The following is a 72,089-nucleotide window of genomic DNA, read 5'->3' as shown; positions in this document are numbered from 1 at the left end:
AAAGGTCCTCACAATGGTAGGGGAGCCCAAGCGGGGATTTTTGTAGTTACGCAAGCGTCAGATTATTACATGAGGAGAAACCTTGTACCCTGAAAATGTACCTCTACCATATATTGGCTCTTAATGCATGGGAGTTCGTTAAGGCGGGGCCGAAAAAAAAATCTATCCTTAGAAAAACTCGAAATCGTCAGATTAAGATAAGGTAAGTTAAGTACATGCAAAACAGTAGGGGAGGTCGGGTACAATTGTAACCATTTTTACTTGTAATTTTTTATTTAAAAATGGGTTTCATATAAGTGGGATATACTCATAGAGGAGTATAGGTTGAACATTTGACTTCAATTTCCAATTTTATTTTGTAAGTTTTATTGATTAGGTAACTAGAAAAATGCAGAATTTTAACTTAACAACAAGTGTTAAATCTGTACCCACTCAAGGTACAATTATTGTAACGCATAAAGGGGATAAATGTAACAATGTCAAAATCATGTAATTTTATCCAACTTATTCTTAAAATAAATATTTATAAACAGGTGTCTTGTGAACCAATAAAGAATTAAATATTATATAAAAACCTACTTACTACTACTTGAAATAAAGTCAAACATATAAATATATCAAAATTGTTTTCCAAAACAGACACATATATTTATAATATAATATATACATATATGTTATTATTAAATATATTTATGTATATATTTAATTATACATACATTATACACCCATACATAGTGATGCATACATTATAATATAATGTGTATGTATATACTGGTATGGGAAATATACGTTACAAATGTACCCGTTGCTAGTGTTACAATTGGTACAACGACATGCCAATGGTTTGTCAGAATTTTATAACAGATCACGAAATCTAATCTCAATTTAATAAATATATTGATAAATGTATAATAATATGACCCAATTCTTATCCCACCCTTTCTAAACAATAACTCTAAAACTAGAGCGATTATCCAAAAAATACAAAATTTAATTAATTTTACTCGCCAGGCGTAAAAACCAATATTTTCGTCTAACAACGTAACCTCCTCACTTAACATCGCCAAACTACGGTCAACATTACACCACTAAATACTTTCTCACATGCAGCGTTGCTAGCTCTAGTCGACCAGAAACAAGATGTTTAGAAGTAATATTACATTTGTACCGCGTTACAATTGTACCCGCTCTCCCCTCTATATTTCAAAAATCTGACGATTTGAGCGGGGCGTAATGAAATGGGTGAGTCCCAAAGTTTCACAAGAGAAAAGCGAATATTTCGCGAAATGAATGACAGATCGAAAAACTAAAAATACGTTCTCAATATTTTTCAAAAATCTATCGAATAATACCAAACACGACTTCCCACGTAGAGGGGTAGATTTAATATTTTAAATACGAATTATGCGATATTTCGCGAAATGAACATCAGATCGAAAAACTGAAAAATACACTTATTCAATAATTTTGAAAAATCTATCGAATCGCATCAAACACGACCCCCACGGAGGTGGGGTGGGGGATACTTTAAAATGTTAATTGGGAGCCCCCATTTTTATTGCAGATTTGGATTCCGTACGTAAAAATAATAACTTTTATTCGAGACATTTTTTTTTGTATTATGGATAGATGGCGCTATAATTTAAAAAAAACTATTGTTGGAAATGGAAAACAAAAATAAAAATGGAAAGTCCTTACTAAAATGGAAAACCTTACTTAACTTTTTTTGGTTTTAAGACCTACTTCCCCTCTATTTCTTCTTTTTCTTGTGTCACTCGTATTGGAGATTGGAAATCATCTTGTTTAAATCTGACCAAAAGAGTTCATTAGTGGTACAGCCAAACCATTCTCTCAAATTCCGCAACCACGACATTCTTCTACGGCCTGGACACCGCTTTTCTTCTATTTTTCCTTGCATTATATTTTGAAGTAATACGTATTCATGTCCTCTCATCAGGTTACCCAAATATTGGAGATTTCTTCGTTTGATCGTCAACAAAATTTCTGGGTCTTTTCATATCCTTCGTATTACTTCAAAGTTTGTGATTTTTCAACACAACTTATCTTCAGCATTTGACGGTAGCACCACATCTCAATATTGTTTATGTTATTCTGTTTGAGAGTCCAGACCTCTACACCGTATAATAGCGTGTTAAGTACGTAGCCTCTTAGCATTCTTAATCATAGAGGGATCTAGACTTTAGAATCCCTCTACAGATGGAGTTAAATTTCCTCAGCTTCCTGTGATTTTGGCGCTGCGAGACAGACAGTTAATCAAATAGTACAGATTGTCTACGCAATGCATACAAAAACTACTGTAAAGATCTTAATTCGATGTTGTCTCTGAGCCTCCATTCTTTTGTCATGCTATCTCTAGAAGGGTTATTTATACGTGACTGTTGGTCGTGTTTTGGTCTTGTAAATTTTGATTTTGCTACCTCCTGAGAAAAATTTTAATCTCATTAGATTTTTAATGGCTAAGAAAAATTGGGCTTACCTTTACGAAGGTACATTGTCATGTACGGATTGAGTAGAACAGATAAAAATTTTAACTGAGAAAATCACCTTAAAATACGCATCATCATTCCTTAGAACTCCCATCTACAGAGAGAGTCTGTAAAGTGGAATAAATTCAATATCTCAAATACTAATTGTTTTTTTGGAAAATGCTCAGACCCGTCGATTAGTATTTCAAATTGTCCTTTTTGACATTCAATAATAATGTATACAGGGTGTCCCAATTTAGAGATATGACGTCATCGTCGATTTTCTTCAATGGCAACACTGTCATTTTGATAGCTAATTTGATAGGGTTTGTAAAGTTATACATAACTGCAAAATATCAAATTTTTATTCTCTACCATTTACAAGATAATAGAAAATAACAAAGTTATATCTGTAATTTGGAATATATTCAATAATTAAAATACTAACTGTTTTTTTGAAAAATGCTCAGATCCGTCGATTAGTATATCAAATTGTCCTTTTTGACATATAATAATAATGTATACAGGGTGTCCCAATTTAGAGATATGACGTCATCGTTGATTTTCTTAAATGGCAACACTGTCATTTTGATAGCTATTTTGATAGGGTGTGTAAAGTTATACACAACTGCAAAATTTCAAATTTGTATTCTCTACCATTTAGATGATAATAAAAAATAACAAAGTTATGAGAAAGAAGTAATCAACTAATAATTGAATTTAATTATTTCAATAAATTAAGCAAAAACTCATAATGTTGCCCTCAATTATTGTCAAATTGTCAATGGGCAACGTTATGAGCATTTGCTTAATTGAAATAAATAAATTCAATTATTATTTGATTACTTCTTGTTCTTCATAACTTTGTTATTTTTTATTATCTTGTAAATGGTAGGGAATAAAATTTTGAAATTTTTCAGATGTGTTTAACTTTACACACGCCATCAAAATAGCTATCAAAATGATAGTGTTGCCATTTAAGAAAATCAACGATGACGTCATATCTCTAAATTGGGACACCCTGTATACATTATTATTATATGTCAAAAATGACAATTTGATATACTAACCGACGGGTCTGAGCATTTTTCAAAAAACCAGTTAGTATTTTAATTATTGAATATATTCCAAATTACAGATATAACTTTGTTATTTTCTATTATCTTGTAAATGGTAGAGAATAAAAATTTGATATTTTGCAGTTGTGTATAACTTTACAAACCCTATCAAATTAGCTATCAAAATGACAGTGTTGCCATTTAAGAAAATCGACGATGACGTCATATCTCTAAATTGGGACACCCTGTATATATTTTTTTTGAATGTCAAAAAGGACAATTTGAAATACTAATCGACGGGTCTGAGCATTTTCCAAAAAAACAATTAGTATTTGAGATATTGAATTTATTCCACTTTACAGACTCTCTCTGTATATATAGTCAAGAGTAATAAGGATTTTCTCGGGACACTCAAAGATCCAGGTAGATGACTACTTTTTTAGTTATTGTAGACTTATAGGAAGGAAAGCTACCTGTTTCCTGCCTAAAATTCGCGTCCGTTTTTTAATTATTAACAATTTAGTGCAAAAATCGCGATTTTTTCGATTTTTTGCACTCCATTCAAAAACTAAATAGTTGACATAAAATTACGAACTTTAGTTTTTTGGAACATTGAAAAACTTTCAAAATGCCGATTTTTGAAAGTTAAAAAGTTAATTTGTTGCTACGCAAACTGCAAAATAAATGAAAATCGTTATTTGTTAATAACTTTTATTAAGAATACCTTAGAACTTTAGTGTTTCACCCAAAGTTGGATGTTGGGGTGCTTAATAAACCCTCAAAATTTGAGACTGATCCATTAATTAGTTTAAGAGTTATTCTATTTGTTTATCCAAGAGACCTTTATTTTGCAATAAGATAAGACAGAAAATAATGAAGATAGAGCAATTTTTAGTATGCCAAATGAAAGTAGAAGAGTGATAGTATCAAAATATATTAAAAAAGATATAACAAAAATAATTAACATAGTCAAAAATCCTAATGCCAAATTTTTAAAATTTTGTAGTTTATAAACATTTAGAATAACTTTAAAAATGTTGTGCGTAGAAACAATCTTTTGATATATTCGAAAAGATGGTATTTTTACACGAATTTTAAAATAAAAAATTTAGCCTGGGCTCATTTGGGACAAAATTAGCCAAATGTTTTTTTTAATTCACAGCTAATCTGTTTATAATAATTAAGGAATCTCATTAATGCGATTTTAAAGAAGGAATTTGTATTTATTCTTAAAAAATTTGCACAAACATTATACCTTCACAGCACCCTCTACGATTTTTCAAAAATGTAGTGCAAACGATTAACGGCGAGTTAAAATACCAAAAAGCAAATTCAAACGAATATAATTTGCTGTATCTCCGGATCAACTCAATGGATTTTGATCTTTCTTTTTTTAATTGGTATGTAATTTTTACGTAAATTACAAATATGCAATTTGTTTATAAATTTAGTTATTAATAAACAGTTTAATTTTTTTAAACCATTCTTGAAAATATATTTATTTTACAAAAATCTATTTTTAATCATAGTATCATTAATGATCACAGAAAAAGTTAAAGTACACTTTAATAAATAAATGATTTTTATTAGACAATTACACTAGTCAACAAAAAAGAAAAAATAAGTTGTGACTGATGTTAAAATAGCTGTATTGGGAAGTTTAAAGCATCCTAAATACGAATTCAAACACCAAAATTTTCCATCACGTATATATTTTGAGTTATAGAAATATTAATATTTATTATAAAAATACTTATATACTATATACACAATTTTAGAACTAGAATAAAAAACTATGGTAAGTCTTTGGTACACAAATTTTTTGCAAACGCTGATTTCCTTTTATATTCTGTATCAGTTTCCCTCATGAGGAACCAACAGTAATCTCCCATCATTGCTGAATCCCATCTTCCCTGGAAGCGTTGCTCCATTGTGAGAATATCCTGGTGGAACCTTTCTCCTGGCTCGTCGCTGACCGCACCCAAATTTTCCGGGAAAAAATTTAAATGGGAGTGCAAAATTTGTATTTTCAGAGACATACGACAGCCCATTTTGCAGTAGTTTTTAAGTAGTTCTTCTACAACATTTTGGTAATTTTCTACCTTTTTGTTTCCCAAAAACTCGGAAACAATTCTTTTGAAAGATCTCCACGCAGCTAACTCAATAACACTTAATTTTTTATCAAACTGTTGATCTCTTAGTAGTTTTCTGATTTGTGGTCCAACAAATACCCCTTCTTTCAGCTTCGCGTCACTTAATTTAGGAAAAATTTGTTTAAGATGTTTAAACGCATGTCCTTCTTTATCTAATGCTTTAACGAAATTTTTAATCAAACCCAGTTTAATATGTAACGGAGGTAACAGAATGTTTTGGGAATATATTGATCTCTTGGAGACCATTCTGTAACTTGGTAATGGCTCTGTGTTGCTCTACTGTCCCAAATACAAACAAAACAGCAAAATTTTGTAAATCCTCCCTGAAGACCTAGTAATAATCCGATGACTTTTAGGTCACCATATATTTGCCACTTGTATGTAGCATATCTTATTGCATTTAGGATAAGCGACATACTCTCGTGTGTTTCTTTCATATCAACTGCATGTGCAAGAGGAATAGAAGGTCTTCTGTTGCCATTATGGAGCAGAACTGCTTTTAGACTTGATTTAGAAGAATCTATAAACAAACGCCATTCTTCTGGGTTATGTGCAAATCCTAATTTTTCCATAACCCCATTTGGATTAACACAAACACACATTTTATCCTGCATAGTGAAAATTGAGGATAGCTCCTGGTTACGGTTCATAAATGTTGTAACTTTGGTTCCACTGGCTAGTAAATTCCATTGTTTCAATCTAGAATCTAAGAGTTCAGCATGTTCTTTGGACAAGTGAAGATCTCGAACTAAATCATTTAATTCAGCTTGTTGGATGAAATGAGGTTCTTTTTCGTCGCTTAAGGGTAAATAGGAATCGCCCCGTTCTTTATGCATCATCGGGTTCACTTCTATCGCCACAGATTTCTAAATCTTCCTCCCAATTTGCCGGGGGTTCTGGAACTGGTAAATTTTCGCTATGCACAACCGGTTTTATTGCTGACGGAATATCTGGATATTCAATTTTATGCTTGCTCATCCTTGAAAATCCAGACACTTTTGTCATGCAGAAGTAACAGTCGTTGAAATGACTTGTTGGTTCCCGCCAAATCATCGGAACTGCAAACGGCATAGAAAAGCGTTTGCCATTTAACCAGTTACTTAGATTTGCAGCACAGGTTTGGTAACATATGTGAGGAGGCCAGTCCCGATCTTGATCGCCAATAACACATCCAAAATACTTATGGTAAGCTACTTTTGTCTTCTTATTAATTATCCTTTTCTGCGATTTAGGAATAAACTGACCGCATATGTAACAAAAACTATCCGCGGGGTTAACACAACCACGTTTCTGGACTTGGACATTTTTCACTTTGGATACTTTCACTTTTCGATATAACACCACTATGCGCACTAAACCAATACTAAGGGGGTGACTTACCAACAAGCTGCTTCTATAGCCGTTCCATACTTTTAGCATTTTCTGGAAAACCCAAAGGTCAACAAACCACGGCGAAATTCTCGTACATGGGGGCCCATATAAAAATAGATGCGGCTCAGAGGAATAAAGACATTTGGAAATAGGTTTAAATGGGTAGGTTTGCCGATTAAGGATTGCGTTTGGTTTATTTTTTATTCAATGTGTTACTCGTAGACATTACACATCCCAGTGTTGCCAAATTATGCACAGTTTTTAGAAAAAACGTGAATTTGATCATGACTGTTTAAAAAAAAAATTATCAAAATACTGATATTTTTTTAATCATAACTCAAAAATTTTACGTGTTAGGAAGTTTTTACCATCATATTCCTGTTCAGAGAGCAAAAATTAACCAAAAACAGCATGTGGCATTCCAGTCGCATTTTGAGTGTTAACTAGTGTTATTTATTGAAGATTTATTTATTAAAGTATACCTTAACTTTTTCTATGATTAATAGAGATAGTATGATTAAAATCATGGATTTTTGGGTAACATTTTTTTTTCAAAAATTGTTCAAACAAATTAGACTGTTTATTAAATAATAAATGTCTAGAGAAATTACATATTTGTAGTGTACAGAAAAATTACATATAAATTAAAAAAAGAACGATCAAAATATATTCAGTAGATCTTGAGATATAGAAAATGATAATAGTTTTAAATTACTTTTTTTAGTTTTTGAACTCGTGCATTTGTCGGCTCCCAGCTTCACCTTCACTTACCACGACTAGTCACTAGTTAAACTACATTTTAAAAAATTCGTGTAAAATACCAGCTTTTCTAATATGTAAAATGACTTTTTCTACAGAAAATATTTCTGAAGTTATTCTAAATGTTTTTAATCTACAAAATTTCACAAATTTCGCATTAGGAATTTTGACTATGTTAGATAATCTTTTTATGGTTTTTTAGTACATTTTGATACTATCAGTTTTCTACTTTTATTTGAAATACTCAGAATTGCCCTACCTTCATTATTTTCTGTCTGATGTTATTGCAAAATAAAGGTCTCTGGGATAAACAATTAGAATAACTCTTAAACTAATTAATGGATCGGTTTCAAATTTTGAGCGTTTGTTAAGTATCCCAATACCGAATTTTGGGTGAAACATTAAAGTTCTAAGGCAGTTTTAGTAAAAGGTATTAACAAATAACCATTTTCACTTATTTTGCCGTTTGCGTAGCAACAAATTAACTTTTTACCTTTCAAAAATCGGAATTTTTTAGGTTTTTTAATGTTCTAAAAAATTAAATTTTGTAATTTTATGTCAACTGTTTAGCTTTTGAAAGGGGTGCAAAAAATCGAAAAAATCGCGATTTTTGCACTAAATTGTTAATAAATAAAAAACGGACGCAAACTCTAGGCAGGAAACAGGTAAGTTTTCTTCCTATAGGTCTACAATAACTAAAAAAGTAGTCAGCTACCTGGATCTTTGAGTGTCCCGAATATTAACCCGGTCTATATAGACATTTCAAATAACAAAAATTGCCGGAGAGCCAAATTTTGGTGGAGAGCTAGGGTATACCATAACAAATAAAGTTTAAAAAGTCCCCATCGATCCCATGTGTGCGTCAAAAGTTATTCGGGGTCAAATGTCAAAATTTGAAATTTTTTGGATTTTTTCGAAAACGGTAATTATTATCAAAAAAAAAACCTTAAACCAAAGTTGTAGATCTTAAAATTCTCTACAAAAATAGTCCCTACTATTTTTTTCCTAAGAGTTGCCATTCCTGAGATATCGCGATTCAAAGAGTCACATTATACATGATATGCACACGTTTCCACACCACCTGTGAGGTAGTGTACTCGGCGCGTTTTTTTTACCGTGGTTCCCCCTGTAGGCCTACTCCACTAACTGTTTTGACAATTTTAGGATAATTTAAGGAAACAATACCGGTCAAGTTCTAGATATTACCTTATCAGATTTAGCCATACGGCTCACACTCCCTCTAAGGGGAAAATTGACTCATCCCAGATACCTACGGTATCAAAAGGATTGAGCTCTGGTGGGACTCTTTCCATGTTATCGAGCCCTAGGTGACTTGGAATGCAGGTGTATCTCCCAAAAATTTTCGTACACTTCTGGCCGTCGCGAGTAGTACAGCTTTCTGCATGGTCTTATAAAGATGTTCATTCAGACCCAGCTTTTTGATGCTTTCGAGGAGGGTCTTCGGAATGACTCCAGTAGTAGACATGATAATCGGTATCGTCTGGGTACTTTGCATTCTCCATTGCCTTCGTATTTGAATTTCCAGATCTCTGTACTTGGCGATCTTTTCAGTAAATTTACTACGTAGATTATTGTTGTTAGGTATCGCCACATCAATTAGTGTTGTTTGTTTTGTTAATTTATTAACTAGTACGAGATCTGGTCTATTATGTGCCACTGTTTGGTCTGTGAGCACAGTGCGGTCCCAGTATAGCTTGTAGTTGCCATCCTCAAGCATACTCTCAGGGACGTATTGATAATACGGGAGATGGTCCGTTTAGAGAAGTCCCAGCTTGATAGCTATCTCCTGATGAAGGATTTTTCCCACTGCGTCATGCCGTTCCTTGTATTCAGTTGCAGCAAATACCTGGCAGCCCCCTGTAATATGTTGGATGGTTTCTTGGGCTTGACATCCATATCGGCATCTGTCGTTTTGAACCTGAGGGTCTTTGACGATATATTTCAGGTAATTTCTGGTTGGTATAACCTGATCCTGAATGGCCAGTAATGAACCCTCCGTTTCAGGGAACATCTTTCCTGATGTCAACCAATAGTTCGACGCTGTATTGTCGACATAGTCTTGGCTGACCTCATTGGGATGTCGCCCGTGCAGAGGTTTACCCATCCAGGTGCGCATTTTTTCGTCTTTAGTGAGGTGGTTTATGCGCATTTCTGGTTCCCTCAGTTTGATCGGTGTTGTGTCATCTACTGCGCAAATAGCGCGATGTAGAGTAGATGTCTCAGCTTGCAACTGAAAATAATTTCTTAAATTAGCAATTTGTTTATCTAATTGCTCAGCTATATCCATAAGTCCTGTTCCTCCTAAATTCCGTGGTAATGTTGTTCTTTCTACTGCACTTTTAGGATGGTGCTTTTGTGCCTTTGTGAGGTGTGTTCTTACTTTTCGCTGAAGATTCTCTATGTCCGTTTTTGTCCACTTAACAATGCCAAACGAATAGCTAAGCGCGGAACATGCGTAGGTGTTTAGTGCCTTAAACAAATTTCTACTGTTAAGGTGTGAGCGAAGCAGCTGTTTTACCCTTCGCATAAACTCTGTAGTTACCTCTGTTTTCATTTGTTTATGGTCAATTTTCCGCGCTTGCTTTACTCCAAGATATTTATACATATCGTTTTCATCCATGGCCTCGATGTTCTGGCCATTTTGCATATCGAATCCTCCGGGCTGTACTTTTCCTCTGACTATATTTAAAATACGGCACTTGTCTAGTCCGAAGTGCATACTAATATCATTAGAAAAAGTTTCTACAGTTTTTAGCATCTCATCTAGTTGGTTTCGAGTGGAAGCCATTAATTTCAAATCATCCATGTACAATAAATGATTAAGCTTCGCCACTACATTGTTGTTATTTTTGATGCTAAAACCTGCGTCTGTGGAGTTCAATAGCTGAGATAGTGGGTTCATAGCTAGACAGAACCACAGAGGACTCAACGAATCTCCTTGAAACAGGCCCCGGCTGATTGCGATATTTTCAGTTTCGATGTTAATTTCACCAGGTATTTGAAGGTGAATTCTAGTTTTCCACTATGTCATTATATGCTCTAAAAAGGTCACTATATTATCATCGACTCTATATATTCTCAATATATCTATAAGCCATTCATGCGGCACTGAATCAAAGGCCTTCTTGTAATCAATGAAGGCAGTAAAAAGATTCCTCTTTTTGGAATATGCCTGGTTAGATATTACCTTATTATTATATTGATTATTGATATTGCTATTGATTATTAGGTTAACTATTGTTTTGATTTCTTTAGATATTACTGATGACCACAATGATGTACGACGCCTGAAGAGATTCAAAGTAGTGGATCTAGCAAGAAGATTCGAATAATCTGTGATAACTAAACTTATTTTAATTTGTTTTAATTTAATTTATGTAAAGAGGGTGATCACTGGATCTCCCTCTACAGGTCAAAATTTTCAATTTTTGTCAAATAATTTACCTATTGTTCTCAGTTGAGGACAGATTGTAAATATTACATTAAATATATAAAAAAAAAAAAAAAAAAAAAAAAAAAAAAAGATATTTTAATCAGATTCATATTCTTGAAAGTCTACTTCAACAGTCAAGTCTTCTTCGATTTCATCTTCTTCCTCTTCCTCTTGCTGGATGTTCAAAAATTGTTCAAATGTGACTGAGTCATTGGTCTCTTCATTAAAATCACAGGAGTCTTCCTCTGTTGTACTAAACTGGACATTTGAGCAAGACTGTCCTTGGCAGTTGGTACACACTAGAGAACACAGCAACCCGACTTTTTTACATCCACATTTGGCACTACAACCTTTTTTGCAATTGCAAAAAATAGTGTTAAGGAGTTTTTCTGGAGCAGGTGTGAGTAAGGTTTTAATCGGTTCCAGAATATTATCTATTAATTTCCAACCCCAGTCTTCTGGATTCAGTTCATTGCCTAGCCATGTTTGAACTTGATAATATACTCGATACAAATGTTGAAAAGCAGATGCTGATGTTGGAGGAAGACATGATAGTTGTACTTGTTTCTTGTTTCGCGTATTTTTTACAAAAGTTAAGTATCGGTATTTATCAAGACAAATAATTTCTTTGGAGCTCCATAAACCGCAAGAAGAAAGCGAATTCCTTCCGTAATTATTGTTTGCGATGTAGTATCAACTTCTGTAAAAACTTTACAGCAGTCAGTCAAATCTTTTTTTTCGAATAATTTAAGTACTGACGTTTTGGCCCTTCTGTACATTGCGGACGTAGTGTCGCAGCCGGTTATCGCATGTAAAAATAAAATGTACTTTTGGCATTTGGGATAAGCCGATAAACTATTCGAAGATATATCTCTGTTCGCTGTTGAGCCCTTCCAGGTTTCAGAAAATAAATAACTTTATCTACTGGAGTCCTTGCAGTAATCAGTACCAACAAACCAACATCTTCACCAACTACAATTGTTGTGTTTGTTGCCTTAAATTTTTCAATTGCTGTCTCAATTATAAGGAAATCTGCGTCATTTTTAGCTTGTTTAGCTTTGTAGCCAAATAACGGTAACGGTACTAAATGGTAGACGCTTGTAATAAGTACTTATATTCACTTGAACTGAACCTTTAGCACTAAAAGAAACAGATAATATTATGAACCAGACCTACGGACAATACTGTAGCCATTGCCTATAATAGACAATCTCGACGCTGCCAAGCCAAAACGGCATAAACGCCAAAATGACCACTTTTTAGTTAGCTGCACCAAAAAATAGGATTTTAATTTCCGCACCAGACAGTCAACGCGGTATAACCCCAGACAAAGTGAAATAGGGGTAATATGGTTTAAAATTTTTATAAACGCCAGTCTAGTCACGCACGTGAACACCGACGTGAACACCGATTGACATAATCGCCAGTGCCCGTAAGATTATCATTGTGTACAGTTCGGTCCAGTAATAATAGTAAAGGTATGTATTTTTACAATTTTTATGGATAAATAACATGATATTACTTACCTCTGCAATATTTTCAATTTGTATTGATTTTTGAAGCGTAAATACACTGAAATTCTCTAAAAACTATGAGGCGTTTATGCCAAAACCAAATATTTACATCGTGGTTGACACAAGCGCCATTCCTCAATGGTATTCTTATGGAGGTTTCTTATTTAAAAATTGCCCAAATAAAAAGTTTATTTTAAAATTTTCTATTGTAACTTTGTACTAGTGTGATGAACAATTCATTTTGTATTACAGCATATAGTCCAAATCAATTTTATATAGCTAATAATGGCGATCAATTTTTGGCGTTTATGCCATTTTTTGTTGCAGATGAATAGCAGAAGTAAAAAATAATGGCCTTACTAAATGACAATAAAACATATACCGAAGCAGTAAAAATGATATACAGACTGACAATAATTCCCCTATATTCCCCTTAGAGGTTTATGATATGTATAATGCCAACATTGCAGAAGCTTTTAGCAATGACATTATCATCTTTGAGGAACCACCAGACGTTGCAGTAGAAGAAGAAATATTTAGTCACGATCTCACATCATGTTTCAACTTAGCAGCAGATAATGGTTTGGGTGCCGGTATAAGTAGTGATGAAAATAAAGAAAATACAAGCAATCAAATCAATAATGATGTTGAACCAAATATTGACAGTGATTATGAATTAGAATCCGCTATTATTAGATATCCGCTTCTATTTGCGAATTATTTACTTTTAAGTATTTCATCCTAGCATCAAAAACATGTTTAAAGAATTTAGGGTATTGTTTTTAACTTAGAATGTATTTTTGGTTTAAAAAAATAAAGCCTATCAAAAATCTTCGTAATTTCATAACTTTTCTTGTTAGCATAAACGACAATTTTTAATTTTCGTTTTTTTTTTCATTAATGGCATATATTCCTTTTAAGCGCCATATTGGCTAACCTTACAACTATGCGATCGACACAAACGCCAGAGGTAAGTTTGGCATATTCACCAATGTTATATCTTGATTGGACATAAGCGCCATTTTCTAGTTTTTAATTTATTTCAGACAGTATTTTCAGCTACATTCATGTTCGCAAAATATTAAAATTTGAAAAAAAAATCATCAATTTTTTTGAGTCACTATGCAGATAAGCAGAATTGGTAAAAATAAAAATAATCAGTTTTTTGTGTTTCCTGAAAAATCAAGTTAATGTCGTTTATGACGTTTTGGCTTGACAGCGTCGATCTGTTCTTTTTTAAACAATGGTATAGCCAAATGCTTTTCAAGGCCACGTGGATAGAGGAAATTCAGTTTGGGACTGATTACCTTTTGAAGAAATATTTTCAGAATAGTATAATATACTATATAAAAGAGACACAAATAGGCATTTATACTTGTCTTAAGGGCCACATATGTATATACGTGGCTTATATGTGCATATAATGTATAAAGTAACTTTAAAATCGCGATATCTCAGGAATGGTAACTCTTAGGAAAAAAATTATAAGGACAATTTTTATAGAGAATATTAAGATCTACAACTTTGATTTGAGGTTTTTTTTGATAAAACTTACCGTTTTCGAAAAAAATCCAAAAAATCTCAAATTTTGACCTTTGACCCCGAATAACTTTTGACGCACACATGGGATCGATGGGGACTTTTTAAACTTTATTTGTTATGGTGTACCCTAGCTCTCCACCAAAATTTGGTTCTCCGGCAATTTTTGTTATTTGCCAAGCATTTTGATGACTAAGTTGACCGGATTATATGGTCTATTTCTAGCTTATTACCCTGGTCTAATAATACAGTCTACTATTTTACTCGTATTGCCAACTTCCTCCACTAATTTACATTTGCTTCAATTCATGTTATATTTAGAGTAAATTTCATGTTATCTTTTTTTTTTCAGAAAAATGAAGATATTGATTTTTTTAGTGATCATTGCAAGTTCTATAAGCAGAAGCTTCCAAACATGTGCTCGAACTACAGCTGTCACTACTTGTAGCCAAGTACGTCTATCTAAAACAAATCCTCTACTAATAGATGACTACAAAAATATACTTTCGATTTCTCTTGACGAACATACTGATACAATATATAGTAATGTGTTTAAACGATTAGCTGAATTAAAGCGTTTATATTTAAGCAACAACAAGATAAAAAGTTTGGAATCAGGAAGCTTTGACGGTCTTAGTAAATTGGAAGAATTATCTTTGTACAATAATTTGTTGACAACTGTTGTCAGTGGTACATTTCGTGATCTTCACAACTTAAAAATACTAAATTTGGGTTCCAATAAAATAACTTCGATCCCTAATAATGCTTTTCTTGGTTTAGATAATTTAGAAGAAATAAATTTAAGTTTCAACCAACTAGCTGAGATTCCTGTTCAAATAAATACCATTAAGTCTCTTCGGTCTTTGCATATGAATAGCAATAAACTAAAAAGTCTTAAAGCTAATTCTTTTCGTAATTTAAATAAGCTGGAAACGTTAAATCTCCACGATAACATCATAGATTCTTTAGAAGCTAAATCTTTTGCTGGTCTACGCAATCTTAAGCAATTAAGTCTTAAGTCAAATTATTTGAAGCAGTTCAATACACAAGACGTTTTGGAAGACTTAGGATCCCTACAAATATTAAGTCTCGCTATTAACGATTTGAAGTGTGCTGATTTGAGAAATATTGACAGGGAATTGAAAAGAAAGCGAGTTGACTTCGAGGCAGGTATAAATAAACAAAATCCAAATACATACCGAGGCATAAAATGTACTAATTAATAAGTATAAATAGTATATTTAGGGCCAGTTGTTCAATCAATGGTTAACTCATGGATTAAGTAAACCATGATTAAATTTAATTCGAAGATTATTTCTAATTAAGTTGTTCAATGCAGGTTAACTTTCGGATTTATTAAACCCAAATACTGAAGCAGTGACAATGTTGCCAGTTATTAATTAACGACTTAGAACAAATTTTATCATGAAAATTGTACCGAAAAATATTCTGTGGTATAAACGATGGTGTTCATGACTTTTGATGTAGTGACGTCCCCATGTCAGTGATTGTTTTCGTGTTTTAAATTAAAATTTCAAAAAATGGAATAAAAATAATAAAAAAAGAGAACTACTAGCTTTACGGCTAATGAAGAAGAAATATTAATATCTTTTGTTAAAAAATATAAACATATTCTCGAGAATAAGAAAGTGATGCAATTACAAATTACGAGAAAATGAAAATCTGGGAAAAAATAGCCCAATAGGCCAAACTAGTTTGTCCTGAAATCGGGTTTGGCCGGTAATTTTATATATTTTTAATTAACTATTATAAATAGTTCACCTATTTGTAGGATGAGCTATCCTGTCTCTTATACGATCAACAATCATAAAAACTGTTTCCTTTGGTATACGAAATCTATTCAAAAACTCATTATCTGGCCACTTATGAAAATGGTTTTCTTTTACTCGAAAAACAGGATTTTTTCGTAGAGGAAAAAATTATATTAACAACAGCTAAGAACTCTTCGTCTTCTGTGATATCTCCATCTTCAAAATCGAAGACACCATTATGAGCAATAGCCATAATTATTAGACTCTAAATTATATTGAATTATTTTAAATCTTATCTACGATTTAAAAGTAGCAATAACAACACAATATATTATAGTGCAATAACTATGGTTGTTTCAATCTGGAATTTTCTTGACAATATTTAATTTAAAACCATAAAATAAGGTTACAAATCTCTAGTTAACACCGTTAATCCTTCGTTTTTGGGCGATTAAGATAATCTCCGGTTAACAGATGGTTAAGTGTTAAACTTGCATTGAACAGCGCAATATTACGTTTAATTGAAGATTATTTTTAATCTGAAGATCCTCTCCAATTGAACAATCGGGCCTTATAGTCATTTATCCTACAAAATTGTAAAAATTACAGTGTACTTTATTTGAGTAATAAATTTCATGTAACAATATAGTTTCCTGGTTTATTATTATACTTTTGTATTTATTTGTTGTTACTAAATAGTAGATTGCCAGGAATAAACTATTTGCTGTGTGCAAGTACTTGGAGGGGATACGAAAAACGATCGTGAACTAGTAGCAGAGAAATCTTGAATGAATTATTTATTTTAAGAAATATGCTAAGAAAGTTACAAGTCAATTGAAATTGTCAAATTGACGTATATTTCATACTTACTGTCAGTGAAGAAAATGGGATTTCGCAAGTGCTGTGTTATAAACTGTAAAAATATAACACAAAATTGTCATTTTGAATTCTATTCGTTTCCAACTTCTAAGCACAAATTAATACAAAGAGAAAAGTGGATTTCCATACAATGTTTACCTTTTAATCACATAGCCTCAATTTTACTTTTTCTTCTCATTCTTTTTTTGGGCTATGGCCTTGACAATTATTCAGTAACCAGGAGTAATATAATTGGCCAATATAATTAAAAGTGCTACAAATGTTGCTATGAAACCAGGAGTCGCTCTTCCGAACTTTCACGGTCCCAATAAAGACACAGAGTGGTATCAAGGCTATACCTAAAAAAAATATCGTTTTAAGAGTCGAAAATGAAGATCAGAAGAACTCAATATCAAGAGAGAAGTGTGTCAGGGTTGTGGACTATCGCCTCTCTTATTTAAAGTGTACTCAGAACACCTATTGAAAGAAGTACTGTACACCATAGAAGACGGAATTGTAATATAGTAAATGGAGAAGTAGTGAACAATCTGAGGTAAGCGGATGGTCTCTGGGTATTCCTGGCGCTAATTCCCAGAGAGTAGCAGGGATACTTGCGGTGGAACAAAAACTGATACCTGGCAATAGGTATAAAATGCACACCCATTTTAAAAGGAGTATAAAAATTGATGTTGAGTGTCGCTGCCTGGAAGTCGTCATGCAGGTCTGGAGCCGGCGCTGGACGTGACAGCATGCGGGAAGTCGGTAGCAGGGTGTTGAGGAGGCCGGCTCCTATGGTAAAATCAGTTATTACTCAATAACAACAACCACAAGCGGTCCAAACAAAAGCAACAGCTCCACTCGCTGTAGGTGTTTCGCTGCAACATTAGCCAGCGCTCACTCTAGCGGAACGACCGAGGCAGCGCATTAAATGGACTCTATTCATAATAGTCCAGGGCGCATCTGTTTTGAGATGGACGTTGAGAGGTGACTCAAATTGTTTTGCAGAAATTGCTTGAAAATAACTTAAATAATAATATTTGAGTTATCCTTCCACTCAAAATGGCCGAAACATTGTTTAAATAATCAAAATGTCAAAACATGATGAAAAATTAGATTTTTTTATTGGTTTTTGATTATAACTTTAAAACTATTCATTTCCGAGAAAAGTTGTACTGACATAAAAGTTGCGTTATTAAATTTCTACAATATAAAATTAGTTCAAAATTTAAAAAATAGTCACCCTTGTTGCAAAATAGCAATAATTGCGAAAAAAACCATACAAAAAGAAGTATTTGCATTTTACATTTTTCAACCATTTATGCTACACTTAGGACCTTCATATTTTACCCAGAAAAACTGTATGATACAGTGAAATAGCACTGTAAATTTCATTAAGAGCGGTTTAATAGATTTTGCAAAATAAATTTTGCAATCCAGTTTTCGCAAAAATTTTCATTTTTTAAAATGTTTCAGGACTGCAAATAAAGCAGATAGCAAGTTGAATTTTTTTTGACTTATAGAAGTGTACTGTACCTTTCATTTGCAATTTGCAAAATTAAAATAGATTAATTACCACGGCGTCAGGAAATTTTTTAAATAAACATTAATTTTTGGTGCTACGCGCAGGACAGCGGTGTTCGATTCACGCAAGTTGATTTCGACCACAATTTCTTCCAATCTTTATCTAATATATTATTTCATTACTCTATATTTTGTTGTATTTTAATATTTTAATTCCACAAAAATTAAACTAATTTAACTATTGTTTGTGAAATATTGTTTAAACAATTGCATATGTTTAAAGATAATAAACTTTTATTCTCTAAGTTAAAATATAAGAATAAAGAAAGTTTTTGCTAAATAAAGTGTTAGTTCAAAGGATAGAGTATGTGTTTTTATTTTGCAATAAACAAATCTATTTATTTATATCGAAATTTAATAAAAATTAAAATGTATCATTTAAAAAAATTCTTGACGCCGTTGTAATTAATCGATTTTAATTTTGCAAATTGCAAATGAAAGGTACAGTACACTTCTATATGAAAACAAAATGATATATGCTTTATTTTTAGTCCTGTAACATTTTGAAAAAATGAATTTTTTTGCGAAAGCTGGATTGCAAAATTTTTTAAACCGATGTTAATGAAATTTACAGTATTGTTTTACTGTATCATAAAGTTTTTCATCACGAAATATGAAGGTCCTAAGTGTAGCATAAATGGTTGAAAAACGTAAAATGCGAATATTTGTTTTTGTATGGTTTTTTCGCAATTATTGCTATTTTGCAACAAGGGTGACTATTTTTTAAATTTGAAACTAATTCTATATTATATGAAATTTAATTACCCAACTTTTATGTCAGTACAACTTTTCTCGTAAATGAATACTTTTAAAGTTATAATCAAAAAACCAAGAAAAAAATCGAATTTTTCCTTCATTTTTTGACATTTTGATTAGTTAAACAATGTTCCGGACCTTTTGAGAGGGAGGATAACTTAAATATTATTATTTCAAGCAATTTCTGCAAAAAAATTTGAGTCACCTCTCAACGTCCAAATGTACTAATATTTTTACAGATGCGCCCTGGTCTAAAATGATAACATTTTGCGCTTCTATAACTAGATGACAAACTTCGGTCAATAAACGATCGGCTGCCGACCACAGCTACATGCCGAGTTTTGTAGGGAGTACTCAGAGATTTTCAGATATTCAAGTAACTGAACAACGAGTAACATATCAATACGGGGTAATCGTTACCATTTTGAACTTGTTTCACCATATCCAACAATTCCTTGTCAGCCAAATGCTGCGTTAGAGAAGGCTCTGTTAAAGTACTATTTATCCAGTCTATGAGATCTACGTAATATCGTGCATCGAAATTTATTTGGGGTACTTGAAAACGCCATTTTTTATACCAGCTATCAAACATCAACCTATAACATGACCCATAACATCAACCTCTCTACTATGTTGACGTGAAGTGCTGTGTTATAAACTGTAAAAATATAACACAAAATTGTCATTTTGAATTCTATTCGTTTCCAACTTCTAAGCACAAATTAATACAAAGAGTAGAAAATCGTAGAAATTAAAATGTTTTCCTGGTGCGCAACATAAGCATTACTTTGAATAATTTTATTGATAATTGATAGCACATTATTGGGAAAATCTTTTGAGATCTGCATTAATTTCCATAGACGCCTGGCACCATATTCCAGTCTTAGCTGTGTTTTCATCACAAACCACATAACGAGAATATACTTTTATTATTCTTACAAAGTCAGCAAAAATCTTTCAGCTTTTACAAGGATCAGTTGTAGCTACATAAACTCTAAGAAAGCGGTTAGCTGTCGTTAACTAACGTGAGTGTGCCGTTTTCCATAGACTTTTTTTTCTGCCAAACTTGGAGAACATATTCCGTTTCCAATTGCTTTAGATAGTGTGTACAAAAATACTGTTGATTTGTACTTAGATCATGTTTATTTACAAGAGGCAGCTTCTGTGGGTTTAAATTTAATATCAGTCATTTTTTCGAAATAGGGAAGAAGTGATCCAATCAGCCCAGACATAAATAGGGACCTTTTGTGTAATCATCTAGTTTTTTCATAAAATTAATATTTTAAGGGGAGTTCACTAGCGTGCAACAGGCAAAAACTGAACTGTAATGGTTTATTTATTCGTGTTTCTATAATGCGAATGATTCCACCTTTTCAGCCCACATTGGCATTTTTTTACCATCACATCCCAGAACACTTAAATTGCTAAGATGTATGAGTTCTTCTATATTATAGACTATGGTTTAATCTATTCTGCCATCAAAATATATCCCTTCAATTGATTTTTTTAAATATTTGTTCTTATGCTTGAATTGTTGTCTGTTTTTCTGAGCTCCCCTCTGAATTTTATGTTTGTCAATGACCAGCGCTCTATTAATTTTTGGAAATTATATTTTAGATCTTCTAAAATGGCATTTGCAATTTTTGCAGCATCCCTAATAGATAGAACTGTCAAATCGGCAGCCTTACTAAGTTACTAAGGAACCTTAAGGCGTTTTTTCCTGTCAACTGTATTACCTTTAAAATATTTTTTTAAAGAAACAATCATTTAAGGGACAAGTAGCCCAGTTAATATTTTTTTAACCGGCCCTAATTTAGTATAGGATTATATATAAATAAAAGTTACAACTTGTGGTAACTACGTTGTAGAAAAATACCGGCCTAGTTTATAATAATGTTATTGTGATTCCTTATCAAATTATTGTTTATTGGATATACATATAAAAAGTTTTTACATTGATTTATTAAGTAGAATCATTAATTCACAATTAAAGAAAATATTAAAAGTTTGAGAAATATTTAGATAACCTCTGGTCGAACTATGTTTTTATTTTACAGTCCATTTGAAAAATTGATTATTTAGTGTTATTGTGTGACCCAAAAAATACGTTTACAAAGGTAGGTAACTTATATACACTTATAATATATTATGTATTTAGACAGATTAATAGAAGACCAGGTGTACTCTTTTTTGCGGATTCATATATTTCGTTAGTAGTCTTTGAGTTTGAATTAAAGTGGATGGGTACGTATTTTCGGCTGCAATGTTATTCAAAAGAGTTTTTTTTTCGAATCCTGAGAAAACTAATAAGTATTTTTGAAAAATTTATACGCAGAATGAAAGATTTCGTTCTTACCGAGGGTTGAAAGTCCCTGAAAACTTCTATAATGTTTATTTTAATAAATTACATGGGTGAAAAATTAAGAAAAAATGTAGTGTGATTTTTAATTTCAAATATCTCATTCAAATGAAACTTTTTATTCATTCTAAGGGACTTTCGGCCCTCGGTAATAAAGTAATCTTTCATTCTGCGTTTAAATTTTTTAAAAATACTTATTAGTTCTTTCAGGATTCTAAAAAAAAAGAGGGCGTTTAAAATACATTGAAAACTTTGACAAGCGTCAAAATGTTCCTTTCCTCTTAAAAGCGTAAACAAACACAAAAAAGCATAACAATTTTGTGAAAAAAGCATTTTATCATACAAAAAAAGCAGGAAAATAAGCATAATATAAATTTTGACAAACCATTCTTTTTACGAAAATAAGCCTAAAATATATATATATACAGTATTTCTCATGATCATCTTTCAGTGCGTCACAGTTTTTCGATTTCTTTCTAACGCATTAAATTGTATGTGACAGAAAAAAAGGCACGTCGGTGATTACATTTCGTCGGTGACATTTTTATAACATTTATTCTAGTTATTCTAGTTGTCGATAGATGGCGCCATAATAAAAAATAATTTTTTTTAATTAGATAATAATATTACAAATATAATCTGTACAATTTATAAGACTATACAAATCAAAGAAAATACCATTCTATAAATGCAAGAAACACATTTGATTTGTTTTTATTCCAAATCGAAAATAAAATGTGACAACTGTCAGATTTAACTAAAATGTCATATTAGAATAAATGTCATAAATGTGTATTATCACGGACTTACCCTTATTCCTATCATTTGTTACGCACTGAAAAATGATCATGAAAAGGACAATATATATAATTTTTTATAAGCTTAGCATCAGCTGAACGGAGCAAAACGTCGCCTGTCAAAATTTCCAAAGTGCTTTAAATGTATTCATTTTTGTCGAAGCCTTAAAAAACTAATAAATATTTTTGAACAATTTAAACGCATAATGAAATGTTAGGTTATTGCCGGGGGCCAAAATTCCCTTAGAATAAATAAAAAGTTTCTTTTTAATGAAATATTTGCAATTTCACACTAAATTTTCAGAAAACTACACTAAATTGTCTCTTTAATTTTTACCCCTGTAACTTATCAAAATAAACGTTATAGAAGTTTTTAGAGACTTTCGGGCCCCAGTAATAATATAATCTGTGGTTCTCCATTGAAATTTTTCAAAAATATTTATTAGTTTTCTCAGGATTTAAAAACATGAACACATTTAAAGCACATAAATGAATAGACAAAAAAAAATAGATACCGACACGTTTTAGATGAAGGAAAATAGATCATTTTTGTTTAAAGACTGAAATAACTAAATACTCCTTTAAATGTTTCATCGTAAAGTTTCGGCGCCCGTCACACAAAATATTTTTGTATATCGAAAAGCTTCTTTAAACGTCCACAGTGGTTATCGGTGCATAATTATACTTTACGATTACTGCCGGATCCATATTTATATCTTCAACCTGTTCCCCATTTAAAACTGAAAATATTTTTTCTTTTTTTAAAATCCATCGTTTTTTGTGAATATATATTTGCCTTTTTTTGATAATATCTGACCAATTTTTCCAGGGATACATTCCATCTTTTTCAAAATTGTTTATTTTTTGGATCGACTCAAGTGATGACATTTGCTCTTTCTCCAAATATTTTATTGTTTCACTCACAAAACAATAGGTATTTTTCATATAAGCATGTTTGTTTTTAATTATGTTCCACTTAAAACATCCTGACAATATTTGTATCCTAAGTATCTAAGTTCGAAGACGAAGTTTTAAAATTTTCGAAATATTCGGCGCAGCTGCGTTTAACCATGTACCCCACCTAGTTAACACAGGTTCCGGTGGTAATGGAGTGTTAGGGAATATTTCTCTAAAAAGTTTCACCTTTAAAGCAGATTAATGAAAATGTTTTTCCAATTTTTTTCAACTAATTAACAAGTGGAAATTGCAGGCGTATCGTATAGTCTCAGCAACGCGATTCAGGCGGTGTGCTAGACACTTACAGTGAATTATTAGATTTGGATAAAAATAATAATATAAAACAAAAAAGCACCAAATAAGCACAAGAATTCGAAAGAGGCATACAAATTTAAAAAAAAAACAAGAAAGCATAAAAATTTAAAATTGACTTATTTTTGCATATTTCCTTCATGAGGAAAAATAAAATAGTCCTGCTTGTATTATTTACCATATGAGTAACCTGCTTGTATTATTTACCACCAGTCACTGAAGGTGGGATATGAGCTATTACCTCCGATTTCGGTGAACCTCAATCGATTTGGATGAAAATTGGTTAGAGGATATCTCAAGAAACAAAGGTGACATGGTGTTAACTTGCTCTTTTACCCTGGGGGTGGATGCCACCCCTTCTCGGGGGTGAAAATTATCTTATTAAAAATAACCCCATAATTCGTTAGAGGGACTAACTCTAAGCAAAATTTGTTATAAAAAGTTATTGAAATCAATCATAACTTTTTGAGTTATTAAAGATTAAAAATAATTTTAATTTTTCCTGAGAAAAATGCATGTTTTTAACGGATTTTTTATAAATAATTCAAAACCTATAAGTTTTTATAAAAAACTTATTATTACCAAAATTGAAGATAATAAAAAATAAAATAAATTTCTTACTAGAAAAACTTTTAAGTGTTACCTAAAAGTGAGTTATAGGTAATTTAATGTATATTGTTTTCGGCGACTACCCAAATCTAAGTATTTAAGCTTAAATAACAGGAAAATGATGCATTTTATAACATAAACTTATGTAACATCTGTCAAGGTATTTAAAAGTATCTACAAGATGAGCCCACAAACAAGTTGATAGCATTAAAATTTATGCTTCAAAAATTTTTCAAAATTTATCTTTTAAAAACTTTTCCAAAAAATGTTATTTTTTTTAAATAACTCCCTTAGTTTTAAGATATGAGATTTGCCTAAAAACCATTTCAAAGCTAAAACTGAGGGCTTTTAAATCGCGTTGAAGTTAATCTTTTTAACCCCTTACTTTTTTAAAAATAAAAGATTATATTGCCCCGGTTATGTAACATATTTGATATAGAAAAAAGTAAAATTTGGTTATATATCATTTTTTTCGTATATTGAGTATTTTTGGAGTTATTATTAAAAGAAAAGAAAAATTACGATAATCTGAAAAATTCTGGTTTTTAAAAATTATACCGTTTTTCCAAAAATATGCATTCTAAACCGGTCAAAATTTTCGAAATCGTTACTAATGTTAATATAAAGAAAATTTTGTAAGGATTTCTATAAATTTTAATTTTTGTGGAAATGGCGATATTTTATTTTTCACTTTCTTCAAAAAAATTCCAAATGGTTCTCTTATTTTTACCATAACTTGCTTAATTTTGATGCTATTAACTTCTTATGGAACTCAGTAGGTATTCCGAATTACTTTAACAAGTGTTTAGTAGGTATATTTTATAAAACGCACCGATTTCCGTTATTTAAGCTTGAATAATTAGATTTGCGTACTCGTCGAAAAAAATATACCTTCAATTACCCATAATTTATGTACGTCAATAACACTATGAATTAACCTTTAACTACCCGCGCATCAAGTTATAACATAACTACACGCGTGGCATACTTTATACGCCACAAGAAAATACACTTAAAAACAGCGGATTTGTTTACTGCTTTTTTGAAAAAATACACTTAGTTGTTTGTTATAAACCTTATTCGGCATCAGTGAATACTTGGATTTCCTTCTCAGTAAGCCAATTGGGATTTATAACTGGAATCATGGAATAACTGGATTCCATGATAAATAAAATTACTAATAAAAATTTTTTTGAAATGTGATTTTTTACAGGAGAAAAAGTATTGTTTATAAAGAAAAATATATTTTGTGCCATAATGACTTAAAAACAATTGAAATATGTACTTATATTACTACTTATATTAATATAATCGTGGCTTATATTGTCCACCACCGGAAACAACAAATAATAAACTGTAAATTACGATCTTCCCAGAACGCCGATTATAACAAAACTAAAACCAAATTGTAAAGCACATTCCAGTGATAGGTTAGAGAGATAAACAAGGTCAAAAATTAAATTTTTAAATATATTTGCAGTAGAATTCTTTTATCTGGCGTACAAAATACGCCAGCGCTTGTAGTTAAAGGTTAACATTAGTGTAATTATTTAAATGAGAAATTAAATTTTTAATTATTTTTAATTTTGGTAATAATAACTTTTTTGTAGAAGTTTATAGTTTTTGAGTTATACATGAAAACAGCTTTAAAATATGCATTTTTTTAGGACAAAAAAATCTTTTATCTTTAATAACTCAAAAAGTATTGATTTATGTTAATAACTGTATATAACAAATTTTGCTTAGAATTTGCCCCTTTATCGATTTATGGTATTATTCTTATTTAAATAATTTTCAACTCCGAGAAGGGGTGGCATCCACCCCAGGGTAAAAGCGCAAGTTGGCATCATGTCACCTTTGTTCCTTGAGGTATCCTTTAACTACTCACCATATTTCATAAATATCGAGGGAGGTTCAACGAAATCGAAGGTGAAAACCTTCATTGACTGCACTAATAATCATTATGCTCAGAAATTCGGATTCTAGTAGTCACTAACATCAGCAAGGACGCTAAAATAATAATAAATGATATAATGGTCTTGTCTCCGCCGTGTATGTCAATATAGGTCTAATTGCTGCTTTATAGATTCTTTCTTTTTTGTCTTGTCTTAAGTGTTTATTCTCCCAGATTGTGTCATTAAAGCGCTGGTTTCCTCGAAAGCGGTGCCGACAAACTGCGACTGTAACATTGGGATGAATGACGTCATAGAAAAACTGTACCATGCAAAATAATAACGGTGGATTCCAAGGATGCGTTGGAAGTCACCGCTTGCTGAGTTTGCACATTCCATTGCCGCAGTGAAGAACCTTGAATTTTTCATCGTAATCTGACGTAATTCATCGCAGTGCTACAGTCGCAGTTTTTCGGTGCTGCTTTCGAGGAAACCAGCACTTAAGAGATCCCGCCGCTTGACTTGCTTTAAAGCTTTGTTGTCGTACTTCCTCCTCATCATCTTCATAACTGGTTATATATATTCCCAGATATCTAAACCTTGCTTCCTGCTTTATTATTTTCCCATCAATTTTGATTTTACACCATAGTGGGTACCTATCTGTGTGTTGTCATCCTTCTGGTTTTTTTCTGCTGATATTATCATATTGTATTTCTTGGCTGCTGTATTGAAGATATGTAGCAGCTTGGATGCAGCCAGAAAGCAGTTTATTAACGAAATGTCTTAGATTTAAAATATTGTTTATTATATTTTTATTTCAATTATTCTAATTGTTTAAAAGGTAGTAAACTTTGTATCTGAGGCTTTTCGTTGTTTTCCTCGTAATACGAGAGATGTCGCTAAATTGCGTCTCAAAAGGTGGGTTCATTGCATTGCGATGGTTTGCCTTAAAATAGGCAGAATGTTTATATTTTCTTCAGAGTTGTGACTGCATAAACTTCACTGATGATGCATAAGGATGCTGAAATAGCTATATGGAGATGGTGGTCCAACTCTGAATCAAATATAAACAAAGCCTGCCTTGATCTTTTTTATCTTTTTCATTTTTACTCAGTTTTGATTATTTAGAAACTGTCTTTCGGTCCTTTTCCTAGACGAAGAGAAGGTAAATGCGTGGATTAAGTGTCCTCTATTTGCTTTTTCCTATTTTCGTCGTCTCTGTGATTATATATTGTAAAATCCGGAGATACGGGATGCAGCCAGAAAGCAGTTTCTTAACGAAAAGTCTTAGATTTAAAATATGGTTTATTATATTTTTATTTCAATGATTCTAATTGTTTAAAAGGTAGTAAACTTTATATCTGGGGCTTTTCGTTGTTTTCGTCGTAATACGAGAGATGTCGCTAAATTGCGTCTCAAAAGGTGGGTTCATTGCATTGCGATGGTTTGCCTTAAAATAGGCAGAATGTTTATATTTTCTTCAGAGTTGTGACTGCATAAACTTCACTGATGATGCATAAGGATGCTGAAATAGCTATATGGAGATGGTGGTCCAACTCTGAATCAAATATAAACAAAACCTGCCTTGATCTTTTTTATCTTTTTTGAAGATATGTGTTAATTTTTGGAGATCGTCTTCTGTCTCGGCGATTAATGCGGCGTCGTCTGCATAACATAATATTTCGATTTCTTTGTTCCCCATTCTGTAACCATGGCCTTTACGTACTGCTTCTATTATTTCGTCCGTTATTATATTAAAGAGAAGTGGGCTCAACAAGTCACCTTGTCTGACTCCGCTTTGTACTGGTATAAACTGCGTTAGTTTTCCATTTATCTTTGCCTGTATTCGATTATGAAAGTAGATGTTTTCGATGGTTTGTATATTATTGATTGGTATGTTTCTATACAGTAAATGTAAGACGTCTTCGACTTGGATGCGATCGAAAGCCTTTGTCAGGTCTATAAAACATAGATATGCTGGTTTATTGTACTCAACGGCCTTTTCTGTGATTTGCCTCAGTACAAATACGGCGTCCTCGCAGGATCTTGTAACAACTAGCTGATGATTTTCTGTTGGAGTGAATGAAAAGGGAGTGGTAAACTCCAACAGAAGTAGTAAAAAGAAGAAGATCTACTTAATGTAGCCAAAGGACAAAAATGTGTGGCTTCTCCGTTGAAGAAGCTGGAGTAACTAAAATACAACTTTGTAGTAGTATTTGTATGGAAGGATGCCAAGACAAAGAATATCGAATTGATACAGGACTAGAGATGAGAAATCATTAATAGATAGATATAACTTGAATGGCTAGCTAAATATGTATGAGAAGGGCCACTTGACACTCAAGGAAGGATTCGGCCAATTTGCACGGCTATTTTTGGCCAGACAATAGATTAAAGGAAGTGACAATGATGGCTCGAAAAGAAGATATGAAGATAATGTTCAGAAAATAGATAGAGTAAATATAATAATATACTGAAAATAGAATGAATTTTTGGGCGCCAGAAGAAGGATAACTAGGTTAACGCTCTTCCAGGTATTCTACGCTGCTATAGAGTATGTTAAATTTGTAGTACAAGTATGTGAAAAGTTATTAAAGATTATTAAATTATAAAATATACTACTAAAAATAAAGGAGTAATAAGAAAAAAAAAATCACAATAAATGTATATTTATTGAATGTAACTACTAGATCTTTTTAACAATCTCTGAGTTAGGACAAGTAACTAGTGTGTAACTCTAACATGACAGGAAAAAGTGATACTAGTGAAAGTCAATTACAAAATCATCATACAACTATGATCTAAGAATACTCTTTATAAGGTTAGAAAAACTGACTACGGGTACCTCTAATACAGGAAGTACAACTTACAACTAGGTTAGTAGAACCCTCACCAAATAATAATTGTACGTTTATAATACGTACACCTTAATTAAATACTACCTGATACTATATATAACATATAAATACCTCACTGTGAGTGGGACAGGCACAAGCCTTATTGAATAAATAAACCTACGAGTGGATACACAGATCCTTTTCCTAACTCGTGGTTTATAATAGTAATAATAACAAGTGAAACCAAAAACTAATCTGAGGGATTAGAATCCAGAAGTTCATATGAATTTAATAAATTAAAGTTAAAGTTAAATAAAGTTAATAAGTTAAAGTTAAGTAAAGTTAATAAGTTCAAGTTAAATAAAGTTAATAATTACAATTTTGACTAATATGTGAAGTTAATTTTTAAAAATTTAATTAAACATATACTAAAATAATGGAATGAGTTTAAATAATTATACAAAAGTGGAACACAGCCTAAAAATAATCAAGATAAGAGTACCGACTACTATTATCAGGGAAAATATCTGAGCTCAGAAATTTATACCTTTATAGATTGCAGAGTGTTGGGGAACGCTATCAATTAAATATTAGGTTGTAAAGAAAAAAAAAACCTATAAAAAATATAAAGCAGGAAAAATGTGTGTGCAATTGAACTATAAAAAAAAAATGTACTAAATATCACAAAACCAGTCTGTCTTTAATAAGAGCACAGTAAATGTTCCCAAACAAACCACTCTTTCCTAATCTTGAAGTTGATGTAATGAGCACCCAAGGGTGCTAACTCTCGCTAGCAGCTGTCCTGCTGGAGGTACAGGAGAGGAAGACTGGTAGAAAGCAGTTGAAGGTACTCAAAACTGTTGGAAAGCAGCTGGAGGTACTCAAAAAAAAAGAAAATGTGGAAATAATCCAGGCTGGTCGCCTATTGATTGTTTCTCTCTGTGTGGTCTGGCCTTGGTGTTGTTGTAGGGTGGCTTTAAGATTTCATGGTAGGTGCTAAAAAAACACAGTGTGGTGTTACTACCAATCTACCAATGTCAAAAAAAAGAAGCAAGAGATACGAGGAGGTGTTTTTATTCCTATGGGAATAAGAAGAAATAGGTCATTAAGTCCAAAAACTTGAATGACTAGACAGCTTGACCTTTTATCAGGTTGCTATCAGATGACCTTGGTCAAATAACACAAGTAATTTCCAATTGAAATACAAAATATAATTACTGTGAAAGAATATTTTATTATAATATATACACCGGTATATAGATATATTATACAAGGATGAAATATAGTAAGACTAAGCGATGGATACTTATTTGATCATCGTTCAAAAGATAGGAGTTCTGTAGACTTGAAAGGAATATAAAAAATGGAGTTTAAATTAGCTCTATTTTCCAACTGGAAGCACAAATTAACAACGAATATTGAATTATCTCTAGATGAGTTTGATCCATGAAAATAAAACATAAAAACCATGAAAATAGACTATGTGAAACTTAGTTAGCAAATGTCAAGGACTTCCAAAATGGCTGAATAAAATACTTAATAAAATGTGTATTTACCGGGGTAGAACTCATTGGATATAGTATGCTCTAAAATTCTTCAAATCCACTGCTGCTGGATAACTTCACTATACTTTTATTGTAATATTTAATCAATTTGGAACTGAGAATTAGAGGTGAATAATTGAGTCTAATGACCCCGCACACTACGATTCAGACCGAACACTCGAGAAACAATGGCAATCCAAGGCTCACGTTCACAGCTGAATCCTTCGTACCCCTCTACTAAGCATTGGCTGTCAAAGTGGGGAAACCAATGTTGCCACGTTTTAAATGTGACGTCATCAAGCATTTAAATATTCTGAGATGGGTTTAAGTTCTATTTGAATAAACATTGAAAGAAAATAATTCTGAAAATAATTAAATAATATTTTGGATAGTTAAATAATATCTTCCCATCAATAATCGATTCTATAAGGGGCGGAACGTCACATTCCCTTTCAACCACCAGAAAAAAAAATTTTATTTAAAAAAATTTTTTTTTTTTTTTTTTTTTCAAAATATTAAACTAGAGTAGTAGTGCTTAGTGTATCATTCCCCGTTGATTCGCAAGATTACAAATAATCACCACTAATAATCAAGGGAAAGTAGGATGGTCACTGCAGCAAATAACGGAAATTGCAAAATATGACCCGAAGTCCTAGTAAAAGTGCTAAAGATGAGACATAATTTATAATGACAAATAAGTGTCGAATTGGCAGTAAATCCAAAGTTGAACTATCCATGGACATCAGATTTATAAGGAGTATATCCAAGGACGAACAACCAGGCAAAGGTGAGAGCCAATTCATACCATAACGCAAGTACATATACTAAAGTCACCAATGAAATCAATAACTATAATAAGTGAAGAATCAAACACTCAATCCTAAATTGGACTAGCAATGGACACCAGATTCGTAATAGCATATCCAGAGAAGAACAACTAGGAATATTTATAGAATAATTTTCACCAATACCAACTAATATAAATAGTGAACATACCAAAGGAATGCAAACACATTAACCAAAATAAATGTGGAATCAGACACTCAATCCAAAGTCAGACTATCAATGGACAACAGATTCACAAAAGCATATCCAATGAAGAACGACCAGGAAGATTTATGGACCAATTCACATCCATACTAAATCATATAAATAAATTAGGTCTACGTACACCCACATCCGGTAATACGAACCTATACAACCAAATAAACAAAATAAGTGAAGAATCGGACACTTAATCCAAAATCGGACGAGCAATGGACACCAGATTTATAGGAGCATATCCAAAGAAGAACGATCAGGAAGATTTATGGACCAATTCTCACTAATACTAAATAACTAACTAAATTAGCTCTAGATCTACCCTCATCCGGTAATATGAGCCTATCGAAACTAAATAGTAAAAATAAAGGATGAACTTATAAGTTCTATGACTCCATGGTAAATACAAAATATGACGGGAACGAGCTCCCAATCTTTCATAAGACTGTATATTCATGTGAACATACATAGGATTATCCAGGAGATATTCCTGAATCTAAGCAACAATTAATGCCTAAGGAAAGAAGAGGGAATCTACTAAAAAGAAAATCAATAATTTGTCCCAGTGGGTTAATCACTAACATTACGACTCTACGTCTATGGAAAGTCAAGCATCAATATACTATGAACTAAGAGACATAAAATAAGCAAACTAGACTTCCCTATTATCGTGTGAAAATGTGCCTGGAATATTTGGAACAATTGCACAAGAATGGTTAGGAAGTGTTGTACACCATTTCCCAACCAGAAATATTATCATGGATAAACATCTGCCTACTCTGACAAGAAAGACATGGATTACGAAATCGGATAGCAGTGATCAGTTGCTGAACTTCGAACCCACGTATTCACCAACTTTGAGCATTAACAGACTAGTTCATAAGAAGAAATATGAAGGACTCAAGAATTCATTTATAAATCAAAATTCCAAATTCATTCCAGAATCATCCTGTGGAGGAAGTAAGAATCCGAATTAATATAAAGTATTTAAGGTACCTGTGACAAATATCAATAAAGTAACCCAATAACAAATTAACAACCACAACTTCTTTCCAATATGGCAAATCCAATGACATGATATAAAAACAATAAAAAAAAATAATAGGTATGTAATCAAATATCCAAGATATAACACATAATCTAAGATATGGTAGTGTAACATAGCTCCATCTATATTAAGCAAGAATACTTGTATGAGCCCACACATCCAAATATCTTAATATATAATAATCAACAGCCCTTTTATTCTGAGAGGTTGAGTACAAAACTAAGAGTACAAGTGGAGGTTATTAACTTGGTAATACTACTGGCTGGATTAGTATTTGAGAATATTTGTCGATAATGACTCAAATGCAATCTATAATACAAAAAAAATAATAATAAACTCATACAAGCGGTATTACACAAGAATTCGGTACCTAATAACTAATACGTGAGAAATCATCAAGCCATGCCGAAGGATAAAAATTGCTATGGTCAGGCATTATCTGGTGATTAACAATTTAAACTAAAATACTATACCATAATAAAACTAATTAAAGGCAAACACAGGAAGATATTAGCTTAAACAACCCTGTTAAGCTAATCTTCTTCCGATGAAGTTGAAGAATCCACATCGTCCATGGTGTTGTCAGGCAGTAAATCCTTTACATGAAATTGACCAATTCGCTTATTAGTCGAATTGTCCTTTAATTCATAAATCAAAGGAGATATTACCCTTGAGACAGTACATGGGACATATTTCTGGCAAAACTTTGCAGAAATGGCATCACCCTTATTGGATTTGACAAAATTGCGCTTTAAGACTCGATCACCAACAAAGAATCGCAGATCTCGTTTCCTCAAATTATAGTGCTGCTGGTTCCTTAGGTAAGAAGTTTTTAACTTCTTCCTAATGTCTGCGAAAATATGAGGTAACGTCTGGAGATCATCTAAGCGATGAAGTTTCTCAGATATTTGAGGAAGATTTTCGGAATTGTCTGAAATTACACCAAAATAATCACCTGATAAAGCCACATTCCTACCAAAATTCAAATATGCTGGAGAGCACTGGGTAACTTCATGGACAGAAGTCCTTATGGCTTGAGCTATGGAATGAATATATTGATCCCAAGCTCTGTGATCAGGGTAAGTATAGGACCTTAGAGCTGTGACAATACTGCGATTTACTCTCTCAGTATGATTTGCTTGTGGATGGTAGGCAGCATTATAAAAGGTCTTTTGAACCTTATATTTAGCTAGAAGATCTTTAAAGGCCTTCGATACAAACTGAGGACCGTTGTCACATGACACAATTTGAGGAACACCATACACCAAAAAGACTTGTTCCTCCAAATATTTTAAAATTGCTGGAGTTGTGGCCTGGCGAAGGGGACAAACTAAAGGAAATTTAGTGAAATAATCCACAACTACCAGGCAATAGGTATTACCCTTGTAACTCCGAGGATAAGGTCCAATGAGATCCATTGAGATCATCTGCCAAGGAAAATTTATGTTCCTGAAGGAACCCATAAGTCCAGCCTGTGGTAGGTTACTTGGTTTACAAGTAGCACAAACCATGCATTTAGAAATGTACCTTTTTATAGACTTCCGCATACCAGGCCAATAATATAATTCGGCAATACGGTGATAAGTCTTATAAAAACCAAAATGACCCGCCGTAACTTCATCATGAAACATATGCAGAATATTTTCCCTATTTGGCGTAGGTACAACTATTTTCCACTCCAACATATTGGATAAGGACTCTATCGGACTTAAGATGTGTTTGTACAGAATATTATTCTCTACCTTAAAATCAGGATATTTTTGTGGGTCTTGAGTGACCCTATCAATCATATTCTGATACCACATATCAGGACTTAAAGAGGACAGATCTAGGACATTAATATCATGGACACGTGAAAGAGCATCTGCGACCACTACCCCGTTTGCCTTTCTATGGACAATCTTATATGAATAGGCAGCCAGTTTGCATATCCATCGAGAAAGCCTCTGTGAAGGGTTTTTCATACTATGAAGCCATACTAAGGAACTATGATCAGTAATTATAGTGAAATTACGACCTTCCAGATAATAACGAAAAGCTTCTAACCCATGGATGATAGCTAAGAGTTCTTTCTCCGTAGTTGAATAGTTTTTCTGGGCCTTGTTCAACTTCTTACTAGTGTACGCTATGGGGTGTTCGGAGCCATCTTTCAACTGAAATAATACGCCTCCAGAAGCTGTATTAGAGCAATCTGTCATTAGATAAAAATGCTCATCAAAATTAGGTGACATCATAACCGGAGCGCTCGTTAAAGCATCTTTAACGCGCCTAAAAGCTTCGTCAGCCTCAGGAGTCCAAGTAATGGTCTGTCCCTTTTTCCTGTTCTTCAAAAGATCAGTAAGAGGTGACAACAAAGTAGAGTAGGACGGTACAAATCGCCGATAATAGCCACACATTCCCAATATCCTACGGACTTGGGTGGTGGTCTTTGGTATAGGAAAATTTTTGATAGCAACTATTTTCTCAGGATCAGTCCTCAGCCCCTGGTTATCCACAACATAACCCAAGAACTTAAGACTAGGGCGACAAAACTGACATTTATCCAGATTGACCGTTAGATTAGCTTCCTTAAGACGTAAAAATAACTTATCTAAAATTTCCATATGAAGGGAAAAATCAGGAGTGACAACCAAAATATCGTCTAAATAATAGAAAACATAGGGCTCTAACGGTGGACCAATGACTAAATCCATCAGACGACACATTGTCTGAGGAGCAGAAACAAGACCGAAAGGCATGGTGACAAACTGGAATAATCCTTTACCACTGACAGCAAAAGCAGTATACTTCTTGCTCTCTTCACTCAGTGGGATCTGTAGGAAGGCCTTAGACAAATCAATAGAAGAGATGTATTTGGCATTCTGAAGTTTGCTCAAAATCACATCTATTCTGGGGATAGGATAAGCATCCCTGTTAGTTGTGATACTGTTTAGTTTTCGACCGTCAAAGCAGATCCTGAAGGATCCATCCTTCTTCTTCGTTAACCAGAGCGGAGAACAGTAGGACGATGTTGAAGGTTCTATGATATTTAAAGCAAGCATCGAATCTACTTCCTTTTCTAAATCTGCCTGCCAGGCTTGAGGTATGGGGTACTGATATAATCTAAAAGGAGTGGGATTTCCCACTTCGATAGTGTGAGAGATTAACGACGTACGACCTAGTTTGTCTTTTGAAGAAAGAGTAGTAAATTTAGAGATCATACTCTCTAATTGCCTTTGTTCAGAGCTTGATAAACTAGCAAAATCGTGAATAGCACTAAGGGTAGATAAATTAAATTCAGATATGGAAAAAGAAAAATCAGAACAACTTAAGGTACTATTGAAAGCATTGAAAAAGTCCATACCTAAAATTATAGAATTCTGCACGGAAGGAATAACATAAAATGTAATTTCCCTACATAAATCTGCCACTGTGATTTTAATTTGGAGTTTGCCCGTAATGGACTGAACTGTACCATCTGCAGTAGATACTTGCAAAGATGAAATGGGCATAATGGGAATACTAGAATTTTTCAATAAATTTAACGAATGTGCCCCTATCAATGAAATATTAGAGCCACTATCTAACAAAGCTAAACACGATTGTCCTAAAATTTGAATAGGAAGATATGGCCTATTATCATTTTGTTTCCTAACTAATAACGAATTAATATCTAGATCTAAAGTATTTGGTTGTCTACTACCGTTATATGGAACTAACCCAGACGTATCATCATCATTAACAAAACTAGAATCTAATATAGATAATGGAACCACATTACTATCACAATTATTATTGTTACGTTGAACACTACCAATCAAAGAAGCGTTTGTACATGACCATCTGTGATCATTTGAATCAAGCGAATCTAACGTATTATCTATAGAAATAAATTTCTGGTTTAATTTTGTTTTGTGGTGTGTGCTGCTTTCTTGAACGACACCCCTTTCCCTTTTCGTGAAGATGGGTTTGGGTTGCTGGATGTGCTTGGTCCAGCAGTTTCGTTTGACGATGGGGTTTGATTCCCTGATTGGATGTTGGACGGAGAAACGTTCAGGGGACGGACCTCCGACGTGTCGTTTCCCGAACACTTAGAACAGTTTCTTTTAAGGGTGTTCTCTCGGCCACAACCATGGCAGAAAATACGATTTTGAGGAATCCCACAATTGTAAAATGGGTGACCAGGCTGATCACAATTCCAGCAGACAAGAGAACTAACAACCGAAACATTATGTTCATGACCCTTATTTAGCCAAGAACGTTGCCTAAAGGAAGTTGGCTGAGAAGAAGAGTTAGAAGAGGATCGAGATGTGGATGGAGGTTGAGAAGACCAGGATAACGTTTCCTCCAAACGTTTGCATTTTATAGTAAGGTCATCAATGTTCTGAATGTCCATAAGAGCTAATTGTTGATGATAAAAGGGCAATAGACATTTAAGGATGATTTTAATTTTAGCTAAATCTGACAAAGGAGTGTCTAAACGACTACACATACCTAATATAGTATTAATAAACATAGTAACAGATTCCCCAGGTTTCTGCTTATGATTCTTAATTTGATCTAATAAATCATCCTGGAATGAATACGGAAGAAAATCTGACTTCAACTTTTTAATCAGATCAGACCAACAAGAAAAATTACCCCTGTTATTCATAAACCATGTAAAAGCGGTCCCGGTGAACAACTCAGCAGAAGCAGCAAACAAATCCTCTTCAGAAACACCTCTAGATATTCGAAGACATTCAACCCTTTCTAAAAATGACATCACATCAGTGTGCTGTTTTTCACCTGAAAATGAAATACCCCATTTGTGTACTTGAACAGGTTTGGAGTACGTAAAGCTAGGTACATTGACTGAAGCATTAGGAGTAGAGGTAGCAATGGGGTTAACTCTAGAATCAAGTTCACCCTCTAGTGTTAATATTTTAAGAGAAACAGACCTCTTGAACGGTTCCTGTTCTTCAGAAGGACAGTGTAGCAAGTGTACACGGGCAGAAATATGGCCTAGACGAGATGTTAATCGCGCATACTCTGTATCCTTTACAGTTCCCCTAAACTTTTCGATTTTTTTAGACAAGCTGTCCAATGTTTCAGTGATTCCTTTTTGTTGTTCCTCAAAAGGAAGGGATACAGCTGAAATTTGGAGAAAACTTCTATTGCCAGCTTCTTGTTTCAAAGCACCTCTCAAAAGATTGCGTTTTTTATCGACAGTTGTCGACTCCTCTGGCATTATGTCCCGAATCTTTAATTCATAATCCAATTCATCCACCAGAAGATGTTCAGCTTTAAAAGCACACATGATGAGAGCAAAGTTATTGACAAATAGTCCAAAGAACAGAAATATGAAAAATATGAAAATATGAAAGTTTGCACGCAAAATATATATAATATAAACCGAGAAAATATCAGCAACACACCAACAAAATCAAAATAGCCAGCAAAAAAAAAAATATATATATAATGCAGTATATAATCTAATAAATAAGATCAAATAAATATATAAGATCAAATAAATGGATAAATAATCCAATAAATATTGTATACTCAAGTAAACCTACTACCTAAATACTGGAAGTAAATTTTTTATTTATATGTAACTTACCACCACTCTAGAAAAAATATATATCTATAATAATAATAATAATAATCAACACTTAGTTGTACCTCCAACTATACCACTATTGACTGAAGAAATAAAATTGTTATATGAATTATATTATTAATAGCAATATTAAATATAAGTTCCCAATAAAAATTCAAAATCTAACCCAGAATGTAAGCTGCACAAACATATACTATAATGAGGTCCCAAAATATAAACAAAAATCAAAACAGCGTTTAAGAATACCTGATATGTATCAGAAATTAAAAATAAAATAAATAAGTAACAATATGTGTATAGGATACCAAACGGAAATAACAAAGAGATTTCAGATAAAAGAGAAGAATTGACCTAAATGAATACTGTCTCAGACCAAAAATAAAGCCACCACGTTGGAAAGCCGATGTAACAACTAGCTGATGATTTTCTGTTGGAGTGAATGAAAAGGGAGTGGTAAACTCCAACAGAAGTAGTAAAAAGAAGAAGATCTACTTAATGTAGCCAAAGGACAAAAATGTGTGGCTTCTCCGTTGAAGAAGCTGGAGTAACTAAAATACAACTTTGTAGTAGTATTTGTATGGAAGGATGCCAAGACAAAGAATATCGAATTGATACAGGACTAGAGATGAGAAATCATTAATAGATAGATATAACTTGAATGGCTAGCTAAATATGTATGAGAAGGGCCACTTGACACTCAAGGAAGGATTCGGCCAATTTGCACGGCTATTTTTGGCCAGACAATAGATTAAAGGAAGTGACAATGATGGCTCGAAAAGAAGATATGAAGATAATGTTCAGAAAATAGATAGAGTAAATATAATAATATACTGAAAATAGAATGAATTTTTGGGCGCCAGAAGAAGGATAACTAGGTTAACGCTCTTCCAGGTATTCTACGCTGCTATAGAGTATGTTAAATTTGTAGTACAAGTATGTGAAAAGTTATTAAAGATTATTAAATTATAAAATATACTACTAAAAATAAAGGAGTAATAAGAAAAAAAAAATCACAATAAATGTATATTTATTGAATGTAACTACTAGATCTTTTTAACAATCTCTGAGTTAGGACAAGTAACTAGTGTGTAACTCTAACATGACAGGAAAAAGTGATACTAGTGAAAGTCAATTACAAAATCATCATACAACTATGATCTAAGAATACTCTTTATAAGGTTAGAAAAACTGACTACGGGTACCTCTAATACAGGAAGTACAACTTACAACTAGGTTAGTAGAACCCTCACCAAATAATAATTGTACGTTTATAATACGTACACCTTAATTAAATACTACCTGATACTATATATAACATATAAATACCTCACTGTGAGTGGGACAGGCACAAGCCTTATTGAATAAATAAACCTACGAGTGGATACACAGATCCTTTTCCTAACTCGTGGTTTATAATAGTAATAATAACAAGTGAAACCAAAAACTAATCTGAGGGATTAGAATCCAGAAGTTCATATGAATTTAATAAATTAAAGTTAAAGTTAAATAAAGTTAATAAGTTAAAGTTAAGTAAAGTTAATAAGTTCAAGTTAAATAAAGTTAATAATTACAATTTTGACTAATATGTGAAGTTAATTTTTAAAAATTTAATTAAACATATACTAAAATAATGGAATGAGTTTAAATAATTATACAAAAGTGGAACACAGCCTAAAAATAATCAAGATAAGAGTACCGACTACTATTATCAGGGAAAATATCTGAGCTCAGAAATTTATACCTTTATAGATTGCAGAGTGTTGGGGAACGCTATCAATTAAATATTAGGTTGTAAAGAAAAAAAAAACCTATAAAAAATATAAAGCAGGAAAAATGTGTGTGCAATTGAACTATAAAAAAAAAATGTACTAAATATCACAAAACCAGTCTGTCTTTAATAAGAGCACAGTAAATGTTCCCAAACAAACCACTCTTTCCTAATCTTGAAGTTGATGTAATGAGCACCCAAGGGTGCTAACTCTCGCTAGCAGCTGTCCTGCTGGAGGTACAGGAGAGGAAGACTGGTAGAAAGCAGTTGAAGGTACTCAAAACTGTTGGAAAGCAGCTGGAGGTACTCAAAAAAAAAGAAAATGTGGAAATAATCCAGGCTGGTCGCCTATTGATTGTTTCTCTCTGTGTGGTCTGGCCTTGGTGTTGTTGTAGGGTGGCTTTAAGATTTCATGGTAGGTGCTAAAAAAACACAGTGTGGTGTTACTACCAATCTACCAATGTCAAAAAAAAGAAGCAAGAGATACGAGGAGGTGTTTTTATTCCTATGGGAATAAGAAGAAATAGGTCATTAAGTCCAAAAACTTGAATGACTAGACAGCTTGACCTTTTATCAGGTTGCTATCAGATGACCTTGGTCAAATAACACAAGTAATTTCCAATTGAAATACAAAATATAATTACTGTGAAAGAATATTTTATTATAATATATACACCGGTATATAGATATATTATACAAGGATGAAATATAGTAAGACTAAGCGATGGATACTTATTTGATCATCGTTCAAAAGATAGGAGTTCTGTAGACTTGAAAGGAATATAAAAAATGGAGTTTAAATTAGCTCTATTTTCCAACTGGAAGCACAAATTAACAACGAATATTGAATTATCTCTAGATGAGTTTGATCCATGAAAATAAAACATAAAAACCATGAAAATAGACTATGTGAAACTTAGTTAGCAAATGTCAAGGACTTCCAAAATGGCTGAATAAAATACTTAATAAAATGTGTATTTACCGGGGTAGAACTCATTGGATATAGTATGCTCTAAAATTCTTCAAATCCACTGCTGCTGGATAACTTCACTATACTTTTATTGTAATATTTAATCAATTTGGAACTGAGAATTAGAGGTGAATAATTGAGTCTAATGACCCCGCACACTACGATTCAGACCGAACACTCGAGAAACAATGGCAATCCAAGGCTCACGTTCACAGCTGAATCCTTCGTACCCCTCTACTAAGCATTGGCTGTCAAAGTGGGGAAACCAATGTTGCCACGTTTTAAATGTGACGTCATCAAGCATTTAAATATTCTGAGATGGGTTTAAGTTCTATTTGAATAAACATTGAAAGAAAATAATTCTGAAAATAATTAAATAATATTTTGGATAGTTAAATAATATCTTCCCATCAATAATCGATTCTATAAGGGGCGGAACGTCACAATCTTCCGGATCTGAATCCTTGTTGTTCATCTGATAAAATTGTTAGCTTATCGATTTTGTTGGTTAGGATATAATTGTGAATTTACTAATTTGAAAATGTCGTGGAAAAAGAGATGAAATTGGTAGAGGTGGGAAATTATCAATAGAAACCAATAAATTTACATTATATTGACAGTTTCCCAGCTTTAAACGTATCTGAGTCAAACTGTCACAGGAGAATTTTATAATATTATCAACATTAATATTACAAGAGAGTGAGAATACATTGTACTATTGCCGAAAGAAACAAGTTTAGACAAAAATTAGACCATTATTTTCTTATTATTTATTCTTACTATCATGTGATATTCGACAGATTATTTTTTAATACTTACATACAAAATTCAAGTCTTTGTGACACACATTTTTAAACTTGTCAAAGTGAATAGCACAGTTTAGCAAATATTTAGATAAAGATATCAACAAAATTAATCATCATCATCATCATTGGCTCGACAGCCCTTTCTGGGTCTTGGCCTGTTCCAGGATTCTTCTCCACTCTGATCTGTTTCGTGCTTTTTTTCTCCAGTTTTTTTATTTTTAAGGTTTTTATATCATTTTATATTTGTTCTAAATATCTCAGCTTCGGTCTTCCTCTTGTTCTTTTTCCTACTGGCATCTGTTTGAATATTTTGTTTGGTATTTCGCCTTCTTCCATTCTTTCTATATGTCCCATCCAACGCAGCCGTCCTATTTTAATGAATGTTATGATATCTGGATCCTGGTATATTTCCTATAGTTCAAAGTTGTACCTTCTTCGCCAAATTCCATTTTCTTTTGTGCTTTTATATATGTGTCGCAAGATTTTTCTTTCAAAGGTGGCTAGCAATGTTTCCTCTCTTTTAGTGAGTGTCCAGGTTTCTGAGCCGTATGTGAGTACCGGTCTTATTAGTGTTTTGTATATTTGGCATTTTGTTTTCCTTGCGACGTTGTCTGATCTTAGTTGCCGAATTAAGCCATGATAACTTTTATTGGCAATAAATATTCGCCTCTTCACTTCCTCTGCTACGTTATTATCAGATGTGACTAGGGATCCCAAGTATGTAAAGTGGATCCCAAGTATGTAAAGTTACAAAAGTAACAAAATTAATACTAGTTAAAATTATTTATAAATACAGTTTTATTCATGAAACCCAATTTTCCTCGAGCGCTTAGCCCGGGAGCCATCGCGCTCACTTCTGTCACGTCGTAAGTAGTCGCACTTAGAAAAAAATATCTCACAATACAAATTTAAATACGAATTTAAAACAAATTTCTATTTTATAATATTTTTATTTACTTATGTTAAAAATATCTATTTTCAACAATTTTAAAGCTAATTGCTCACCAAAGCCATAAATTCCACAAAAAAAAATAAAAAAATAAAAAAAAATTACACGCATTACTACGATACTCCTCGTGGCACTTAGTAGTTGAAAGGAATGTTGCAAAATTGTTCATTAAGTTATCACGGAAAGGATAAAATGTGAGATTTTTTGTCACGGCGCGACTGCTCCCGTGTTAAAATTGCCGGTTTGTGTTTTACTCGTGACAATTTGATATTAGATGCAGAACTTAAACTTTATTACAGTCAAACCCACTTATTAGAATAGCCTTGGTGTAAAGCAAAAATATTCCTATAACCGGGATATTCTAATAAACTATCAGTGGTGGCTAGCAGAAATAAATGTACCGAATATACGTCATAATAGTACAACATACTTTGTACATGTACGTACATACTATATATGTACATGTACATAATGTTTTGTACATGTATCATGTATATTTCGTATGGTTTTTTTCGTTTTATGTCAATAATAAAGTACCTGGAGTAATTATTACTTATTTTATTAAAACACCAAACTACATTATCTGTGCATGCATACCTACACAAATAAGTATGAAATGTATGCAATATGTAGATATAGGTATACATATTTTCTTATTAACATACATACAACAGACTTACTTTTTTTCTGGAAAAATAATCGGCAATCTGAGACTATTTGTTTTGTTACATAAGATATTACTCACTTGTAGCTCTAAAATATAATAAATAAAAAATTGACATTGGTTTTACTCTCCAGAAAACTTCTTACATATTATAAAGCGGTTATTATTTTACAAGCGGTTATGACTTCTAAACTGTTTCTAAAATCTAAACAGACAACGACGTGGGTGGTGAGTTGGTAATAAGAATATTTACACTACAATGTAATAAAATAATACTTACAATATTTACAATAAGTAATAAAATATATTATCGACAGGTCCTATAAACCAGAAAACATATAAATTTGTGGGAAGTTGTACGTAAAAGTTTTTGGTAACTTAAAATTATTCGATAAAGCGATATTCTTTTACTAAAACGTATTCCTATAAGCGGTTAAATTTATTAAGGAGTAAATGAAAGTTTCTTCCTTAGCCATGACATTGCATTAAACAATTTCAATACACAGTAATAAAATTTCAATGTTGTAACCCACCACGAATTTTAAATACGGTTTAAGACTATTTTTAGATGCGCTATAATATTCAAATTGGTGCCTTTCCACATGACGGGGTCTCTACCTGCTTTAGGGACAAGATTCGCCAGGAAATGCTAGTTTCAGCTGTCTCCTCTTCGTATCCGATTTCCTACCATTGACAAGACCACAATAAAAATAAACAAAAACGTAAGAACATCATACAGAAACACACGGGTACTACATGGGTATCCAGATAATCATCCTTAAGATCCATCGCTCGTGGTCATATCAGATGCTAGTGTGCTGTGAACCGGTATGGTTAAACAACAGGCATTAACTTATCTGGTCGACACTTATCCAAACCGTGCAATGCATATGATAACAAGCATAATTATAGTTATCACATAACGTGGCTACCACCTTAAGAGGAAACAGTAGCGATCAACAGGTAGCGAAAACGCGTTCCAAGATTGCGGCTGTAATTTTGAATATTTTTTCGAGATATCTGGCACACGTATTCGTAATATAATAAAGAATGGCGGTACAGAGCCCAATTTGAAAAATATATTAATATGTGGAAATTACTCTGTAATTAAATACAATATTAAAAAAACGAGCCTGTACCGCCATTAAGAAGAACAAAAAAATACACTTTCTTCAAATAAACTTTTTTGTCCGATACCTAGATTTTCTGTTATTTTGGAACTACTAAAATTTTTTATTTTATTAGTAGTTCCAAAATGACACAAAATCTAGGCATCGGATAAAAAAGTTTATTTGAAGAAAGTGTATTTTTTTGTTCTTCTTAATGGCGGTACAGGCTCGTTTTTTTAATATTGTATTTAATTACAGAGTAATTTCCACATATTAATATATTTTTCAAATTGGGCTCTGTACCGCCATTCTTTATTATATTACGAATACGTGCGCCAAATATCCCGAAAAAATATTCAAAATTACAGCCGCAATCTTGGAACGCGTTTTTGCTACCTGTTGATCGCTACTGTATCACCTTAAGAACAAAGTTTTACCTAACGCCGCCGCCGGGAACGTTCATTGGTTAAAGAACACAATAAAATTATGAATAGTCATTAACTTCTACTTCACAACGACATTCCCTATATCCTTGAAAATGGACTACAGTCAAAGTAACCTACCCTGAAATTTGCTCATGCGCTGCATCCTCCCAATTTTAACTTAAATGCCTAATGGGGTCTTGTTCTTCCTTTTTTTCTTTTATATAGACAGTGCTGCCTATTTTTCTTCACCGGTACCTTTCATTCTGTCCCCAAAATTGTCATTCCAGTTTTCCTTGGGCGTCTTATACTTCTTTTGCCTAACGGTGACTTGTTCCTGGCTATTCTTACTATCCTTTATTTTCAGACATACTGCTTATGTGTTCATTCCACTCTTCTTTTCTGTTCTTTACCCAGGTATTTATATTGTCTACCTCATATATGCGTCTGACTTCCTCACTTCTTACCCTGTCCTGTAGTCCTTTTCCAGCAATCCTTCTTAAGATCTTCATTTAGTTGGACTACAGATGTCTTTATGTTTTGCTTGTATCTGGTCTTGTTGCGGCCGTGTAAGTCATAACTAGTTTAATAACTGACTTATATATTCGGGCCATTGTTTCCACAATTATGTGTTTGTTTTTCCAAATTGTGTCGTATAGGCATCCGACCGCTGTCCTGGCTTTAATTATTGGGGTTAACTCTAATGGGGTTAAGAATTATAAACTAAAATAGATCTGTACTACCATGGTTTACTCGATATCGCAGATGGACCTAATAGTATGATATAACTAAACCCTAACCCGGACATCCAAAATGAAAGTTATCCTCCAACACCAAATTTTTCTATATGGTCCACATAATGTTCAGAAGAAAGTCACACAATTTTCAGCGTCGGGTTTGGAGAGGAGAGGGGGGAGAAATCGGTAAATTCGTAGTTTTTTACGTTTTTCGTCAATATTTCTAAAACTATGCGGTTTATTATGAACAACCTTCTATACAAAAATGTTCTACATTAAATTTGAAATAAAAAAGGTTCTATGAATAATCCTTCTAAAATCAACGATACCAAAGTTACAGAGGTAGTAATCCCTAATCCCTAGTTAGGTCTAACCCAAACATCTAAAGCAAAAGTGTTTCTCCAACAGCAAATTGTTCTATATGGTCCACATATTGTTCAGTAAAAAGTTACACCATTTTGAGCGTCCGGTTTGGGAAGGAGATCGGGAGAAGTCGGTAAATTAGTAGCTTTTTACGTTTTTCATCAATATTTCTAAAATTAATCTTTAGCGTAATCAATCTTATATACAAAAATGTTCTACATAAAATTTAAAACAAAAAAGGTTCTATACATAATTGTTATAAAATCGACGGTTCCAGAGTTACGGAGGGTGAAAAATAGAGGTTTTCAATACTTTTTATATATTTTCGGCAATTTATAATATTATTACTGATAAAAGAAATTTTATTTAACAGGATTGTGTTTTGTAAATAAAATTTGCTATTTCAGTGGCAGATGGTATGTTAGTGATAAGTAGACTTAGGTATACTCTGGGCTAATTAGCAAAATTTATGAAAAAGTTATTTACCAGCAATTTTATTGCTGGAATCGAATTATAAGATCCTATATATTAACAATATACGTATGCAAATTCCGCAGATGGTGTGCTACTTTTTTTATTAACAATATGGCGCCCCCAAATCGTGTTTTTTTCAATAATTGGTCTATAACTCCGAAGATTTTAACTTTACACCAAAAACACTCAAATAAAAATTCATCCCAATTTAATTCTGCATAGAGGCATGTTTTTCCCGATTTGCTCTGACGAAAATTTTCCTCGGAAAATGTGGGTTTTCCCAACAAAATCTCGAATTTTCAAATAAATTTTTTGGGCAAGTAATTATTTATCAATAATTAAATAACTTGGTGAAATCAAAGCTTTCTTGGTGTAGATTATACTTGCAGAAGCCGGTGAAAATTAAACGAATATTTTAGCAACAATTCAATTGTAAATTAAAAATTTACAGTCGCAATAACAACCAAAATAATCATGAGACATTCATCAAACTTAGAAAGATTATAAAGATGTGATGCCTATTTAATATTTTGTCCACAAAATATAAATTTTTCATTTTTTTGCATAATCTTTAAATGTTTAAAAAAATAGTTTTAAACAAATTAACATTTCTCAAAAATTGTTTATTATATTCTAATTTTTAAAAATACTTAAAATGCGTATTTCAAAGGTCTTGAAAATGACTGCTTTAAAAAATTTTTCCAACCATTTTCAAAAAAGTTATGAAACAGCAAAATAAATATACGATTGCTCCGTTGTTTATAATTTGTTTTAATTGTTTCAAAGCTTAAAAGTGAGTCTGTGGTGCAATCTAGTTACTTACAAAGAATATCAAATATTAGTTCAATGGTTATATTTTAATCAAAGATTAAAAATACTTTCTTTTTTTTGTAATTTTTAGCGCGAGAGTAGGCTTGATACAGAGCCGGAGCTAAAATGTTCACTCGAAGCGACTGACACGCAGCATACATAATACTATAATTTTATTTATTAAGTGTATGTCGCGCGGGCGGTCGTCGCTTCGAGTGAAAATTTTAGCTACAGTACTGTACTAGTCTACTTTCGCGCGTGTAAATTACAAAAAAATATATTTATATCCTTTAATTAAAATATAACCATTAAACTAATAATTAGCTTGTACTTTAAACTCACTTTTACGCTTTGAAAGAATTAAAAAAAATTATAAACAACGTAGTAATCGTATGTTTACTTTGCTGTTTCATAACTTTTTTGCAAATGGCTGCAAAAAAGTTTTAAAGCATTCATTTTCAAGATATTTGAAATAGGCATTTTAACTATTTTTTAAAATTAGAATATAATAAAAACTTTCTGAGAAAAGTTAATTTGCTTATAACTATTTTTTTAAACATTTAAAGATTATGCAAAAAAAATAAAAAAAATTTATAAAAATAAAAATGTAAACCATTTAATAAGTTTAAAGTGTAATAAGTTTTTCAATTAAAAATGTTTTAAAAATAAATTATTTTTATTAGGTTGAAAAATTTTGTCTTTTAAAAAATTTTTATTTTGTCGACAAAATGTTAAATAGGCATCTCATCTTTGTAAGATTTCAAAGTTTGATCAGTGTATCATAATTATTTTGGTTATTATTGCGACCGTAATTTATTAATTAACCATTGAATTGTTGCTAAAATATTCGTTCAGTTTTCACCAGCTTCTGGAACTATAATCTAAACACAGAAGCCTTTCAAGTTACCAAATTATTTAATTATTGGTAGATAAATACTTATCTAAAACTTTGTTTGAAAATTAAAGGTTTTGTTGTGAAAACCCGCATTTACCGAGGAACATTTTCGTCGGAGCAGATCGTGAAAAACATATCTCTATGCAGAATTTAATCGCGGTGAATTTTTATTTTAGTGTTTTTGATGTAAAGTTAAAATCTTCGGAGTTATAGAGCAATAATTGAAAAAAAAAACACGATTTTCGGGCGTTATTTTGTTTATAAAAAAAGTAGCACACTATCTGCGGACTTTGCGTACCTATATTATTAATATATATAATCATAAGCTTCGATTCCAGCAATAAAATTGCTGGTAAATATCTTTTCCCAAAAATGGCCTAGTCTCCGATAATCAACCCAGACTATTAGGCAAATATGCAAATTGCATATTTTGCATATAATGCATAAAAAATTCAAAAATTTTCAATTTTGCACATTTTTATATAAGTGTGCATAAAGTGTATATAATTTTAAATTTTGGTTGTAACTATACATATATTTTTATATTACTGTAACAAGTAGCTTGGAAATCTCAATATTTAATTTTGTTTTATAATCTCTTGGTACATATTCAAATTTTGGGTACCTGTATGTAGTAAGTAATAAAAGAGCGGCTTATTATATGTACACAGTTTTGTCACGTTTTGGTTACAATGGTTCCAAAATCAGCCAGTTTATATCTCTAGGTAAAAATTTTTATTTTGACGGCCCATTTCGCTTTTGTTGTAAAATAAGCCGTGAAGACTGGTCTTCGTAAAGTGTCGTGGTGTCATTCATAAAATCGAACTATAGTTTTGTTCAGAAAACTATTACTAAATTAGGTTCCTCCAAATAATTATCATTGTTAGACAGTACATTATTTTAAATAACAGAATTTGAATCATTGTTTCAAAACGTTAAAAATATCTACATATTGGATAGGAAATTTATCAAAAATTTAAAGCAACCATGGAAAAGCAGTGGTTATTACCAGATTCTTTCTCAAGTGGTTCAGGTACTAGCTGGGACATTTTGAACCACTTAATTTAGAACCACCTATTACCGTAAATTATTTGAACAATGCCCCAATTACATCAGCTAATCTCCAAAGAAGTTTTTCTATGTAATCAGATAGAAGCCATAAGTATTTGTTAGAAAATTTTTAACAGCATTTAATATTTATTTATTGTTACCACAATTCGAAATAATATCAATTATTTATTTGTTAAAATACTTAAATACTTAAATATTTAATTAATTTGCTTAGTTTGTAAAATATATACATGTTAATTAATACACCATGTAGAGATATTTTAAATATATTTGTAAATAAAAAAATACTGAAAAATTTTTTTTTTTTAATTATATGCATATTTTATAGATAAACGTGTATATTTTTGGGTAAAATACAGTGCATAATACTGTTTGGGTAAAATACAGGGCAAATACATATTTATGAGTATATTTCATACCTTTTTATTTGCATATTTGCCTAAGTCTAGTGATAAGTCCTTAAAGAAACGTCAACCTCACCACCCAAAATCATCATCAATTGCCCAACAAATATAAAAAGTATCGAAAACCTCCACTTTTCACCCTTCCTAACTCTGGAACCGTTGATTTTATAACAAATATGTATAGGACCCCTTTTGTTTTAAATTTTATGTAAAATATTTTTGTAGAGAACATTGTTTACGCTAAAGCATAGTTTTAGAAATATTGACGAAAAACGTAAAAAAACTACTAATCTACCGACTTCTCCCCATCTCCCCCCCCCCCCAAACGGACGCTCAAAACGGTGTAACTTTTTACTGAACAATATATGGAGATCATATAGGACAATTTGGTGTTGAAGGAAAACTTTTACTTCGGATGTCTCGGTTAGGCCTTTTTTGGACCAATTATACTACATAATATTACTACCTCCGTAACTTTGGAACCGTTCATTTTAGAAGGATTATGCATAGGACCTTTTTTATTTCAAAGTTAATCTAGAACATTTTTGTATAGAAGGTTGTTCATGCTAACCCGTATGGTTTTAGAAATATTGACGAAAACGTAAAAAAACACAAATTTACCGATTTCTCTCCCCTCCCCCCCCCCCAAACCCGACGCTCAAAATGGTGTGACTTTTTTCTGAACATTATGTGGACCATATTGAACAATTTGGTGTAGGAGGATAACTTTCACTTTGGATGTCTGGGTTATGCCATCTTTTGGATCAATTGTATCATACTATAACGGATTTGAACGTCCACGCAATATTTGCGCATCAGAAAAAACTGCCGGAGTTAAATTTCCCCAGCTTCCTTTGATTGTGGCGGCTTGCGCAAAGGATACAAATGCGATCCTAAAGAGCTTAAAGTATCTAATTCGATGTTGTATGGGATCCTCCATTCGTGTTATGCTAGCTGTATAAGGGTCATGTATGTATATGTGACTGTCATGTTTTATTCTTGTAGATTTTGATTTTGGTACCTCCTCAGATAATTTTTGATCTCAGTCAATGTTTAATTGTTAAGAACGATTTGAAAAGCCAAATTTTGTAAAGGTATTGAGTGGAACACATAGAAATTTCAACCGGTTAAAGCATCTGGTAGTATACGTATCACCACTCCTTAGAACCCATTGATTTATACATAGTTAAGTCTACTATTTCACTCTTACTGCCAACGTCCTCTTCTAATAGACATTTGCTTACATTTTATTTTATATTTACATTGCATTTCATTTTATTTTTTTTATTTCAGAAAAATGAAGACATTGATTTTTTTGGTAATCATTGTAAGTTGCATAAGCAGAAGCTTCCAAATGACATGTGATCGAACGTACGCTATCACTATTTGTTACCAAATACATATATCTAAAGCAAACCCTCTACTAATAGATGACTATAATAGCATGCTTTCGATTTCTCTGGATGAACAAAGTGATACCATATATACTAATGCATTTATACGACTTGCTGAATTAAAACGATTAATTTTAAGCAACAACAAGATAAAAACTCTGGAACTGGGAAGCTTTAACGGTCTTAGTAAATTGGACCTATTATCTTTGTACAATAATTCGTTGACAACTGTTGATAGTAGTACATTTCAAAATCTTCACAACTTAGAAATACTAAGTTTGGGTTCCAATCAAATAACATCGATTTCTAATGATGGTTTTCTTGGATTAGATAAGTTAGAAGAACTCAAGTTAAGTTTTAACCAGCTGGCTGAGTTTCCTGTTCAAATAAATACCATTAAGACACTTCGAAAGTTAGATCTGAATGGCAATAAAATAAAAAGTCTTAAAGCTAATTCGTTTTCCAATCTAAAGAAGCTGGAAAAGTTAAATCTCAATGATAACCTTATAAATTCTTTAGAAGCTAAATCTTTTGCTGGTCTAAGCAATCTTAGGGAATTAAGTCTTAAGTCAAATTATTTGAAGCAGTTCAATACACAAGATGTTTTGGAAGACTTAGGTTCCCTACAAAGACTGAATCTAGCTATTAACGATTTGAAGTGTGCTGATTTGAAAAATATTGATAACGAATTGCAAAGAAAGAGGATCACATTTGAGGAAGGTATAAATAAACAGAATCCAAGTACTTTCAAAGGCATAAAATGTAATAACTAATAATTATTATAAATCATTATAAAATATAGTCAATTATCGTCAAAAATTGTAAAAAAAATCAGTGTCAATCAAGAGACATACAATGGAATGCATAAAACGTAGTACCTGCTAATGCTTCAAGTGTGTACTTCATTTTAAAAGATTTTACTACACTTACACAGAATTACTACACTTACAAATGCTTTGTAATTATTTTACTGTATTTACAATGCTTTGTAAGTGTAGTAAAATCTTAAGAAAAGTAGCACATACTTGAAGCATTAGCATGAACTACGTTTTATGTATTCCACCCATATACTCTTTTTTGGATAATATATTTTATGTTTTCTTTTTTTTTATATATTTTTGTATTTACTTGTTGCTACTATTTATTATTTGCGATAAAAAAGCCTTTGTTAGAGTTTCTTACAAGAGTCAAGAATAACTAGAGACGCAGAGATAATATCAAAGCTATACTTACAACAAAAAATGATTATTTTATGAGTCGAGAATGAAACATCAGAAGGGCTCAATATAAAGAGAGGAGTGTAGGTACATCAGGGTTGCTTACTATCGCCTCTTTTATTTAACCTATACTTACAACACCTATGGAACAAGCACTGTATACTATTTATAAAAGACAAGATTGTAGTAAACGGAACATTTGCGAAGAAACTGAGGTAAGCGGATGATAATAATAATATCAAATGGTTAGATTTCCATTCAGAATAGGGTTATACCAACCAAATATAAATTGCCTGAAATATATCGTCATATTGTCTGCTCCAAAATAACTAACGCCTATATCGATGTCAAGCCGAAGGAACCATCCAGTACCTTTAAAATGAGCTAGCATATGACCCCTATTCTCATTTAAAAAAACGTCGATTACGTCATTACTCCCAGATGGATAACGTCATTAGTGTGCTCTATAGGTCAAAAAAACGTATTTTAAAAATGAAAATCCATATGGTTTGAAATTTTTCAGCAAAGTAGTCGATTTACGACCACTTTGCAACAGACGGTTTATTCTGGAAGGGTCTGAAAACCTAGCAGCTGAAACGAAAATGTAAGACAATATTTATTTAGTGACACACAAACAACGAAATATAAAAAAGTGAAATTTAATAAAAAATTTTCCTCTTGGTAAAAGGTATATTAGTTTATTAATAAAATTATTAATAATTTTAATTTTAATTTATTTTATTATTTTTAATTTAATTTAATTTTAATTTTAATTTTAATTATTAATTATATTTTTTATTAAATTTCACTCGTAATTAATGGTATACAGCCAACTACAGGAAGTTCTTCCTTGTGGATTTTTGAAATATGATAAAGGTGAAAATGGGATACAAGAACGATGTTGGTTCCAAAAAACAAGTTTTTGGGAAATAGGTAAAGTACTTAAAAAGTATAATGTATATTGCAGTTGTGAAAAGCTAAAATATTAATTTTAGCTAAGATTGCCCTCTACGGTCGTTACGCACTGAAAAATACCAACTAATATGTACAATCAATTTGGCTTACTGGGACAAATAGACTATAGTCTATTCCATACAGGGTGTTTGGTAAAGGATGGGCCATAGCTTAACCTTAGATTCGAGAGGTTAAAATAGATCGATTTAAGCTAACTTACCTTAGTACGAAAGTTGATAATAACAAAATACAGGGTGTCAAAATTAAACTTTTATTTTATTTATGCTTGAATATTTCCTAGCAGGCCTGGTATAATAACATGGAATTTGGTAAGAGGGGGTTTTTTGGGACGAGAAATCTATATTTGTCACCAAAAATTATGTATTAGCCAGAGGGCGACACACACGCCTTTCAGCGCTCATTAATTAGTTAAATTTTTTTATTACCCACTCTACATACTTTTTTAATCAAAACTTGTATTCTCTTAATATTTTTACTTAAATTTACAAAAATTTATCGCTATTTTCTTCAAATGGAATTTTCGATGCAATGACATAAATTTAGTGCAGCTGATATGTGAAACGATTGTGCATTTAATGATAGAAGTATACAGTGCTAGTCAGAAGTCCGTACCCCCCCCCTCTTATCTTTTGAACGGTTATATCTATAATAGTGAAATTTGGAGGGAGGAAATAAACGGACGTAAGCTTCTTAACTAGACATGACAGGTGACGTAATAGTGACAGATGACGTTACAGAGCCACTGTGACCGATAATTTTAAATGGGACCTTATGGCAAGTGATACCTCGTTTGAAAGGTATTCAAAATACCTATTCAGTCATACTAATTTTTTTGGGTTTAAGTTGATTTTGATTTTGGTGAATAAATTAAATAGATATAATATTGTAGTTTCGCATTTAATTAATAAAAATTTAAATGTTCGCCTATGGTTTTTATGTCAAAAAATTTGACGCTTTTCAATTCTCTAGTAGGTTTTACGTCAACGTCAACTTTTTTGACAAGTTTTCATAGGCGGAATTTTGAATTTTTATTAATTAAATGCGAAACTACAATTTTTATATTTATTTCATTTATTCATCAAAATTTGCTTAAACTGAAATAAGATTACTATGACTGAATAGGTATTTTCAATACCTTTCAAACGAGGTATCACTTGCCATAAGATCCCATTTAAAATTATCGGTCACAGTGGCTCTGTAACGTCATCTGTCACTATTACGTCACCTGTCATGACTAGTTAAGAAGCTTACGTCCGTTTATTTCCTGCCTCCAAATTTCACTATTTTATGTATAACCGTTCAAAAGATACGAGGGGGGGTACGGACTTTTGACTAGCACTGTATAATTTGGACCACATATACTGCACATATATAAAGGTTCAAATTTAGATATGAGGCCATCTCAGATTTTGCCTTTTACAAAAATGGCGGAGATTCAAAATGGCGACTATACATTGCGACTAATAGCACTTTCTTGAACGAGACTTCAGATTTCAACCAAATTTGGTACATATGTTCTTTTTTTAATGTATAAGATCGATGTCTTGAACCGGAAGAATCGGTTTACAAGATGTTGTGTTTTTTCTGGTTTTTATGTAAAAATAAGCTGTTTTTTTTTCAATTTTTTCACCCGTATGCATGTATTAATTTTTCAAAAAGCTAATACCGCCATTGAAAAGAGCGTAAAAATATTTTTAAGGAAATATTTTTAGCTTTTTAGTTATGTTAATTAACATTAAATTAATGCAAAACTTATCTTCACATGTATCTATTTGAGGCAGATTCGTGCAAATATTATAAGAATTATTGTGCATTTAATGGTAAAAGCATATAATTTGGAACACATATACTACACATATAAAGGTTCAAATTTAAATACGAGTACATCTCAGTTTTTGTTCCTTTTACAAAAATGGCGGGCATTCAAAATGGCGACTATACATATGTGACTAATAGCTCGATAAATTTTGAACGAAACGTCAGATTTCAACCAAATTTGGTATACAGGGTGTTTCTGTAGTAATTGTCCATATAGTAACTGGAGAAACCTTAGCACAAAATACGAAGATTTAACCTAAAACACTTAAATAAAATGTGGTTCCTTACTAAGTTACAGGGTGTTTTATCTAAAAATTTAAAAAGTATTTTTGCTCAGCATTTTAAACCTATTCGACGTATCCTTTTCATACTTGGCAGGAAGTAAAGGTACTATACAAACTACTAAATTATGTTAAACAAACGTTTCTAATTATTACCAGAGGCGTACGACGGGGGAAAGTGAATGGTTGACCCTTTTAAAATTCTACGCCACTGGCGGAATTACTATTTTAGTTCAATTTTTGGATTCTCCAATACTTTCTATGAAAATAATATACTCTTCATTCGTAACGATAAAGTCATTAGTTTTCGAGATCTTTAAAGTTAAAAATGAAACGACACGGTTATTTTGATTAATGTATTGTGTCGCTTCATTTTTAATTTTAAATATCTCGAAAATTAATCATTTGATCGTTACGAATGAACAGTATATTATTTACATAAAAAGGATTGGAAAATCAAAAAATTACACTAAAAAGCAATTTCGTCAGTGGCGTAGAATTTGGGAAGGGTCAACCAGCAACTATCCCCTGTCGTACGCCTCTGGTAGTAGCTAGAAACGTTTATTTATCTTAATTTATTAGGGTGTACAGTACCTACACTTTATGCCAAGTATTATAAGGATACGCCAAATAATTTTAAAGTACTGGGTACAAATAATTTTTAAATTTTAATCATATGAATCATATCATAAATTAATCAAAATAACTGTGCCGTTTCATATTTAACTTCAAATATCTCGAAAACTAATGAGTTTATCGTTACCAATGAGGAGTATATTATTTACGTAGAAAGTATTGGAGAATCTAAAAATGGCACTAAAATAGTAATTCCTCCAGTGGCGTAGAATTTGAGAAGGGTCAACCATTCACTATCCCCTGTCGTACGACTGTGGTAGTAGATATAAACGTTTGTTTATCATAATTTAGTAGAGTGTATAGTAGTCGCACTTTCTGTCAAGTATGAAAAGGATACGTTGAATAATTTTAAAATGCTGACCAAAAATAGTGTTTAAATTTTTAGATAAAACACCCTGTAACTCAGTAAGGAACCACATTTTATTTAAGTGTTTTAGGTTAAATCTTCGTATTTTGTGCTAAGGTTTCTCCAGTTACTATATGGACAATTATTAATGAAACACCCTCTATAGGTTCTTTTTTTGATGAATAATATCGAGGTCTTGAATCGGAAGAATCGGTTTAACAGAATTTGTGTTTTTATTGTTTTTTTTATGTAATAATATGTTGTTTTTTTTCAATTTGTTCACCCTGTATACGGGTGTCTGCGTAACATTGCACCATATGGGAAACTTTTTTAATATCAATTTTACGAAAAAAAGTCATTCTTTATAAAGTGCTCTGCATAGTCTAAAATCTAAGATGCAATCATCAGATATCAAATTTTGTCAACAGTATACGAGGTATGTCAAAAAATATTAATTTCGCTCAAGAGCAAACTACCTTTATAATTCAAAATATCAAAAAATTTTATTATGAAGAGTTATTTGTAATTAAAAACCATATTCAAATATGCAATAACAGCATTTTCCGTGAAAACAAAATTTCTGAGATTTTCCTAAATTACCGATTCCGAACATCATTTTTATTTATTAGACATGTAATAACTCTTTTATTAATAATTTTAGGAAAAAAACTTATTCTTTATAAAAATCTCTGCATGGTCTAAACCTCAAGATAAAACCATCAGTTTTCCAAGTTTGTTAATTTTATACGAGGTGTGTCAAATAATATGAATTGAGAAATAATATAAAAAGAATTCTTTCTAAATTCATATTATTTGATACACCTCGTATAAAATTAACAAATTTGGATAACTGATGGTTGCATCTTGAGGTTTAGACCATGCACAGATTTTTATGAAGAATACCTTTTTTTCCTAAAATTATTAATAAAAGAGTTATTACAGGTCTAATAAATAAAAATGATGTTCTGAATCAGTAATTTAGGAAAATCTCAGAAATTTTTTTTCTCGTAGATGGCTGTTATTGCATATTTGAATATGGTTTTTAATTACAAATAACTTTTCATAATAAATTTTTTTGATATTTTGAAATATAAAGGTAGTTTGCTCTTGAGCGAAATTAATATTTTTTGACATACCTCGTATACTGTTGACAAAATTTGATATCTGATGACTGCACCTTAGGTTTTAGACTATGCAGAGCACTTTATAAAGAATGACTTTTTTTCGTAAAATTGATATTAAAAACTTTTCCACATGGTGCAAAGTTACGCAGACACCCTGTATATACATTTTTCAAAAAGGTAATATCTCCGTTGAAAAGAGTGTAAATATATTTTTACGGGAGATATTTTGAACTTTTCAGTTGTGTTAATTACCATTTAATAAATGCAGAACCTATGTTCACATGCACCTACTTACGGGCGGCAGATTCATTTTGAATGCCCGCCATTTTTGTAAAAGACTAAATCTGAGATGGCCTCATATCTAAATTTAAATCTTTGTATGTTTAGTATGTTTGGTCCAATTTATATGCTTCTACCATTAAATGAACAATAATTCTTATAATATATGCACGAATCTGCCGCCTATAGGTGCATGTGAAGATACGTTTTGCACTTAACAGATGGTAATTAACATAACTAAAAAGTTAAAAATAGTTCCGAAACAATATTTTTACGCTATTCTTTTAATGGCTGTATTAACTATTTGAAAAATTAATACATAAAGGGTGAAATAATTGAAAAAAAAAAACATATTTTTACATAAAAACCAGGAAAACACAACTTCTGGTAAACCGATTCTTCCGATTTAAGACCTCCACCTTACACATCCAAAAAAGAGTCTATATACCAAATTTGGTTGAAATCTGAAGTCTCCTTCAACAGTTATCGTGCTATTAGTCACATATGTATAGTGACCATTTTGAATCCCCGCCAATTTTGTAAAAGGCAAAACCTGAGATGGCCCTCCATCTAGTTTTGAACCTTTATATGTGTAGTATATGTGGTCCAAATTATATGCTTCTATCATTAAATGCACAATTCTTATAATATTTGCACCAATCTGCCGCCCTAATATTAGTGTAGGAAACAGAGGTTGAACCTTGCAAAATGGACACAAGTCCGGTTTTATTTTTTTTCTGGCATATCAAGGGGTGCTTATTATAATACTAACTTTTTCTGAAAAAATTTCGCCCCGGAACCCACCTTTTCACCCCTTTAAAGGGGGTAATTTATGGTTTTTGCAGAACGTAGCCCTTCCTGTACCTTTTACAAAAAATTTCTTTTATAGAAATATGAAGAGGACTATATTTTCTACGATTTATTTTCGACAGCATCTCTCTATCATCCACCGTTTAGCAAGGGTGGCGCCCCAAAATTGACAAGTTTTTAAAAAAGATGTTTTTAAAAAAATATATTTTTCCCTAATTGTAACGGAAATTAAAAAGAAATGCTGCGGAGATTATTCACAAATAGATGATTGATTTTTTGGTATAGGTTTCACTTAAGGGTAATTGCCCTTTTTTTAATTACAGGGTGTTACATTTTAAAAAACCCCTTTTTATACCATCTGAACCGTTTATGCTAGAGTAAAAAGACTTTCAGCGATTACCCATGTACTGGTGGTATTTACAAATTTGTATAATGCACCCCCATTTTTTCCCCGGAACCACCCAAAAAAAAGAACAATTAATAAATAAAGTGATTTTCTTGGAATCCTTTACACACAATGTCCTTCATTAATATGCTTCATATATCATTTTGTGCAAGTTATTATTACCCATGCATGGACACTAAAAGCGATTTCCTATTGCAACCCCTGTAGCCAAAAACAATAAATAAAATGGGGGGTTGAAATTTTTTTTTTGTTTTTTGCTTTTTGATCCATATGGGCATATGCTTCATCAATAGTGCTTTTCAAAAATATATATGGTTATTGCAACATCCCTGCGCAAACCACCCCTATCCTTGAAAATATACTGCAGAAACTACCCCTATACCTTATCCAGCATGTTTTTACGATTTTCTCATTACCTATTCATTTTTTTTAAACAAAACTTACACAAGGTTAAAGACCACTATTTACTCTAAACATTAGGTCCTATTCATTTTTTTCGTTTAAGCAACCGTTACGGCACAGTGGCGCCGTAAACCTCATACATGCTTTGACGGGCTCCAGTTTTTGTTTATTTTTTCGTCATCTGTTTGTTTTATTGATAAAGTACTTATGTAAAATAAAACAACACAGTGTAATCTACAAATCATGACCTATGCACATTTTACATTCTTTGCTTCCCAAAGCTACAGTGGTGGCCCAAAATAAATTTTTTCATATTTTCGCCACCTACACGCATTTTATTGCGTTAATTCTACCTTAATAGCACAATATTCACCCCTAAGTGGTCGCTAAGCAGTGACGGATCCAGGGAGGGGTGATGGGGGCGATCACCCCCACCCCTCTCAAACCAAGTGATATTATATTTGAAGATTATAAAAATATTCATTTATTTTTATAGAAATACTTATATTATATTAATATTATTTTTATAAGAATGACTTTTTATGCTTTAGCGACAGTGGTGGATCCAGCATCGTTAAGAGGGGGGGTGCCAATTGGTTAAATTTCTATAAAAATAAATGAATATTTTTATAATCTTTGAATATAATATCACTTAGTTTGAGAGGGGGGGAGATGATCACCCCTCCCTGGATCCGCCACTGCGTAGCGACCACCTAAGGGTAAATATTGTGCTGTTAAGGTAGCATTAATGCAATAAAATGCATGTAGGTGGCGAAAATATGCAAAAATTTATTTTGGGCCACCACTGTGGCTTTGGGGAGCAAAGAATGTAAAATGTGCATAAGTCATAATTTGTAGGTTACACTGTGTTGTTTTATTTTGCATAAGTCCTTTATCAATAAAACGAACAGATGACGAAAAAAAAAACAAAAACTGGAGCCCGCCAAAGCATATATGAGGTTTACGGCGCCACTGTGCCGTAACGGTTGCTTATACGAAAAAATGAATAGGACATAATTTTTAGAGTAAATAGTGGTCTTTAACCTTGTATAAGTTTTGTTTAAAAAGAATACATAGGTAATGAGAAAATCGTAAAAACATGCTCGCCAAGGGATAGGGGTAGTTTCTGCAGTATATTTTCAAGGATAGGGGTGGTTTTCGCAGAGATGCTGCAATAACCATATATATTTTTGAAAAGCACTATTGATGAAGCATATGCCCATATGGATCAAAAAGCAAAAAACAAAAAAAAATTTTCAACCCCCCATTTTATTTATTTTTTTTTGCTACAGGGGTTGCACTAGGAAATTGCTTTTGGTGTCCATGCATGGGTAATAATAACGTCCATAAAATGATGTATGAAGCATATTAATAAAGGGCATTGTGTGTGAAGGATTCCAAGAAAATCAATTTATTTATTAATTCTTCTTTTTTTTGGGGTGGTTCCGGGGAAAAATGGGGGTGCATTATACAAATTTGTAAATAGCACCAGTACATGGGTAATCGCTGAAAGTCTTTTTACTCTAGCATGAACGGTTCAGATGGTATAAAAAGAGGTTTTTTAAAATGTAACACCCTGTAATTAAAAAAAGGGCAATTACTCTTAAGTAAAACCTATACCAAAAAATCAGTCAATTATTTGTGAATATTTGCCGCAGGATTTCTTCTTAATTTCCGTTACAGTTAGGGAAAAATATATATTTTTTAAAAACATCTTTTTTAAAAACTTGTCAACGTTAGGGCGCCACCCCCGCTAAACGGTGGATGATAGAGAGATGGTGTTGGAAATAAATCGTAGAAAATATAGTTCTCTTCATATTTCTATAAAAGAAATTTTTTGTAAAAGTTACAGGAAGGGCTACGTTCCGCAAAAACCACAAATTACCCCCTTTAAAGGGGTGAAAAGGGAGGTTCCGGGGCGAAATTTTTTCAGAAAAAGTTAGTCTTATAATAAGCACCCCTTGATATACAAGAAAAAAAAATAGAACCGGACTTGTGTCCATTTTGCAAGGTTCAACCTTTGTTTCCTACACTATATGAGAACTGGCACGATTACTATGAATGGTTTCAAGTTTATTTTTCGGGCCTAACTAAAATATTATGCAAAAAACTATGTTGTATCGCAGAGTTAAAATGCGTTTATCTCGAAAACAGTTAAGTTTAGCGAGATGAATATAGTATAACTTTTTTAAGTAAAAATATGGACAGAATAAAATTTTTTATTCAAAAAGTATGTGGAGTGGGTAATAAAAAAATGTTAACTTATTAAATGAGCGCCGAAAAGTGTGTGTGGCGCACTCTGCGTAGTACATCATTTTTGGTGACAAATTTAGATTTCTTGTCCCAAAAACCGCCTCTTACCAAATTTCGTGTTATTATACCATGCCTGTTGGGAAATATTTAAGTACATATAAATAAAATAAAAGTTTAACTTTGACACCCTGTATGTCGGTTATTATCAACTTCGTACTAAGGTAAGTTAGCCTAAATCGACCTATTTTAAGCTCAGGAATCTAAGATTAAGCTTTGGCCCATTCTTTACGAAACACCCTGTATATAGACGTTCTATATATGTATAGACGAGCGGCACACCTCCAAAAAAATGCTTATTTCTCCAGATACTAACCACGGTATGGTGAATGGCTAAAGATGGTGATACTTTATGTTTTGATGGTGATGAAAACGAAAATGATGTTTATTTTAAATTTTATGTGGGGAAACATGATCAAAATCGCAAATTAGTCCTAAAACTAAAAAAAAATATCAAGTTTTTTGCGTTTAACTCGCTACAACTCTGTTCCATTTTACTATTTTTCATTGTTCCATTTTTAAGACAATGGGATCTGTTTTAAGCTTTCAGTCTTATTTTAGTATAGGTTATGATTTTTTTAAAGTAAGAGGTGAAGATTCCTGAATTGCAAAGTTTTATCGCAAAAATTAAGTGACGAAATTTAAAATTTAGCTTTTATGCTTTACGTTTATGTTAAAACATAGTTGTGTTTTAAATCAACGTCTTTTATAGAAAAAAACATGTGCAACTTTTAATATCGACGTTATAAATCCCCAAAATAATGCTTATTCTTCGAGATACTCACTGTGGGTGGCGAATGGCTAATTTTGGTCTTACTCTATGTTTTTTATGACGTTAAAAATGAAAATGAAGTTTAATTTGAATTTTAGTTGGGGGAAAATTGTCGAAATCGCAATTTTACCCTAAAATGAAAAAAAAAATTAAATTCAGTTTTTCTTAAAATTAAAAGTTGCACCATTTTTTTTTTCTATAAAATATTTTGATCTAAACCTAACCAGAAAATTTATTTGGACTCCGTTCTTTAACATAAATATATGATTAGAAATCTAAATTTACAAGTTTGTAACCTAACTTTTACGATTTAACTTTGCAATTCACGAATCTGCACCTTTTATTTAAAAAAAAAATCATAACTTTTACAAAAATAAAAGCTTACAACAGGTCTCATAGTCTTCACAAAGGTGAAAAATATACGCTGCGGAAACATCAGAAAAAAATAATATTTAACTCAAAAAGAGTTGCAGTTAAAGCCAAAAAAACGTAATTTAATTTTTTCTTATTTTTAGGATAATATAGTGATTTTGACAATGCTACCAAACATAAAATTTAAAATAAACCTTATTTTATCTTCGGCACCACGAAAAACATAAAATATTTTGACAACGGCACCCGATTTGGGCGTCGAAACGTTAATAAAAATCGTTTTTTAATAATATTGTGGCTTATTTCCCATTCTAAATAGTTAAAATTGTAAAAATGCCACAAGAAAATAGCTTCAGAACAACATTGAAAAACATAAAGTAAGGCCAAAATTAGCCCTTCACCTTCACCACCCATTGTCAGTATCTCGAAAAATAAGCGTTATTTTGGGGATGTTAGAACGTAGACATAAAAAGTTGCGCCATTTTTCTTTGTTCTATAAAACATTTTGATCTAAAACTATTTAAGAAATCTTTTTGTATTCTATATTTTGAAATAAACGTGATTAAAAAGCTAAATTTCAAAGTTCGTCACTCAACTTTTGAGATTAATCTTTGCATTTCAGAAATCTACACCTTTCACTTTAAAAAATTTATAACTTTTATTAGAATAAGACTGAAAGCTTGAAACATGTTTAGTTATCTTCAGAAAGGTGAGAAATATACACTGTAAATATTTCAGAAAAAAATATTAAAATTGGATACAATTAGAGCGAGCTAAACTAAAAAAAACGTGATTTAATTTTTTTATGTTTAGAGTAAAATTGCGATTTTAACAATGTTCCCCTACATTGAATTTAAAATAAAGCTTATTTTCGTTTTTAGCACCACCAAACACATAAAGTATGACCAAAATTAGCCACTCACCTTACCGTGGTCAGTACCTGTCATTTTGAGGGTGCGTGCCGCTCGCCTTAGTATATTATACACTCACCGGCACAAAATTCCTCCACTAAAAATTTTTGGTAAGTTTGACGATTTATTATTTTATTATTTGTACACCGATTTTCCCGATTCTTTCATCAGTTCGTAGGTACATGTATTATTGGCATCGGTTATTATTATTCCGGTAACAAAATTTATTTGCTTAAATGAAATTATACAGGGGCGAATTTTCTGAAGGCCTAGGATAAGAGCGTATAGCTATTTTCAATTCATTCCATAAATGCTCGATATGATTGAGATGCCATTCTAATCTTATAGGCTATTGATTATATTCAAAATAAGATAGCTAAAAGGAACTACAACGTTAACGGGGTTTTATTATTTCATATGGTCAATGGACATCTATATATGAAAAAACCGCGGAGTGCTACCATTTAAAGGGGTGCGTTTTTGAGAAATGGGTGAATTAGTCCCTGGGCACATGTTACATTAGAGTGAGTTCTATGCACTTTTGGTATAAACATACCTGCATAAAAATTGTTCCTGGTTAAATTTCCTATCTAAATATCGCTTTTTAAAGTCAATGATACTTTTTTTTACAAAAATATATTCAAAAGAAAAAGCACAAAGAAACCCAAAAGAAAGAAATTTTGTTTTTTGTCCCATAACTTTTGTCCACGAGGATATAGGTATAGACATTGCTTTACAGAAAAAAAAACCTACATATTTCTTCTTTCAAAATTTTGTGTAGTAGAGGTAATTCGGATTTATACTTTTCAAAATATGATTTTTCAAAGTTCGCCACTCACAGCAATTTTGGGCAATTTTCCTTGTAATTTCGCAAATATTGTTCTGTAACTTTTTTCCACCTATCTTTAGGTATATGAAATGGTACACGTAATAGAAATAGAAATCAATTAGCTTTAAAATGGTCTACTGTCTAACGTTGTACGACTTTTTTTAAAGAGGTTATGGTTTTTCAAAATTTTATACTTTTAACGATTTTTTATAATATAATATAAAAATAAAATTATATTATTATATGATATATTGTATATTATATAATATTATATTATATATAGTATATATAATATAATATTATATTATATAATATATAATACCTAATATAAAAAAAATATTATTTTTTACATTTTTTACGATTATTTTTGAAATTTCTCATTATAACTTTTTTTCTTCTACATTTAGGTATATATTATATTATACAATAAAAAAAGCTTATTTTGTTTATTTTAAAATTTTGTATTACAAAAAATTCGAGGATTATTTTTGAATAAGATATTATTTTTCAAAATGTAATAAGTACTTGCAACGCTTTTTGATTTTAGGATTATTTTTTAAATTTCTCATTATAACTTTTTTTTCTGGTATATGAATATACTATATATTGCTGAACAAAGAGGGCTTACTTACTGTTCTTTAAAATGGTGTATCATCTATATTTAAATAATGGAAACCGCGTGATTCTTTGATATTTTTTTACCTGTATTATTTAAAATTATTTCTTTTACAAAAATTACATAAACATTAGTCTTAGAAAACATCACTTTAGTTAAAATTATTTAAACGTTGACATTTAAAAAATTTCAAAATCAAAGTCCATCTCTTCGCTGGCATTAGCTTCAATATCTTCCTCTGACACCTCAGTTATCTTAGAGTCCCACAATTAGTACCCATGCACATGCACCCTTTGCAGAATATTGAAAAACTAATTCCTATCTTCCTACAACCGCAGTTTATTGTACATCCTTTGGTACAATTACATGCTATTTTTTCAAGCAAAGCTTGTGGTGCAGGAGCTTTGACAGTAAATATTGGAATTAATCCCTATTTTGAAGTTTGCTCGGCCGAGTCAAGTGGATCCAAAGTATTACCTATAAAAAATAAGATTCAATCATAACACACAATCACATAAAAAAATTATAAGGAGAAATTTAAAAAATAATACTAAAATCAAAATCCTAGAATTTTTTATAATACACCATTTTAAAGTAAACAGAATAAGCTTTCTTTTATATTATATAATATATACCTAAATGTAGAAGAAAAAAAGTTATAATGGGAAATTTAAAAAATAATCTTAAAAAATATAAAAACTTGTTAAAAGTATAAAATCTTGAAAAAGATAACCTCTTTAAAAGAAGTCGTACAACATTATACAGTAGAACATTTTAAAGGTAATTGATTTCTATTCCTCTTACATGTACCATTGCATATGCCTAAAGTTTCGTAGAAAAAAGTTACAGAAAAATATTTGCGAAATAACAAGGAAAATTGCCCAAAATTGCTGTGAGTGGCGAACTTTGAAAAATCATATTGCGAAAACTGTAAATTCTAACGACCTCTACTAAGCATCATTTTAAAGAGAAAATATGTAAGTTTTTTTTCTGTAAAGCAATGTCTATACCTATATCCCCGTGGACAAAAGTTATGGGACAAAAAACAAGATTTCTTTCTTTTGGGTTTCTTTGGGCTTTTTCTTTTGAATATATTTTTGTAAAAAAAAAGTATATTTGACTTTAAAAAGTTATATTTAGATAGTAAATTTAACCAGGTACAATTTTTATGTAGACGTGTTTGTACCAAAAGTGCATAGAACTCACCCTAATGTAACCTGTGCCCAGGGACTAATTCACCCATTTCTCAAAAACTCACCCCTTTAAATGGTAGCACTCCGCTGTTTTTTTATATATAGAGATTCATTGACCATATGAAGTAATAATACCCCGTTAACGTTGTAGTTCCTTTCTATAGTACATAATCAATAGCTTATTACCAATCCACCTCTATTTAAATTTTTATGTTTATGAGCCAACCAGTGTTTAGTTACAAAAAATTGTGCTCCTCTTACAATAAAAGAGATATTCGGATCATTCCAAGAACAAAATCTTAGTCCTCCCTTGGAGATAATACAAAAGGACTATAAAACAAAATGTGATCTTCAATTTTTCCACAGAATTATTTAAATTTAGGAGAAAATACAACGCTTCCATTCAGCCCCGTATGATTCCACCTAAGCAAAATTGTTTTGTTGCTGGGATAATAATAAACGATACCAATTAATACATGTACCTACAAACCGATTCAAGAATCTTGAAAATCGGGGTACAAATAAGAAAGTTATAGATTGTCAAACTTAATCAAAAATTTTTAATGCCGGAATAAAAAATTTTTAATGCCGGAATTTTGTGCCGGTGAGTGTATTATTAACCTAAAGCATCAGTTTGATAAAATATACTCGTACCCTCTAATTATGTTACCGCGATATTTTGTTTTTTTGCTTTCACGATGGAGTAAGAAAATAAAAAAAAGGTTATAATAATATCACGAAAGACTGTTCAGTTTTGCAGGCTCGAGAGTCCTTAAATCTCCAAAGGCCATTATTTTCTTAGAGTCGAGATGGAAAAATTGACTACATGGAATTGTTGATAGGTGAACAGAATTGTAAGACTGTGTGGTGTTGCTGATGCTGCTTTATTGTTGATGAGGGACTTTTTTGTAACAGGAGAAGCTCTGGTAATTACCGCCCTCTGATGAATTTTTCCCGATGGATATAGAAAATTTTATTTTCGCTGAGATAAAATCAAAATCATGCTATTTTTGGAATTGGTAAAATTTATAGGTATTTTGTATACAGTTTAATGAAAACAAACATTTTAACTACTTGTCTTTTTATATGTAAACAAAATGGCGCATGAATCAAGAGTTATTAGAGACTCTATGTTAAGAAGATTACTATATTTGTTGGAAATAAGACACAAATTTATTTCCAAATAAGTTTGACGTTTCGGTTGTCACTAAGGAAATCGTTTTCAAAATACAGACCAATAAATATTTTAAACAAATGTTGATTTTCTTACTTGGTATAAAATTCATCTAATAATAATTTAATTTGTATCTGGCTCATTCATGTTGACAATTCCAACATTACACACACTGGTTAAATTATTAGACACCTTAAAAATGGGACATAATTTGAGATATCTCTAATTTCCTAAACCTGTTGTCCGATTTGAGTGATTTCTTAGTATGTTATAGGCTCGTTATTTCAATATCAGTGTAAACATATTGTTGTTAGATAGGCAAATGTCATTATATACCGGGTGTAAAAATCATACTGCGTTTTTTCCTTAAAGTTCGGAACAACTTGTGGAATATTCTAGCATCTATAAAATTATGAAATTAAAACTCAATTGTAGCCTTAGACTTTCTCAACATTTTCTTACATAAGGCTCCTCACGATTCTGAGCATAGCTAAATTCCAATGTAAAAGTTTAAACAAAATAACGCAAAAATTGTGGCAGATATTGAGATACATCTTTTTTTATACAGGGTGTTTCATTTGGAAAGTAACATACGTTAACTACAGAAAGAGGACACTTAGGCGGTCTCAAAAATACCATACTTAATGGGTCTTACTCTATTAATAACAAAGATACTGAGTGTTTTATCTATTTTGCCATTTTCTTAATTGGTTCATAACTTTTTAACCACACTGTATATTTATTTTATGTTTGGCACGCAAATATCGTTTAAGGTGTAAAATAAATTAATTTATTTACAATTGTAAAAAATCCAGGTCCGGATTAAAAAAAATTGGAAAAATATTCCAACCCAAAAACAACACCCTGTACATTAAATTTTTTTAAAATGGATTTTTCAGTGGAAAAGAGGATGAAAAACTAAATTTAGTGATATACTTTGAATTTTTGGCAAAATGATTTTTCTGGTCAAATTTTGAATTTAAATTCTCAAATTATGTGAATTTCGAGAGCTCTAAGTAGAAAAAAATTGAAATACAGCTTACAACTTGTCAACCGCACTGTATATTCATTTTATATTTAACACGCGAATATTCTTTTAGGTGTCCAATCAATTAATTTATTTACAAATAAAAAATCCAGGTCCGGATTAAAAAAAAAATTAAAAATGTCCCGACCCAAAAAAAACACCCTGTATATTAAATTTTTTTAAAATGGATTTTGCATTTGAAAAGTGGACGAAAAACTGAATTTAATGGTATACTTTGAATTTTTGGCAAAATATTTTTTCTGGTAAAATTTTGAATTTGAATTCTGAAATTATGTGAATTGCGAAGCTCAAAGTAAAAAAATTTAAAATATGGTTTAATTTTAATTAATACCATTATTTAATCTAAATTGGTAAAATATTAACATTTTGACACATAACAGTAATTTTTTATGGTGGTAATTTTGAATAAGTACTTTAGTTTTGAATAGTTATGCTGCACATTTTCTCTGTTTTGTTATAATTTTTAGATACTTTGTTGATTAAAGTGATGTATTCTTTATTGACTCTTTATTATTTATTCATTATTTAACCTTTAACTACCCGCGCATGAAGTTATAACATAACTACACGCGTGGCGTACTTTGTACGCCACAAAGAAATACACTTAAAAACAGCGGATTTGTTTATTTTTTTTTTTTTTGAAAAAATACACTTAGTTGTTTGTTATAAACCTTATTCGGCATCAGTGAATACTTGGAGTTCGTTTTCAGTAAGCCAACTGGGATTTATAACTGGAATCATGGAATAACTGGATTCCACGATAAATAAAATTACTAATAAAAAATTTTTTTAAATGTGATTTTTTACAGGAGAAAAAGTATTGTTTACAAAGAAAAAATATATTTTTTCTACAACCACTATTCAAAGTGCACTTTTCTGCACGGTTTTATGTTAGCAAACTTGATATTTTCTCACAGTATAAGATATTTGACATTAGTGTGCAGAAAAGTGACGTTTCTGTGCCGCAAAGTGACGTTTCTGTGCCGCAAAGTTCTTTTCTGCACAGTTGACTACCTCATTCTGAGTAACGTTATATTCTGTTTACATCCGTGGACTACCGCATTCTGAGTAACGTTATATTCTGTTTACATCCGTGGTTAAACTTTAGACAAATATATAACCTATAAGACAATTATTATATTTAACTATAACATAGAAACTAAATTATGGATGTTACAACTGTTTTATTTTACAATTTTATTCTTATTAAACATTTTATAATTATCAAATAACCAATAAGGATTTAGCAACCTGTGCAAGAGACGTCGAATGAAGTAGGTTTTGTGTAAATCCGTGACTGCATAAATATAATGTCAATAATGTGTAATAATTGTTTAAATTTAAACAAATTAAGGCATTGCATTAATTTTTTAACTGATTTCTGTGCAATTTATTTAGGTATAAGGAATTTAAATTGATTAGTAGGTATTAATTAAATACAGTTTAAAATTTATCACATAGGTACCTATTATAATTAATCGTCGTTTGGAAATTGTGATTTTTATTTTTAGGAAAAACTGTGCTTGTAGAAAAAGTATAGTGTGAAACACGTGCAGAAAGGTAATTTCTCACTCGTTTGAATTGCGGCACTCGCTTGCGCTCGTACCGCAACTTTTCAAACTCGTGAGAAATTAGTACCTTTCTGCACTTGTTGCACAATATACTATTTTGCCATAATGACTAAAAAACAATTAAAATATGTACTTATATTACGACTTATATAGTAATATAATCCTGGGGTATATTGTCCACCACCGGAAACAACAAATAATAAAATGTAAATTACGATCCTTCCAGAACGCCGATTATAACGAAAATAAAACCAAATTGTAAAGCACATTCCAGTGATAGGTTAGAAAAATAAGCAAGGTCAAAAATTAAATGTTTAAATATATTTCCAGTAGAATTTTTATATCTGGCGTACAATGTACGCCAGCGCGTGTAGTTAAAGGTTAAAGATGAATATTCGCCATAAACTATTTGTCACAGATAATAAAAAAACACTGAAATGTTTTTACATTTTACCAATTTAGATTAAATAATGGTATTGATTAAAATTAAGTCGCATTTTAATTTTTTCTACTTAGAGCTCTCGCAATTGACATAATTTCAGAATTCAAATTCAAAATTTTATCAGAAAAATCATTTTGCCGAAAATTCAAAGTATACCACTAAATTTAGTTTTTCATCCTCTTTTCAGGTGCAAAATCCATTTTAAAAAAATTTAATATACAGGGTGTTTTTTGGGCCGGAACACTTTTACAATATTTTTTAATCCAGACCTGGATTTTTTATAATTGTAAATAAAATAATTGATTGGACACCTAAAAGGATATTCGCGTGTTAAATATAAAATAAATATACAGTGCGGTTAACAAGTTGTAAGTTGTATTTAATTTTTTTTCTACTTAGAGCTCTCGCAATTCACATAATTTCAGAATTCAAATACAAAATTTGACCAGAAAAATCGTTTTGCCGAAAATTCAAAGTATACCACTAAATTTAGTTTTTCATCCTCTTTTAAACTAAAAAATCCATTTAAAAAAAAAATTAGTGTACAGGGTGTTGTTTTTGGGTCGGAAAATTTTTCCAATATTTTTTAATCCGGGCCTGGATTTTTTACATTTGTAAATAAATTAATTTATTGTACATCTTAAAGGATATTTGCGTGCCAAATATAAAATAAATATACGGTGTGGTTAAAAAGTTATGAACGAAATAAAAAATTGGCAAAATAGATAAAACACCCAGTATCTCTGTTATTAATGGAGTAAGACCCATTAAGTATGGTATTTTTGAGACCGCCTAAGTGTCTTCTTTCTACAGTCAACGTATGTTACTTTCCCAATGATACATCCTGTATGAAAGGTATTAAAGAGTTCGAGTGCACTATTTGCTTTTCAATTATTATAAGGTTTAAACAATATTTTTGTTTTAAACTTTTTTTTTTCAAATTAACGTAAATTTTTGTTTAAATACGTCACTATATATTTTTGCCACTTTCCGAATTTGTTCTTGATTTTAACATAAAGTGTAACACAAAGCAGCTATTTTGTTTAGACTTTTTAAAAAATCTCAAACTTTTACTAAAAGTTTTCTCTCGGTCGTCACAGGCTGTCCTTGTCGATGGATAATAAAAAAGTTAGCTACTTTAACAACCAGCCATGTTCTTCATCAGCACAGGGTGTTTCTAAATAAGTGCGACAAACTTTAAGGAGTAATTCTGCATGAAAAAATAATGACAGTTTGCTTTATAGTCGCATGTCCGCAAATGTCTTACCTTTTTTCCGAGATACGGGATGTTGAAATTTTTTTACAACCTGACGATATGTTTATTGCTTCAAAACCGGTTGAGATATGCAAATGAAATTTGGTTGGTTTTAGGATGTAGTGACTGTACATTTTTTGACATACAATTAAGAATTTTATATTCACCATTGTCGTGCTTAAGAGTAA

The 72,089-nt window shown here is 31.6% G+C and overlaps 2 protein-coding genes across 2 annotated transcripts; both read left to right on the top strand.

Annotated features, from left to right (window-relative positions):
* Positions 1-13,718: 13,718 nt before the first annotated feature.
* On the top strand, positions 13,719-16,754 carry LOC114338435 (slit homolog 2 protein-like). Its single transcript, XM_050653382.1, has 2 exons — positions 13,719-13,765; positions 14,687-16,754. The coding sequence occupies exon 2, from the start codon at positions 14,691-14,693 to the stop codon at positions 15,555-15,557; it is 867 nt and encodes a 288-aa protein (XP_050509339.1). The 5' UTR covers positions 13,719-13,765; positions 14,687-14,690; the 3' UTR covers positions 15,558-16,754.
* Positions 16,755-21,281: 4,527 nt separating this feature from the next.
* LOC126886388 (leucine-rich repeat-containing protein 15-like) lies at positions 21,282-52,227 on the top strand. The gene is made up of 2 exons (XM_050653327.1): positions 21,282-21,418; positions 51,014-52,227. The coding sequence occupies exon 2, from the start codon at positions 51,018-51,020 to the stop codon at positions 51,885-51,887; it is 870 nt and encodes a 289-aa protein (XP_050509284.1). The 5' UTR covers positions 21,282-21,418; positions 51,014-51,017; the 3' UTR covers positions 51,888-52,227.
* Positions 52,228-72,089: the final 19,862 nt, after the last annotated feature.

Source organism: Diabrotica virgifera, chromosome 1, assembly GCF_917563875.1.
Source record: "Diabrotica virgifera virgifera chromosome 1, PGI_DIABVI_V3a".
NCBI lineage: Eukaryota > Metazoa > Arthropoda > Insecta > Coleoptera > Chrysomelidae > Diabrotica > Diabrotica virgifera.
This window is presented reverse-complemented; position numbering and strand designations above follow the sequence as displayed.

Excerpts from the sequence above, each read along its gene's own strand:
- LOC114338435 (XM_050653382.1), top strand. The coding sequence starts at position 14,691 with ATGAAGATATTGATTTTTTTAGTGATCATTGCAAGTTCTATAAGCAGA.
- LOC126886388 (XM_050653327.1), top strand. The coding sequence starts at position 51,018 with ATGAAGACATTGATTTTTTTGGTAATCATTGTAAGTTGCATAAGCAGA.